This window comes from Leuciscus leuciscus (genome assembly GCF_965113295.1).
Source record: "Leuciscus leuciscus genome assembly, chromosome: 19".
In the NCBI taxonomy this organism is placed as follows: domain Eukaryota; kingdom Metazoa; phylum Chordata; class Actinopteri; order Cypriniformes; family Leuciscidae; genus Leuciscus; species Leuciscus leuciscus.
Window position 1 is genome coordinate 26340384 of NC_138743.1, and position 59762 is coordinate 26400145.

The 59762-nt window shown below is 37.4% G+C and overlaps 3 protein-coding genes across 6 annotated transcripts in view; 1 reads left to right on the plus strand and 2 right to left on the minus strand.

Moving 5' to 3' along the window:
- LOC309481745 (vascular endothelial growth factor receptor 2-like) overlaps nucleotides 1–5321 on the minus strand; it is a 22685-nt gene extending 17364 nt beyond the window's left edge. The window contains exons 1-6 of one of the 2 annotated variants that reach the window (XM_082146791.1): nucleotides 5072–5321; nucleotides 3262–3358; nucleotides 2876–3090; nucleotides 2202–2323; nucleotides 1128–1296; nucleotides 501–637 (exon numbers count right to left, since the gene is read on the minus strand). In XM_082146791.1, the coding sequence (XP_082002917.1) occupies nucleotides 501–637; nucleotides 1128–1296; nucleotides 2202–2323; nucleotides 2876–3090; nucleotides 3262–3358; nucleotides 5072–5135 (804 nt within the window). In that variant the 5' untranslated portion in view covers nucleotides 5136–5321. Of the gene's footprint in view, nucleotides 1–500; nucleotides 638–1127; nucleotides 1297–2201; nucleotides 2324–2875; nucleotides 3091–3261; nucleotides 4562–5071 lie in introns of those variants that run through there. The other variant, XM_082146790.1, reaches the window with a different exon arrangement.
- Nucleotides 5322–6611: 1290 nt separating this feature from the next.
- Nucleotides 6612–13010, minus strand: LOC309482363 (uncharacterized protein; the record flags this gene model as incomplete). The annotated part of the gene is made up of 3 exons (XM_082147712.1): nucleotides 6612–7433; nucleotides 8050–8308; nucleotides 12969–13010. 3 exons carry the CDS (start codon nucleotides 13008–13010, stop codon nucleotides 6634–6636), a joined length of 1101 nt encoding a protein of 366 aa, XP_082003838.1. The 3' UTR covers nucleotides 6612–6633.
- A 1103-nt stretch (nucleotides 13011–14113) lies between these two features.
- Nucleotides 14114–50456, plus strand: rtn1b (reticulon 1b). 3 transcript variants are annotated; one of them, XM_082147034.1, is made up of 9 exons: nucleotides 14116–14763; nucleotides 27375–28106; nucleotides 28583–29383; nucleotides 44624–44831; nucleotides 45826–45964; nucleotides 46986–47055; nucleotides 48766–48812; nucleotides 48911–48969; nucleotides 49428–50456. In XM_082147034.1, the coding sequence occupies exons 1-9, from the start codon at nucleotides 14541–14543 to the stop codon at nucleotides 49468–49470; spliced, it is 2322 nt and encodes a 773-aa protein (XP_082003160.1). In that variant the 5' UTR covers nucleotides 14116–14540; the 3' UTR covers nucleotides 49471–50456. The 3 variants fall into 3 exon arrangements, with proteins under 3 accessions (XP_082003161.1, XP_082003160.1, XP_082003162.1); XM_082147035.1 differs by lacking the exons at nucleotides 48766–48812; nucleotides 48911–48969; nucleotides 49428–50456 and adding an exon at nucleotides 48153–48721 and having other exon boundaries at nucleotides 14114–14763; nucleotides 46986–47086; XM_082147036.1 differs by lacking the exons at nucleotides 14116–14763; nucleotides 27375–28106; nucleotides 28583–29383 and adding an exon at nucleotides 37254–37470.
- Nucleotides 50457–59762: the final 9306 nt, after the last annotated feature.

The following is a 59762-nucleotide window of genomic DNA, read 5'->3' on the forward strand; positions in this document are numbered from 1 at the left end:
CTCGTATTCTGTCCAAACACACCACGTCATCTACGTCAGGTGACCTGCAAATGTGCAAAAACTGTTTCTATTGCAGTTTTGCGAAATATTTCTTTTTCGAAATGCCTGAAAAACCACCTCATGCGAGCGTAAAAACTTGTTTGCGATAAATGGGAGTTTTTGCGAAATTGAAGTGTTTCCATTGGGCGTATTTTCAATTCGCAATTTCAATTTGCGCAATTTGAAGGGTAATGCGGCTATTGACATTCACACAAAAGATTGGCTGATGATACATTTTAAAGGATGTTTTGGGTCAATACAGGTCAATAAAGACATAGCAGACATTTTTGTTTAGACTGTTTCTGGCTGTTTATCCACCGCCGGACATTGCGAAACTTATGTAGAGAACAGGAAGGAGACAAGTAAAAAAGTTCTAGTTCTTTTCTTTGGTAATCAAGATTATGCCACAAATGGTGCCGACTGAGGTTAACTTGTATTGAACATTTCTCTAAGTCACTGACCTTCTCATGTGGGAAGGTCCACTGAAAGTCGATTCCCACATTGAGCTCGATGTTAGCAGTGCAGTTCAACATTAGCCTCTCCCCTACCGTCAGCCTCTCATGAGCTGGACTCAGGGTGAGGTCATGGATCTTGTATCCTGCGAAAGAGGGAAGGGGTGTAAGGGACGTGCCGGGTGGAGCATTATTCTCTTGAGACCAGGGCAGCTGATCTCACACCAGACTGTTCAACAGTCTCAACAAATGATTCTGAAACATGCAATCGCGCCTCCACAAAAACAAAAGTTTGATCAATTTCTGACATGCTTGCAAAACTGAAAAAACTGATAGGTTAGATGTACAACACTGTAAAAAAAAATTACATCCCCAAGTGAAAAATTTCAAGTGACCGATAACATCTACATTTTTCAATTAGTCTGACGTATTATTTCTCATTGAGCCAATGTTAACAGACTATTGCAACAAGAATTTCACTTGGGCCAATAGAAAAATGTAGATGTTATCGGTCACTTGAAATTTTTGATTTGGGAGGGTTAGAAATTTTTTACAGTGAAGCCTCCTACTGTACTTCAAGCAACATTCACCTGCACCTGCCCAAATGAACTTTTCTTCTTTTTTTTTTTTGCTTACCTACAACAGCCACAATGTAAGGTGAGGACTGATAGGTCTCGTTTCGAATAATGGTTTGGCAGTAGACCACGCCAGCATAGCTGACCACATGACTAGGCAGGATAAAACCCTTCTTGCTATCCCAGATGACCTCTATCCCATCAGTGGTCAGTTCTTTTACTGGATACTTCTGTTGGCCAGACACCACAAGCATTCTTCACATCACATCACCGGCAGCGAATCACACAACACAGGGATCTTGATAAGTAAGCACTAAATATTTTATAGTCATACATTTCATATATATATGGATCTGAAGTCAAAAGGAAAAGACCTATACATATAGCTACATTTAAATCATTTTGAAAAAGAAAACAAAAAACTTCCCATAAAAAGCTATTTTCACAATGTTCACTACTGTTCAAAAGTTTGGGGTCAGTTAGATTCTTTTTCAAGGAAAAAAGTACTTTTATTCAGTAAGGACGCAAAACCTTGGCACCGTCACAAACAAAATTATATTCATCAAAGAATTAAAAAATGCATCATGGTTTCCACAAACATATTAAGCAGCACAACAGTTTTCAACATTGATTATAATTGAGTTTCTTGAGCAGAAAATCAGCATATTAGAATGATTTCTGAAGGATCATGTGACACTGAAGACTGGAGTAATGATGCTAAAAATTCAGCTTTGCCATCACAGGAATAAATTACATTTGAAAATATATTAAAATAGAAAACAGTTATTTTAAATTGTATTATTATTTCACAATATTACTGCTTTATTGTATCAAATAAATGCAGCCTTGCCGCATAAGAGACTTCTTTAAAAAAATTAAAACATCTTACAGAACCCAAACTTGTGAACAATAATGTAGTTTGTATGATATGGATGATATTTGCTGAACTCACTCAAAGTTATGTATACAACATAACAACATCTAAATGGTTTTTAAGTCACAAATATTATTTAACATTACTGAATCATCCTAAATACATTAAATTACACCGACAAAACTAAATCTAGGGTTAGATCAAATGGAAATAGCTCCCCACTTTTTACAGTGTAGGGTATGTGTGTGTAGAAATACTTACTGTATACAGTGTGACATTTAGGTTCTCCACAGATACCAAACAGGGAATGACCACCTGTTCTCCCTTCCGAATGAACACCACATCATAATCTTGAGCCATTCGGACAAATGGCGTCCGATAATCTAAAAACATAGGCATGTCTGGTATTTATACTTAACCAACAACCAGATATTAACAAACCACACGCAGAAAAGATGAAGTTGCCATAATCTAGCATAATTTGACATATCACTAATACATTCTTTTGATAGTATAAGAAATATGACACTACTAACAAACAGTTATGAAACCTGATTATCAAATGTGAATAGGTATGAAATGCAGTGCAAGTTTGCACACAACCACAGGTACACTTACCAACACTTAAAAACAAGCAACTTAAAACAAAACAATTCCTATACATTTTGTCTGTATGGACAAACAGTTTACAGGTCAAAAGGGGAAGTAAAATGTGGTGGTGCCACTAGAGTGAAGAGGTTATGAAGAATGAGGAGGTCAGAAGGTTATCCTGAAAACAACAAAGGAAGTATGCGATGGACACATTTTTGTAACATTCCCACTTTCTCTCCCATTCTCTCTGGAAGACAGTGAGAGAGAGAGTGGGAACACTATGAAAAATGTGCTCATCTTTTTGTTGAAAATTTGTCCAACGAGATTACACATGAAAATCATACCTTGTATGAAGACATATACAGCTACAGAAGTCTTCCCATCTTCTATAGGCAGGCTTTTATAGAAGCAGCGGTACTCTCCCGTCTCATTGGCTACTGCTTTGGAGAGCGTTAAAGTGCTACAGAATAGTCCATCACCACTACAGTCTGATGTGGTGAGCCGGGTCTCAGAACGGGATTGGCTGTGAGGTGTAGACCACTCCAGGATCTGCCGCCCCCTGTGTAACAGGTAGAAAAGACTAGTGTCAGAAATGTATTCTAACAAAAATGACATTCTTTACTTTTTGTTTTTACCATCAAATCAAATAGTTAACAAAAGCAGCACCCTTTACCCAGCTTATGAGAAAAAAGTACAGACAGACCTGCTCTTCTCCAGAAGCAACACTTACCTGCACGTGAGCTCCAGTGTATTTGAAGCATTGATTTTGAGAGTTTTCTCAGTGATGTTTAAGGTTGGAGGATCCGGCACAAACCTGAGCTCTATCGCTACAAGAAAAATAAAAAATACATCCAGAATGCTTAGTTTAAGAATAAGCTGCTGATAATCACATGGATATACTCGCATACAATTAAAATCACTGAGTGATTTAAATCATGACTTTAGTGGATAAGATATTCATATACTCTTACACTGACTGGTCTAATTTATTACTAATGCAAATAACTTATTTAGTTTGGATGAAATGTTTTTTTATTAATGAAAAATATACGAATATAATGCTATAAAGTGCAATAAAGAAACAAATTTTACCAGATTTCTGCTGTTTATCTTATTTTATTAAACCAACTTAAACCAAGAAAGACACAAAACATCCAGTGTAAATTTTAATCTAGACAACATATAACAATATTTCACATTAAAACTAAACACTGGACACTAGGACCGCCATCCTCAGAGCAATAAACCACTGAGAATATGGCTGTAATATATCACATTAACATCAAGACTAAATAAACTTTAAGAGGAGTACAACATGCGCCTTTCCTAGGATCTCCCTAGTGCTTTTAACATGGTTAATATTAATCCCAGAACAATTTAGTTTATTAACAAACTTAATCTCCATCTTCATCTAAAAGCGACTCCCTTTTATCTTTTTATCTTTATGCTTGTAACACACATAAAGTGACCATTTTGACAGCTTTAGCTCGACCATCAGGCTAAATATGCAGCTTCATTATCAACAAACCACAAAAAATATATGTCTGAAAAAAGTGCAGTCAAAAAATGTATTGTGCTGGTCAGCCACTCAAACTAACAGTCAAACCACTGCTTGTCTCTGTGCATAATTCAAATAGTCAATCAGGAGAGCACAAGAGCGGTGAGGACCATGAATGCCTGTCCGTTGCTTGGCCTGGTTTTACATTAGATATACAGTAAGGGATATAGACGTGTAGAACAGCACAGAATGGCATAGAGCAGTGTGATGTGGGACCCTGGGATATTTTTCCACTGGAGCTGCAAGTGCAGCACAGAGGCCTGGATGTGTCAAAACAGGAAGCCTGGGCAAATGGGCCGGGGCCAGGCTAAATGGCCCCACGCACCAAAACCTGAGGTGGGATTCCTGCTCCAGAGGAACTAGAACTGGGAACACACACTCTTATGGACACACACAATCATGCTAAAATACATGCACTCCATGGAGACTTACTTATTCAACTGTTTGTTTTAACATCAAATGGCCAGACACTGAAAACATTTGAAACAACAATAGCGGCAAAGGCTTAATTGTATCTGATGAATAAGAGTGAATTGAAGGATTTACAAGATAAGGGCAAGAAAGCATTCTAAAATCTTAAATTTTCTAAAAGCAAAAATCTCTCACTAGATCTCATGTAAAAAATTTAAATAAATATAAAAAACATATTATAATGGCTACTGAAACAACTCTGTTACTACTTTACAATTTTTTTTAATATATTTTTTTACTCTAAAAATATCTACTATTTACTACAGATACAATTACGGGAGAAAGTGATAAAAAATCATTGCTACAGTTGTTTAAAATCAACAACAGGTGTAGGCCTACACTTAACATTTTAATACGAGATTTTATAATGCATAATTATGCCTATTGAGCTGAAACTCAGCAACTGCAAACAGTGTGTTCAATAGCCAATTAACAATGAGTTGAATGTAATGGTGAGAAAGGTAATGATGACGTGAGCATGTGTGTATTTAATTAGATGTTTATGTCATACCTATAACCAAGTTGATGGTTAAGAGGATGTCGACGAGAGAAACCACATATGATGTCTTTGCCATCGCCCGACAGTAACGTTGGACCGTCCCGGCATGAAACCAAAATTCTGACTCCTTAACTCCTCATCACGATTATACGACACAGTTGAGCACTTTAAGATAGGTTTTTAAAATCCTTAAAGGAAAAGAAATCCTTGTGCTGTTCTGAGTTTTCCCCTGATTGGGACCTGTTGCGCGCTCACTGATGGATTCGTGCGCTAGATGTGCGCGTGACTAAAGTGCGCTGATTCAATTGGGAGGAAGACGAGGGAGGAGCGCGCGCAACATGTGCTTCTCAAATACAGTATATGACCGTTCTAGACTCCAGAGGCCGAAGGTCCCAAGAACATAGAGATTCAGAACAGTCTAAATCACTTTATCAGAGATCAATTACGATAGGGGACCTTCAATAAAGAAGTGAAGATATGGAAAATGCACAATTTCCACTAAACAAATGCCTTTCATGCCGGGGTGAGAATTACGGTGGGTTGGGGGTTCTAACCTGGTTCTAACCCTTCAATTAAGGTTTAATCATCATGGTCCAAAGAAATTTGGATGATTTTTTTTTTTTTAAATGGAGAATTAAGTGTTTTCTTTAAAAGTGCGGGTATTCAAAAGTGTTTAAGGAATATGGAAATAATTTTTAATTAATTTGATCAATTTCTATTTTAATCTTGAAAGTTACATACTTCTTTTGCAGTCCAATTTTTTTAAAACTGTGCATATCTTATGTGCATCTTAGGACACAAAAAAATCTGAAGGTGTACTAAATAAGAGATTTTTACTTGTGGGTCCATGGGTTCCATTTTAAGTTAAGCTGAGTTGAGCATTAACATGACATGACTGTCATGAGGAACTTCCTTTGTTTAGCAGAACCTTCCAATAAATTGTCTAACCTTGTGTTTAGTCAGTTGAGCAAATTTAATAGATTGTAGGCATTACTCTAGCAAAAGATATAGCCTATCTAAATTGATATAATCACTCTAACGGTGACTTGAAACGTAACACAAATAAATATAATCAAAAACACACAGAGCTAAAACATCTATTAATTCTGGATGACAAGTATTTATGTCATTCTAAGTTCACATTCTTTACCCAAAAACACAAATTATTCAAGTGCAAGGGATTTTGAGTGATGCTCAGAAGTCACCACCAAACTTGGTGGACGGGATGCTGTCCCAGGTTTGGGTAAGGCCAATCTGGGGGTAACGGGAGATCACCCTAGCAAATTTCTATGACAGTTTGTATTTCATGCGTAAAGAAGCACGAAAATAAATAAATAGATACAAAAAAGTTTTTTGAGTGCGCTAAATACATTTACATTTAGTCATTTAGCAGACGCCTTTGTCCAAAGCGACTTACAAATTGGGACTAAATTAAGCAAGTCATCGTGAAGAGGCAAAAAACGCAAGAGGTGCTCAAAATACGAAGTTCAGGCATTATTCAGAGTAGCATAAGCCCGATAAGCGAGAATTTACAAAAAAATAAATATATATATATATATATTTTTTTTTTTTTTTTATGAGGTTAAGTGCTCACGGAAGAGAAGAGTTTTCAGCTCTTTTTTGAATGTTGTCATGGATTCTGCATTCCGGATGCCGGTGGGGAGATCATTCCACCAGCATGGAACTGTGAATGAGAATGTTCTGGAAAGTGATTTTTTGGCTCTCTGTGATGGGACCACGAGACGTCGCTCGTTGACCGATCGAAGGCTTCTGGTAGGGATGTAGACTTGTAGGAGTGAGTGAAAGTAGGAGGGAGCTGAGCCTGTGACAGATCTGTAAGCAAGCGTCAGTGCCTTGAACTTGATGCGAGCAGAGAGAGGTAGCCAGTGCAGTGAGATGAACAAAGGAGTGACGTGGGCCCTCTTGGGCTCGTTGAAGACAAGACGAGCTGCAGCGTTCTGAATCATTTGTAGAGGTTTAGTTGCACATGATGGAAGTCCAGCCAGAAGAGCATTGCAGTAGTCAAGCCTAGTAATGACCAGGGCCTGGACGAAAAGTTGTGTTGCATGCTTAGTTAGGAAAGGCCTGATCTTCCTGATGTTGTGCAGTGCAAACCTGCATGATCGAGCTGTCTTTGAAATGTGATCTGTGAAGGTCAGCTGGTCATCAACTGTTACTCCAAGATTTCTGACCGACCTTGATGGGGTGATTGATGATGAGTCTAGCTGGATAGTGAAGTCGTGTTGCAGAGACGGAGTGGCAGGGAGGACGAGAAGCTCAGTCTTTGCCAGGTTGAGCTGCAGGTGATGTTCCTTCATCCATGTCGAGATGTCCGCCAGACAGCTTGAGATCCGTGCAGCTACTGTGGGATCATCTGGTTGAAATGAGAGGAAGAGCTGTGTGTCATCAGCATAGCAGTGGTAGGAGAAACCATGTGCCTGTATATGATGTGTCCCAGTGATGTGGTGTAGATGGAGAAGAGGAGGGGACCAAGAACTGAACCCTGAGGAACCCCTGTGGTCAGATGATGTCAAGTCAAGTCAAGTCAAGTTTATTTGTATAGCGCTTTTCACAATACAGATTGTATCAAAGCAGCTTCACAGTATTAAATTAAAATAATACAACAAAGTTTGTTTCAAGAGGAATTTATTGATTGATAAAATTAAATTAAATATCCCCAAAATATCCCCAACTGAGCAAGCCAAAGGCGACAGTGGCAAGGAACCGAAAAACTCCATCAAGTGACCTAATGGTGTCCTAAATCTCCATCAGGTGACCTAATGGAGAAAAAAAAAAAAAAACCTTGGGAGAACCCAGGCTCAGTCGGGGGCCAGTTCTCCTCTGGCATTTATGAGCTAGAGGCCGGATTGTAGTTTGAACTGTAGGATTATATGAATGCCTGGCTGAAGAGATGCGACTTTAATCTAGTTTTAAACTTGGATGATGTGCTCTGGATGCCTCGCCTCTCCATGCGACCCTGAAGGACCTACCTGTGAGATAGGACTCAAACCAGTGGAGGGAGGTTCCTGTGATGCCCAGTGCTGAGAGGCTGGACATAAGGATCTGATGATTCACAGTGTCGAAGGCAGCAGACAGATCCAGAAGAATGAGAACTGAGGATTTGGAAGCAGCTTTTGCGATCCGTAGGGCTTCTGTGACCGACAGTAATGCAGTCTCAGTTGAGTGTCCTTTCTTGAAGCCGGATTGGTTGGCGTCCAGCTGGTTGTTCAGAGACAAGAATGGCAAGGTCTAAATAAACATGAATGACAAGAATGGCAAGGTCTAAATAAACATGCAATCCCAATCTCATGATCAAATGTACCTATTTTCTTAGTTTTTGATTTTGTATGAAATCAAGTGTTTGATTTTTAGTTTAAAAAAGTAAGCATTCTTAAGTAAAAAACTTTTTTTTATTAAAAGACGTTAAAAAGATGCATTTTAAAAGTAGAGGGGCCAAAGACAATTTTGGTTTCTGACAGAAATTCCTTTTTTATTGACATTTTCACTGATCTCAGTCAAACAGAAATAATAGGAACTGATTCATGTTTCCTTTACTGTAAAGTGTTACAGGACAATCATTAACAGTATTTCTGTTCCCCCGTCTCTAAGGAGGCTGGCAGAATACTGGTAACCTCCCTTGTTTTTCTAGCAAGCTGAGACAGAATGTCCCAGAGAATCTGCCTGTGGGATATGGGTGGATCCAAAGGATAAAACTGGAAAGGGAGGGGGGTTACCTTTTGTTGTGTAACAGTAAGCCGTATGACACATCTCCAGGCAAACAATGCACTAAGGCCATATGTTGCGTATGAGTGACGGACATTATCAAGTCTTGGGTCAAGTGTTGGTTGTTTACAGTGGTTACACAATTTATGGTGTGATAAGTTTGTGCATATGTAATGGGAGGCTTAATTATGAAGACACTCTTTAAAATAAAGGTTCCAAAAAGGGGTTTCACTGACTATAGGTATATGCATGAAATTATCTTGTCTGAAAAAAAAATTCTGATGTCTGGTTTGTCTGATACTTTAGAAGCAGCAACTTTACACTTTGGCATGCTCATTTAGCCTCTTTTTGGTTGTTGTTGCAGGGACTGTGAACTGATGCATTATGGGTCTTGGTTGTTCATTTGGGGGTTTGATCAAAAGGGTTAGAGTTTGAGTCTCCAACCACCACATGTTTCCTGTCCTGGTCATTTCTGCTGGGAGTCGAAGCACCTAAAACACTTCCCCCGCTGAGCAGGGGATCAAGAAAAAGAAAGCACTTCCTATCCTTTGGACTCGTGCTAACAGTAGGCATGGAAAAGCCCTCAAAGGGAACTCTTTGTGTTGCTTTGTGTTGGTTTTCACAAAGGCAGCTCAGTCAGTCAGTCAGTCAGATAGATAGATAGATAGATAGATAGATAGATAGATAGATAGAAGTTCACATGTGTTAGGCCTATATAAATTTAGGAACATAACAAGCATTACAAACTACAATAGCCTAAACAGAACTGGAACCTTTGTAAGATATGCGCTCATCTTCACAAAAACTGCATGCAGGGTTTTTAAACATCTCGTGTGGAGAAAATATTGTTTAGGCAGTATGGCAAGCCATGGCAAAAAGCAGGATAACTTGTAGGCTATAGTCTACTTGAAAGGAAAACAAATTTGCAGAGTAAAAACAGAGTTTGTGTTGAATCATATTTTTTTTTTTTCTAGTAGGCTACATCTTAAAATATAGAGCTCATGACAAATAAAAGTTCCAGATGGAGAAACCTTAAATGCAAAAAACAGTGTGAATAACAATATCTTAAAATAAACTATAGAGTGGATACACAGATATGGCCTATTTATGAATGAAATTCATGCATTTATTTGTCATTTAAACTGATTCAATCCGTGTATCATTCGTTCAGTCGTTTTTTGAATTAATATTGAATATAGAAAAATGAGAAAACGGTCCCTTTTTCGTTTTTTCATTTTTTACAAAAAAAACGAAAAACAAGAATTCAGCTGGATTTCTCGTTTTTCGTTCTCAGTTAGAAAAATGAATAAACAGCTTGAATATTCGATTTCTACACGTGGGCGGGAATTAAACGCCCCTTTCCTCTGATTTGTCAGCCGAAGATCAAACTGTTCCGTCATCAGTTCTGCACAGCAGAATAAGAGTCCTCCGTTGTGCGGATTCTTAACGTATTTATTGCAACTACATTTAATCTTTTTCTCATCAAACCACCAGACTAACGAATGTCTTGACACAACCCGTACCGGGGAATAGACTAGATAGGGCTTTCTTCTGTGTATATATAAATTCACCTACGATTTGCATCAGCCGGCTGTTAGCCTATATTGTCGCACTCGCCCAGTAATTAATATATATATATATATATATATATATATATTATATATATATATATATATATATATATATATATATAAATTAAGATATAAATCAATATAATTAGTTGTAAATTAAATATTTTTAACACTAATACAAAAAGAAAAGAATAATGCATTGACTATATAATTGGCCTATATTAACGTTAACGTATAAACTGTCATTCAGACTGACTAGCCTATCTAACAACTGGAGAAGTTTTATGATGTAGGCCTTGTGTTTCATTAAAATGTATTATAATTTATATCTCTAGGATGCGCGCTTGTGCGTGGCGCGCCGGGTCATGTTGAGAGGGAAACGCGCGCGTCACATCGTTGTAAAAAAAGCATATTCATAAATAGTGTAAAAGACCGGTAAATAAAATACAACATTAACATTATAAACACTATTAATAACATAATATGCGTATTTTAACGAGAAACTGAAACTGTACAGGAGCAGACGTTGGTTTCGGGCATCTCTCATTCGTCCAGTAGCCTATCCATATTTGCAATGTAACATTTGGATGCTAATTAATAATGTAAAGAAGGCTTCGTACTTCATTCGAGTCCCAATACTACACGTAAATCAGCATCTCCACAGCAAGGGAAATTAGTTTGGAATGTCAACAGACCAATTAAGCAGAATAACGTTTTATATGTTTGGTTGACTGTTTTATTTTAATAACGAACAGGCTGCGACACCCGACATCACTTGGATGTGTTGCTCAACAGGGGATTTAATAGCTACTGTCGTTTAATACTCTCATTCGAAACAGTAACATTATATGTCTATTTGTGTACTTTCAAAATGACTACAACATATCATATGCCTTTGAAATTATTATATAAGAATAATAATTATTATAAATGATTATTATATTCTTTCTGGCGCACACCAAAAATCAACCAAAATAGCCTACAGCCAATAGCCTTCTTGGCGCGCCTATATATTTTTGAAGGTCAACATTAAGATTAATCACAGCGTGCTTGTTAAAAAAAAAAACCCTGTGACTTGACTTTACAATCCGGAAAATAGCAAATTATTTCACGGACCCCCTGGCACTTGAGAACTCCTGGTCTACACAGAAGAAAGCCCCGTCTAGTCTATTCCCCGGTACGGGTTGTGTCGAGACATTCGTTAGTCTGGTTATTTGATGAGAAAAAGATTAAATGTAGTTGCAATAAATGCGTTAGGAATCCGCACAACGGAGGACTCTTATTCTGCTGTGCAGAACTGATGACGGAACAGTTTGATCTTCGGCTGACAAATCAGAGGAAATGGGCGTTTAATTCCCGCCCACGTGTAGAAATCGAATATTCAAGCTGTTTATTCATTTTTCTAACTGAGAACGAAAAACGAGAAATCCAGCTGAATTCTTGTTTTTCGTTTTTTTGTAAAAAATGAAAAAACGAAAAAGGAACCGTTTTCTTATTTTTCTATATTCAATATTAATTCAAAAAACGACTGAACGAATGATACACGGATTTGATGCAAACAGGGAAAGAGAGTAGAAAAGGCTTATTATCCTGTCGCCCCCTCTAGTGGACAGCATTAAGTATTACGGCCTTCATTGTTCAGATAACACAAGTCAATGGATTTTTTGGGAAAGTCAGACCAGTTAGAAAAGATATAAGCGAAAGCGAGTCAGACCAGTCTGAAGGTCTGAGCTGAGTTTGGTGAAGCATTAAAGTTCTAGGCGGAGTCAATTTCTCATAATAATAAATAATAATAATAATAATAATAATAATGTTTAAATATATGCTGGCTTTCTTAAGCCAACATAATAAAGAAAACTCAGAGAAACATCGACCAATTCAGTATGTAATAAAATTGTATTAGTTTTATAATAAAACTAATAACATTTTAAAGGTATGCCGTGCTCTTCAACCGACATGATTTTAATTAATCCCAAACCTGGTAATTTTGTCAGAATTATTGTACGTTCACTGATTCTAGCTTCTCTCTTTTCTGTCTCTTTCGTTTCATGTGAACTGAGTAGGCTACATATGCTTACATTCATAAATATAAACTTTATTTCTATTCAATTTTCTAAATAATGTATAGCCTACATGTCACACACGCCTACCTGCCTTTTGATGTAATTAAAAGACGAGAGTGTTAAATGTTACGGACATATTATCATGGTAGAGTTCAGCCTATTATTGATTTTTATTTCCACTTCCCTTTTATCCAAAGAGACGGAACTATTTGCATTGTATTTATCAATGGGAAATACATCATGCTAAAATAATCTGTCATATAGACTACTGTGGCTCACATTAATGGGGTTGCTTGCAAGTCGCAGCAGCACAAATTACGTGACCAGCAACATATTTCTGCTTCAAATATTGTGCGTAGTTAACAGTGAGTGGTGGTTTCAGACATTATTTTATTAAAGTACATTTGTAAGTGTCACAGTGTCTGGTTGGTGTTCCCTGGTTGTCCTCTAGAGGTCTCTCCCCCTACCGTCACCACATCTTCATGAACTGCAATTCCCACAATCCTTTGTCGGCACTTATCACTATCATTGCACTCAGCTGTTCTCACTTACCTTGTCAGTATTTGTGTATTTATACCCTGCCTGTTGTATCATTCGTTCTGGTATCCTTGTATTGTGTCACCCGCTTCTGTGTTTCATGCCTGTTTATTTTCTGTGTTTTTGGACTGCTATATGGATTTCGACCTTTGCTTGTTACTGGATTATGATACGGATTACCCCAATAAAACTGCACTTGGACTATTGCCGTTTCGTGTGCGTGTCGTGACAGTAAGTGCCTCACTCGTACTGACTCTTATTCTGCCTGACAGAAAGAAAAGCTCGTAGTTTACTGAAGGCGGAGCGTTTTGACCAATCAGATGAAAGGGGCGTTTCAGCGCCGCCCACGTGTGCAAATGAAATATCGAACCCTTAAACCACAAACGAAAAATGACAAATCGAGCCAAAATCTCATTTTTCGTTTTTTTAAATTGAACTAAAAAACGAATAAACGAGCTGGTTTTCATTTCTCGTTATTCCATTCCAAACAGGACATGAAATGATCAAAAAGTACACGGACCGGGTCGGCATATGAACTAACACATTTAAACATATAAACACATAATGGATTTCTTGGGTCTTCAACACAAGATCCACTGTGATTTACCGGCAATTATTGCTTGATCTCAAAGTAATTATTGTGACAAATACAATATTCATTTAATATCAGCCAAAGGCAGCTAAAGTTAAGACACTAAATTTCAGCTAAATGTTTAATTTTCCCTCCTACATTACAATGTGCTGCAAGCAGGGGTGTAGTTTGTGGGGGTTGGGGGGGAGATACCCCCCCCCCAATATTTAAATCTATGCATTACAACCCCCCCAATATTTATACCATGATCACAATATCAGGAGGCATACCCAAACTTCAACCCCCCCAATGATCAAACCAAATCTACGCCCTTGGCTGCAAGCATTCCAATCCTATTGCTAACATCAAAACAATGTAGGCTATGATATCATACAATATGCATTTTATTACAGGTCAGAATTAAAATGCATGTAGGTATGGTAGGGTGTTGTGTTATAACAGAATGTCTAGTTATACTGAACTACCAAAAAAGGTCTAATGCAGAATATCCCTGAAACCACTAGATGACACTATTTCCTTAAAATATGAACAAGAGACCTATGACTACGCAATAACAGTCTAATGTAACTTTTAGAACAACGGCAACGCTCAGATCCACTTTACAGTCGTTGTTGCGTTGTTCCCAATATTTTTAATGAAATTAATTTGAAATTTTACCTATAGAGCGAGTTTATTCGCGTAAACAATTCCTCATCTTAATGTATTACCAGTTGTCGAAAGCCTTATTTTATGACCATTTTCAGCTCTGTGTGTTTAATACTGCGCGTGCCACACTATGAGCTCGAGGCACGGTGACGTCAGCGCCGAAACACTGAACTAAACAAGCCATTTTCAGCAGCGTGAGCCCCTGTCGGAGTCCTCGGTCTGCGCAAACCACTTCTGATAGTTACCCAGCGTCTGATCCGAGGAGTTGAACATTGTTGTTTTGTTTTGCTTCTCCTTCGTCTGTGACCGCGTCTCTCTGAAAAGCATCGCACATAGACGAGCGCTTAAAAATGTCTGTGAAGCCGGAGGCAGGTTCGGAGGGAAGCTGGTACGGGGATGATTTTGAGGAGATTGATCGCTTTGGGAGTACCACTGCCGCCCGGCGTGATGACTTGGGAGAGGGGAGGCAAATGAGAGACTGGGAGGACGAGTCAAGTGAAGAGAAACAGTTTTCCAGCCATCCCGAAAGCGACCGGCAACCGCTCCCTGTTGTCATGGAGACTGCTTCCACAGGTAATGGGATTTTGAACTACACCGTCTTTTATGCAATGCTTTGAACAACCTTAGTGTTTAACTTCTCTGTCGACCGGGGCCTTGTTATCAGGTTGCAGATACCTTGGCTTATGGCTTGCTTTGTATGGGGTGGAAGTATGTTTTGCTAAAATGAGGTTGGACATTAAGGAATTTAAGTGTTCTCTATTGTTTTAGCACTTTTGAGGAAGACATATCTGAGAAAATGTTATTCCATTTACTTGGCATTTACAGTCTTGAACAGTAGAGATCATCATTTCAAATTTAAGCAGATCAGATACAACAAATAGGCTAAATAGTAGCTACATTTATTTGTTTTAAAAGGTGTTAGACACAGACAATCTAACAATTAGTTATTTTCTAACCATGTAGGCTATTATATAAAATACCTAATAAACGAAATATCACGGACTATAATAAAATAATGTGTAGGGTTAACCCCCAAAAAAATCGTTAGTTAACCCTAACCCATATCTTGTCCAATGAACAACCAGTCAGTAATTGATTTAAATCTCACAAGCTTTAAATCTCTTGTTTATTTCGAGTGGGACAAACATGACAAAAGTAATCATTTGCGGATTTTGTGTTGTTGTACTACATCTGACAGCTTATTTTGTGCCTCACAAAGCATACCACCCATGTTTTAACAAAAAAATAAAATAAAAATAAACGTTTTGCACAGGTGGCACTTACTGAGCAGCACATAGACATGATTTTATATTCTATCCCATAACCCTAATCTTACCCGTAATCCTAACCCTTGCAAAAAAACATTCTGCAAAATTATCATTTAGTATGACTTGTAAGCTGTTTTCCTCAAGGGGAATGACATTTTGTCCCCATGACATCAAACATTTATTCACAAGAACAAAATATACTAGGCCTATATTCATCCAATATCACAAAACCGAGGCCTTGATTGTCTCCATAAATCTATACCTATAATTGTTTTTAAAATTAAGTCATGAATGAGACCTCATCGTGTTTGTGAGGTGCTGTATAACTCACTCTTTTTCCCCTTCAACTATTTTTGTCTGTTGTTATTATTCCATTGTGTCCCAGCTGCTTTCCAGATCAGACACTTTACAGTAACCTTTACAGGTCCTTTACTGGTCCTTTACTGCATAGAGATCATAATTTGAACATCTCACTGGCTTGGATCTGTGAAACTCGAAACTCTGTGTTATATGACATTATGGTAGGTTGTAGAGAAATGAAGTGAAGACAGCAATTCAGATTGTTTTTATTTTACCAAGATAAAATAGATTGTAGCTCCATTTCAATAAAGCCACAGTCCAGAAATAGTCTTTACAACCAGATGTTGTTGTTATGAAACTAAAGATGTTTTCTTTTTCAATTTTAGCTTTCTTTCTCTGTTTGATCTTAATGCTGTAGACTGGTGAGTGAGAGTGAGATTATGTAATAGTCTTTCTTGTGGGTATCACAGATAGATGGAGAGGTTATCATGTAACACACAAATAACCTAATTATGAGCTATAATACTGTACAGTCAGCTAATGGGGAAATGGTATTAGGTGGAAAGGGAAAAAATAAATCAAATCGTCAAATAATGCAGGAACAATAAAAGTGCTTTAACTGCAGTGTAATAGATCCTAATTTGTTTAACCAAACAAAAGGACATTTTAAACATTTGTCACTTTGCAATGAATTCAGTGTTCAGTGAGGTTTCTTGTGGCCACCGTAGGAAATTCTCCCAACCTGTGCATGTAAACACTTATGGACTAAATCACTGATAAATTCACTTAAATTAGTATCTTAAACGTTGTGAGTCTATTTATAGATGCATCATGAGTGAGTCACACAACGTGTCTGAATCGCCAGATTGACATTGGCAAGTGGATGAAAATCAGAGTCCTGTGGTAAAATCCTTCTCATCAGACTGAATCTCTCATTAGCTGAATGACAGCCTAACCCAGTGCTTATTGAACCACAATACTGACTCTTAGAGGATGTGATACTTGCCCTTTTGATAACCATTTAGATCCCATTTTGAGCGCATTGTTAACCTGTTAAAATTTTGATTTGAACATGAAATGAACCTGATTGTTTGGGTGAGATCACTCCATTACACCTTTGACTTTTGATAAGACCATTTTAAGTTTAGTTTAGCCGTGCATTTTTTTTACATGAATAATTTAGTGGACAGACGTGAAACATAACCTTTGACAGAATGCATTTAATGTGAATATATCCTATTTTTGAGAACCGCTAGGTCAGAGGGTTTTTTATACTGTTAATATCTCAACTAAGACTAATTAAAATAAAAAAGACTTGGTTCATACCTAAAAACATCTAGCATTTGCCTGTTGAAACTTTGAAAGATTGAAACTAACTTGATAAAGTTTGCTTCCTTGCAATGTGATTATTCGTATGTCTTTCAAGAACATATAAAAACCTGATAGTTTGATTCTGTACTCAGTTTTCTCTACAAACAGTTCACCAGTACTGAACCATGGCTATAGTAAGAAGAGAGTGCCTTGCCATGGATGTTTCCTGGGATACTGGCAACACTGTTTGATTTAGGACATACAATTAGCAATTATATGTATAGCTTATGTACTGGAGAGACCCCACTGTGCTTTCAGTGTTACCGCAATTATTCTCACTTCAGTGAGTCGTGATTCATTAGGGAAACTTGAATGCAAGTTCACTTTCTACTTCACACTCATACTTCACACACATACAAAAAAGTGTTGTTGGTTGTGGTATATTGCATAAACATCAGAGAGTGCTAAGAACTATAACAAGATTAAAATAATCTAGGCTATTTTTCTTTTGTGGTAAGCTCTGCGACTTAACACTTGCTGTCATGATTTTAAAATGATTACATTCTATCATATGTTGATATTCTATCAACCCTCTACGCACACCTTGGCAATAGAATCGCCATTGGCTAGGACATTTTTTAGTTTACTCACCAGACTGATATATACATATATATATATATGATTCCACCAAATCAGCTTAAATTTGTAAAATGGCACATCTTTTTAAATATCTGAACATACACTCTTTAACATCAGTCAGTCAAGCATTATATTATGATATTATGATAATTAAGCACTACAGTGCTATGCATAAGTTTAGACACCCATGCTAAAGTTGACTAAAAAGAGGAATAAAAAATCATCTTTTGGAAATTGAACTTAATGCCTTAATTAAAAAAATTAGGAAAAATGCAACCTTTAAGGACACCAATTTTTTTTGTTAATGAATAATGTATCGTAAATAAATAAATGTTCTTCTTTAAAATACAGCGTGCATAAGTCTGGACACCCCTATGTTAAATTCCCATAGAGGCAGGGAGATTTTTATTTTTAAAGGCCAGTTACTTCATGGATCCAGGATACTATGCATCCTGATAAAGTTCCCTTGGCCTTTGGAATTAAAATAGCCCCACATCATCACATAGCCTTCACCATACCTAGAGATTGGCATGGTTTTATTTAAGTTAGCCTAATAGCTGGTTTGATTTGCATTGAGAGATGATCTTATGGAAAGTACTCCATGCCAATCTCTAGGTATGGTGAAGGCCATGTGATGATAGCCTTAAGACATTTATTTTCCTTTGGTGGTCCAGCCTGAGACATGCACAATAAAAATTTTTTTATTTTTAAGAGAACTTAGTTTAATACACACGGGACCCACCGTCTGACATCCAGCTTTCTGTGCACGTGCTTCGGATGAATGTGCTCAGAAAACCATATATCAAAAACAAAACAAAAACGATTCATCACAAATTTTTTTTTAGCCCAGCCATATTGGTGACCACAGTGATGCATAGAAAAGTAATTGTTAGGCAATGCTTACAATTCTGTCAGAAAATTGTTTAGCCTACTTCTCAGTAGACTTGAGAAGCTGCTGATGTTTCAAACCACTGTTGATGGTCTGGATTACTTTATTTTGCATTACATGTTATGTAATTTACTACATTGTTCCTTAAATATTAAGATAGTCCACAAACATTACAATGCTTTGTCCTACAAAATGTAGGACATGTACATGTACAAAACTTGTACATGAGAGGTACCTCCAACACCTGCCATCATCACAACTATCCTCATCTGTATCTGTTCTGATGTAGAAGTAAATCCAGTCTATTGATAAACTTACACGTAGAGTAATTATGTGAAAGTGCCCCTGGAGTGACTTGAAGTTGGCTCCAAATCCTTATCACGTGTCACAAACCTGTCAGTGGCATAGTGATGTAGCCTAATTGTGGGGCATAATAATTATGTTGCTTTGAAACATAACCCCTATCACACTTTACCTCCCAGTCCCTTTTTGTCACTCTTGTTTATAAACAAAATATTTTGGTGTCGCTTCATCAGTGTCTTCCTGTGAAGATAGACCTGGCACTAAACAGAATTAACTCAGGCTGCAGGAAGGAAGTCCTCACAATGTACTGAGCTTACTTTCTAAGCTCAGTTAAAACTGTCTGAGCTGCACAGCTCAGGGAAAGAGAAATGCACTTCTTGCCAAATGCCAATAGTTCCTCCCACCACAAAATAGTTATGTTTAACCTGGTATTTAATATTATATATAATTGTAATATTATATAGTCAAAAACTGCTAACGGGTAATTAAATGTAACACATCATGTAAAAATGTATCATCTTTTATTGGAAAATTGAACAACATTTAATTATTGTCTTAAAGGTGCTCTAAGCGATGTCAAGCGTTTTTTAGGCCAACATTTTTTGTCACATCCAGCAAACATCTCCTCACTATCCGCTAGCTGCCTGTCCCCTAAACACTCTGTAAAAAAACGCAGTCTCTGTAGACAGCCCAGGCTCCACAAACGGCAAGAAAAACAAACTGGCCCAACCTTGGCCAAGAAACATAACAAACAGTGTTCCAGCCAATAACCCACAATAATGATTTGGGGGTGGGGGTTGGGGGGTTAGTGTGCGTGCTCATGAAGGGGGGTGTGGCGAGTGGAGGAGAGGGAAGTTAGCTAGAGGAGAGATGTCCTGACAACGACTAACGTTAAAATTGTATATTCTTGAGAATCTTTAAATGGCCGACACACGACCAGAGAGACAACGTTCCGATGAACAAATAACAAAGAATAGGGAAAAGGAGAAGGAACGCGAAGTCCCGAATTTTGAAAGCGTTCAAAAGGTGGCGAGAACTCCGCCGGCAGAAGGGCTTCCAATCCGACATTCAGGTGGCTCTGTTTTTGCTGGACAGGTGGGTAAATCCAGTTTGTTTTTTCTAAATGGTTCATGACTGTTTCAGGAAGCACGGAAGGGAGGGGGAGGGGACAGGATGAGGAGGAGGCAGGGTCGAGCTAGCCTCCGTTTTGTTTGACAATACTTTGAACATCAACAAGAAGTGACGTCACCCAACATCGCTTAGAGCACCTTTAATCTTTTAAACAACTGAGATAGTGACCAAGCTATACATTTTATAAAAATCACCTGTCAAGTTTATAATAAATATTACATCAGCATATGAGAGCCAAATTAGATGACTACATTGACTCATCTCAAGATCACTCATTTAACAGTTCAAGAGTTGTGAAAAAATGAGACGCAGCAGCAGGTCTTAAAGTGACGGCAGCCACTAATGCTGTCTGTCATTAAAGTTCATCAAAGAATAAAGGTAACAGAGAAAACTGCTCTTGCTAAAGAACTTTTGTAGCTTTAATAAGAATTAATCTACATTTAATTTACAATTTATGCAGTGCAGACTGTTTGATAACTTTATTCAATTTCTGTATATGTCCTAACTGTTAGAGAGGTAGGAATGGCACAGGTAAATAATATGACATTTATTATGGGTTTATGTGAGGATTGTTTTAAGTTCACTATTGTTTTGAAGCCTAATAAATGTTTTTTTTTATTATTATTTTTATTTAATTTTTATAGCTTTCAATACACTGTAATGTTAAATGGCTATAATTAATGTTTAAAATGGGGGGTATTTTCATCGAGGCATCAGTAGCTGTCTTAGTATCAGTGATACTGGCCTTAGTGAAAGATATGCCATTAAACAAGTATTTAAAATATACTGTCTTAATGTTTGAGATCAACTGGGAAATGATTACATTATAAAATATATTAAACCCATGAAAATGCAGATCCTGTCGTAAATAGTAGTGAAAAATAACTTTTTTGTTGTTTCATTATTACCCCTTAACAGATTTTGACTGTGCAGTCTTTTAGCCGCTAGGAGGAAAAATAAGTACACTTTAGCATAGTTTTTAAAAGAGTTATTACTTAACTTATTACTGAAATAATAATCTTCATAATAAGAATATACTTTAGTGCGAACTGAATGTAATGTTTAAATGTATATTAAATGCAATTAGCTGAACTTTAAATATAGTCAATAGGACTACAAGTGTATTTACAAAAGTACTGACAAGAATTAATGGTAAACTATAATATATAATGTCATTTCTTTTGAAACTTGTATGTATTTAAATATATTTATAGACTATATTTCTATATCTATTTCTATATTTCTGTTTTGTTTTTCAGTAGTATATTATCTGCAAGTATAGTTTTATAAAAAATAATATACTTTTAAGATTTGAAAAAACACATTCAGTACAATTAAGTGCAAAGGGGCATGAAGTAGTTAAGTAAATTAGCATTAGCTATTTTAAGCAACTTGATACATGCCCATATGATTTTTCCCTAGAGTCCTTTACTACAACAAGGTTATGTTGTGATCTTAGATATACATATGCCACCATATGTCAGTAGCCCTGCTCTTAGCATTTATTGACCTGTCTAGCCTACTTTTTCCTTTAAGTATCCATATATGCAACACTAGGCAGTGAAATGTTATTTGAGCAATGGTGGCTGTTAAGTCCAAATTTGTATAGTGTTGTATGTCCTAGATCTATTCATTAACTTAGGCTGTGGATCCTGCTAATTCCCCAATAAGTTATTTAGGTTTAAACCGAGGACAGGAGTGATTAGCTTTCGTGCATTATTGTTAGCGTCATGGCTAATGCTTGACTCTTACCTAACACCTCGTCATAACATGAGCTTTACTCCGAGCTCCAGCACCTGTTCCAACAATACCACAATGGTCCTAATAAACACACACACGCACACACTCATTCACTCACACTTCTTTGAGCCAGGATGCGACCATTTAGGAATTGTGTAATGACCAAGAGAGAAACATATTGTCACATGCTGTGTAGATGATCGACACTAACAAGATGATGAAAAGGAAAGTGTCTTTAATTAATCCACCGTCATAAATCCAAACCAGAGCGAGAGAGCTACTCGCACACACGTAACGTAGACAATACCCGACAATGAACACAAACAGAACTGAACTTAAGTAGGCCTACACGTGATAACAAGGTAGATAGTGAGTGCACAGCTTAACGTAACGAGTGAGCAAGACAACAAACGACTAACTCAGGCTAAAGGTGGTGAAACACAAAAAGTCCAAACTAACAGAACCGTGACATATTTTTATCAAAATTAATGTCTTGTTCTCTTGGCTTAGTAAAGACCCAATTAAAATGGCTTAAATGTGGCTTTCTTTTCTAGGTTGACGTATTTCCTTCATTAAAGTCATTTATAATGTTCAAAATGTTCTTTTGAACTTTCTATTCATCAAAGAATCCTGAATTATATTACCATGGTTTCCACACAAATATTAATCAGCACAGCTGTTTTCAACACTGATAATTATAAAAAATAATTATCTTGAGCAGCAGATCAGCATATTAGAATGATTTCTGAAGGATCATGTGACACTGAAGATTGGAGTAATGATGCTGAAAATTCAGCTTTGACATCACAGGAATAAATTACATTTGAATATATTTTAAGAATAGAAAACAGTTAAATTTTAATATCACTTCTCTATATTACTGTTTTTACTGTATCTTTGATCAAATAAATGCAGCTTTTGCAAGCCGTAGACATGAAAAAAACAAAACATGAAAAATATGTTACTGTCCTACACTTTTGAGTGGTAGTGTATCATATAGATGGAGTTCAAGCTAACAGACATGGACAAATGCCACAAAAATCCAATTTTGATTTCATAGAGTGTTTAAAAGAATAATATCCTCTCTCGTCAGAAGACCACACTAGTAAATGACTAGTTTAGAACAGAGAAACATCTGAATACTTGAGTTTCAGTATATATACAGGAGAGAACTACCAGTGTAATGGGGTTTGTTAGGAGAAACTAATTTGATATGCTGTTTTTCAAAATCCAAGCATTGTCTTTGTGCAGGTGAAACACATTTTAGTAACAGAGACTCTAAATGAAAGACCAGCACTTAAGGCCACTGTGTGTTCTCGCTATCGGCGTGTTTTTGAGAGGATGAGTCATGGCTTGCACACTGTTAAATGTTGGAGGTGAGAGGTGTGGTGTGAACAACGATCAGCCCTCACATACAGAAACATTTCTGTGACATTCCTGTGCCAGTTGCTGAGATGATCCAATTGTTATACAGTTGTTGTCAGAATTAATGGCACCCCTGGTAAATATGATCAAAAATGGCTGTAAAAAATAAATCTGCATTGTTTATCCTTTTGATATTTCATTAAAACATTTTTGCAAAACTCTTACCTTTCATTGAAGTAAAAGAATTGAAAGTGGAGGGGAAATCACATTATGAAATAAATGCTTTTCTCCAAAACACGCTGGCCATAATTATTGGCTCCCTGTTATTAAATACTTTTTGCAACCTCCTTTTGCCAAGATAACAGCTCTGAGTTTTCTTCTATAATGCCTGATGAGTTTGGAGAACAGCTGACAAGAGATCAGAGACCATTCCTCCATACAGAATCTCTTCAGATCCTTCAGATTCACAAGTTCATGTTGGTGGCGCTTCTCTTCAGTTCACCCCACTCATTTTCTATAGGGTTCAGTTTAGTGGACTGGGACGGTCATGGCAGAAGCTTCATTCTGTGCTCAGTTACCCATTTTTGTGTTGATTTTGATGTTTGTTTTGGACCGTTGTCCTGATGGATGATCCAACCATGGGCCTTTATAAGATTTCTAGCAGAGGCTGTCAGGTTTTGATTTTTTATCTGTTGGTATTTGCTAGAATTCATAATACCATGTATCTGAACAAGATGTCCAGGACCTCCAGCAAAAAAATAGGCCCACAACATATAAGATCCAGCAGTATATTGAACCGTAGGCAATAGGCATGGGGTACTCTTCATCCCTGTTTGCACCAAACTCATCTAGTGGGTTTGCTGCCAAAAAGCCCTTTTTTGTTTCATCTGACCGTCTTTGGCCACTCAAACTCTCCTCCTCACCGTGCATTAAGACAATATAGACACACGTCCTGGCAGATTCGTCACATCTTTAGTTGATTGGTACTTCGTAATTATTGCCCTGATGGTCAAAATGGGGAAAAACATTTATTTCATAATGTGAGTTTTGCAAAATTTTTTATGAAAGATCAAAAGGATAAACAATGCAGATTAATTTTTTACAGCCATTTTTGATCATACTTACCAGGGGTTCCATTAATTCTGACCACAACTGTATAGTTTGCTTTGCAGGTTTTAAGGTTACACTGTCAGTTCAGTTGGTGTGTTGCTTAGCAATGTGACACAGAAGGGTGTACGTTGATGTGGTTTTTGTTTTTGAAGAATCAGTGGCTCTCTTCTCTCTCTGCACTTTTTTTTTATAGATCTTCACACTTCTTAGCTACTGATGGTTAAAAATAGAGTCCCAATGGAGTCATTTTGCCCAGTGAATGTAGGGCAGTACAGAGACAGAGGCACAGGATCTTTGATGGAGTGGGGTCACGTTAGCATGGGGATTTACACAAGTCAGTGAATTATCCTCAGTTACACATCTGTAGTGGGGAGGGAAACACACCTGATCCTGAAATATTTGATCTAAAATAAAAATGAACAAAAAACAGAACTAAAACTAAATTTCAAAGGTAATTTAGTTATTGTTATTTAGGTATGATGCTGTTATAATGTGTATTTTCATCACAAGCAGATGGTTCAATTGTGGTTCTGTTATAAGGGAAATTAAAATTACCGTAGTGAAATTTTCAAAACGTCATTTTCAAAACTAACACCTGAACTGATCTGAAATATAAAAAAAAAACAATTGAAATGTTCAAAAATCAAGCGTAGCGTCAGTTCTGGCAGGTCACGTTAGTCAAGCTCGCATCAGCTGACTCTCAGCTGATCCATGTCTACCTATAGGAATATGACGCCTATCACTGTATTCATAAGCTCCTTCAGTATTATCAACAGCTATCGTGTTTCTCAGGAGCCAATTCCCTCCTCCATCCCCAGCTCCTCCTCTCATCAGTCAGGATTTGGCATTCTGATTACCCCTGAATCAGACAAAAATGATCTAATTATGTTGTACATTAAAATGAATTAATGAAATCTGCAATACATTTATGTTGGTTCTGTTCTGTTTATCCCAAAGGGGGGTTATTGCTGCTCTCCCTGCTCTTATCCATGCTAGGATGCATGAATGCGCAGGGAGTTCTTGCCCAGAACAGAACCACACCGCCAATCCGAATGCTAATTGTCAATCGTATTTGATGATAGTGGTCCAGACAGATTTGTAATATTACTGACACATACGTACTCATCTATCCATCTTCTCAACTCTCTCCTCCGCTCCATCTGTTCATTCATCCATTCACTTATAGCATGATCAGATTCAGGGATAGTGCTGCTAATGCACATACTTTGAAAGACAGTAAGATAACTGAACAATATTTTTCACCCAAAGATGAAAGTTCTGTCATCGTTTACTCACCCTCAAGTTGAACTATAGGTGAACTATCCCTTAAAGTTAACCTTCATCAAGTTAACCTTCAAAGTTATATCTATAGTATTTTGAATAAACTGTAAATATTAGTGTGTTTTAAATGTGTATTTATTTGTCACCACACCACATGGAATTGAAAAAATAATTGTTTTGAGGGATGATTTTATAATTTTTTTTCAACAAAAGACACTTCTTATTATCTCAACATTCAACAACAATCGTTGTGATATCTGATGAGCCACTAAACCCATAGGCAGCTACAACGGCTAAATATACACTGTGAATGATAATATTATACATAAGATATAAATTTTATATAACAGATAAAACATTACAGAGACATATCTGCTCACACATCTTAAATATCTGGAACATGTTCATCACTTTCAGTAGCAAAAGTTTTAGTTTTTGCCTCAAGCTTGGATCATTTTTGACCCTTGTCTCTGCACATTAAGCTGTGACAGGAAGGGTAATGCTCTATTTTAACAATGAAAAAACAACACTCATCACCTTTAAAGGGAAGTAACTTATTGGAGATCCTCTTTTTTAATCACTGTATATTCCTTCTTGTTTTAGAAGGATCCCTAGTTGAAATCTTGCCATCTTTGTGTCCCCACAAAGATGGCAATATCTGAAATTCTTGTCCTTGTGGGACATTTTTGTTCCTCATGAGGAAAACAGCTTAAAAATCATATTAAGTGATGAAAATGTAAAAATGCAGAAAGTTTATTGTGATGGGTAGGATTAGGGTTAGGGGACAGATTCAGAATATACAATAAAGTTTGCAGTATAAAAATCATTATGACTATAGAATGTACCCATAAAACCTGAAAACCCAACGTGTGTGTGTGTGTGTGTGTGTGTGTGTGTGTGTGTGTGTGTGTGTGTGTGTGTGTGTGTGTGTGTGTGTGTGTGTGTGTGTGTGTGTGTGTGTGTGTGTGTGTGTGTGTGTGTGTGTGTGTGTGTGTGTGTGTGTGTGTGTGTGTGTGTGTGCTTCTTCTGCCCTTATGTGATGGCACTGCAGTCGACCTTCAGATAAACATTGAACTGGAAAACTGTCATCTGCCACAAATAGTCACAATAATAGAGAGAAGGACAGAAAGACAGGGAATGTGATGAGAAGGACTTAGAGACAAGGACAATTGGTGTGGAGGGGGGTGTGATGGTGCCATCACGGACTGCTGATGAGACCTGTCACTGCTACACCCCACTAAAGCCTTCTGGAGGACAACAAAATGACTACCTGAAACAGACACACATCCTCTTTCTAACATCTGAATTTCACAAACAACACATGCACACAGTCTAATTCACCCCGAGGTCACTTGATGTAAGAGCTTTGTGAGGCACAATATGCAATAGAGGTCAAACCGCCACTCTGTTGTGCAGTTCTCATCTAGGATTCTGCATTTATTTAACTATATAATAATCAAATTATTTAAACAACAGTACAATAAATTATAAATAAATGAATAATTTTGATAATTAAAAAAAAAAAAATTCATAAAAATAATGTGAAAATAATCTATTGTTTTTGAGATAATTAATATGCAATACATATAAGGAAATAAATAAAAAACAAAAATTAGATAAAGTAGGCTAGATAACAAAAATATGAGATGGGAGTAAAAAAATACGAAAATACGTTGTAATGCTTTTGCATTCTTTCGCAAACTTTGACGTTCCCCAGAATATGTTTTTCTAGTTTTGACTGAATAATGACACTAATTTTATAGAATGATCATTGTTTAAACGTGGTTTACTCTATGTTAAAATTCGTTATTTAAAAGTCTTGCTCATGCTCCTCTTTTCTCTTTCAGATAAATCAGATTCAAACTTCCAGAAGAAATCCACTGATGACGGGGATGACCTGTACACCTTCCTCTTGTCCAATCAAAGCTATGGCTCACATGACGACACCTCCTACCTTTCTGGTAGCATGGGCAGATCTGGTGACAAACATACATCCCGCACTGATGACTTCATTTCTGGATCCCATTCCCTCACGTTGACCTCGGACTCCGGCATCGAGATAAAATCCAGTGCAGACCCGACTGACAGCTCTCACAAGATACATGACTCTGAGAAAGCTTTTGACTCTTCTTACAACTACATGGACATCAGCCGTAAAGAGGACTCCTGTAGCTCACAGCGCCCCCTGGAGGACTGGAGGATGAGCGGCCTCTCAGAGCCCACCCAGTACACTAAACTGGAGAAGAGCCCATCACCGGTAGAAGTGGATGTGGAGGACATTGGCTCTGCAGAAGTTCTGGACTCTCAGACCTTCCCATATGTGGAGGAACCATCTGATGAAGAACTGTCTGATTATCAGCCCTATAGGTCTCCAGGTACCGGCAGCAGTGCCAGTCCAGTAAAGATCACTCTGACAGAAATGCCACCTACATCTGTATCGCCCACCACAGTCCAGCACAGCCCCACATTTACAGTGTCAGAGAAGGAGAGTATCCTGAGTCTTGGGCTGGAGGGAGTGCCCACCGTCACCCTCTCAGAGCCAGAGGATGAAAGCCCTGAGTCATCTACACCCCCTACAGGTAAGCATCATCATCCCACACAAGCACTTCACTGCAATGTATCCACCACACCATCGTTAATTCCCTCTGCTAGCTGACCTTATGGTCCTGTGTAGGTGTACTTGTCAATCTGGGAACTTTCATACATTTTATTCAGTTTATTAATTTAGCTTCGCTTTTATCTAAAGTGATTGACAAATGAGCATCTTTACAACATTAAATCCAAAGGAAACTGTGGTGAGACCCATTGATAATGTTTTCAGAGTACACTACTGTTCAAAAGATTGGAGATTTTTTTATGTTTTTGAAAATGTCTTATGCTCACAAAGGCTTCAGTTATACTATCCAAGTATAGTACATGTACATTACACATTTTTAACAATATATCACACATTTGCTAACACTGTTGGGTGCCTTGGCAGAGCAGATAGCCACAAGACACCTTACCTTTTTAAAAACACTCCCTCTCCTTTGTCTCTCCCTCTCTTTTTTTATAGAAGACTCTGACTCTCCATCAGAACCAAATATCCTGGCTGGTGAAACTAAAATAATGAGCTCCTTCCAAGACAAGACTCAAACGTCACCCACCTCACCCTCTCAACCTGCTTCCAAGCAAGACAGTTCCCCAATGGAAATGAAGACTTCTCCTCCAAAACCCACCTTGCCTCTTTCCTCCCAGGATGTCGAGGGTAGCAGCGCAGAATCTGGCGACTCTGAGATTGAGATGGTGTCCGAAGAGCCTAGTCCACAAGCTCCCAGCTCTGGCTACATGAGCTTCAGTAAGAGTCCCAGCACCTCTCCATCGACCACAGCTACAGCGCCTGTCCCGTCTTCTACTCCTGCGTTTGCCCCAAACCCTACTATGCAGTACAGCATCTTGAGGGAAGAGCGTGAAGCAGAGCTGGACAGTGAACTGGCTCTGGAGTCCTGCGGAGAGGAAAGTCCCAAAAGATTGACCCACAACTCAACAAAGGGCTTCAAGGAGAGCCCACAGCTGGTCAAAAAACCCACAACCCTGACTTCTGCAACTAAAGAACCCATTATGACTCCCACTACACCTCCTCCGACCGTTCCAGCCCCAACCAGCGGTCCTAAAGAGAAAACATCCACCATGGAAGAGAAGCCTAAACCCAGCAGCACAACCCCCAGTCCCAGTCCCAGCCTGCCAGAGCTGAAGGTGGAGCATCCTGCTGGGGAGGTACACCAGAAAGAAAGAAGGCGCTCCAGTCAAGGCCGCAGGGGCTCTGCAAGAATGACTGTACCTCCTGTCATCTTTCAGGGTCTATCCAGGGAGAAAGGTAAATACGTTCCCCAATCACTAATGGTCACACAACACACAAGTTCTGACAGTCACTATATTGCATTTAAGTGCATAGTCACTATTGAGCTACAGAGGGTTTTTGCGTAGTTGAACTTCTATCTTCTTCCATCTATCTGAGTATGCATGACACAATGCGTAATCGAATATTTAAAGGATTAAATGCACATCATTACCTCTGTCTTTCGGAGCAAGTGCACAATGTGAAGCCAATTGTAGTCGGATTAATGTGTAAACTTACTGGACGATGCCAACCTACAATTGCAATGTCTAGGTCTGTTAGTTCAACTTTGCAAAAACAGACTTGAACAATTTCAGTCAGACTAAATGTATGGTCACATTTATTGTTGTTGTTGCTATTGTTGTTGCTTCGTACATCACTACACTTTTGAAAATAGATCATGTAAACCTTTTTGTCCGCAAAATTTTGCTAATGTGATCACCTTATTAGCGCTTATATTGTAAAAAGACTACAGTAAAAACAACTGAAATCTTTTAAAAATGCATGTAGACAAGAATTTGAGTGTTTTCATGGCCTCTTTTAATTTAAAACTGCACAAATTACTCTTTAAATTCAAATCATTTTCAAATTAAAGAAAATGCTGTCATGTATGACTTCTTCTCTTCTGTGGAGCTCAAAAAAAGATATTTTGAAGAATTTTGGTAATCATAGTTGAATTCGTAACCACCTTTCACCCTACTAGCGACAGCCCTGTTTGTACCAAAAAATACTATTTCTCAAAATAGTATTCCACTGAAGAAAGAAAATCATACAGGTTTGGAATGACATGAGGGTGAGTAAATGATGGCTGAATTTTATTTTTTTGGGTGAACTGTCACTTTAAGGCCAGAAGTCTGTGATACACTGAAATTAAAATAAAAAACTGACTCACACTTATTGGCCTCACCCTGCTAGGAGGAAACTCCCATTGGCTTTAGAAGCAGGAAAAAACTAATTTCAATGCCTCAATCCTGGGCATGCACAGGCCAGCTGACAGTTTACAGCTAATATTTTCCTTACATTAAATTAATTGTAGTATTTAACATGCAGGTTCATCAGTTCATTCACATGCACTTTAAAAGTTTAATTTCAATCAGACTAAAACAATAGTTTGTGTATTTAAAATGTCATATAAATGCTTTAGTCCAGCAAAAGTCTAACGGACTAACAGATATAGATAATGTGATTGTAGTAGCTCAGCGTCACTCAGTATCTGAAGAAGGGAGAGATGTTATTACTAAATTTAGGATAATGACGGTTTTTGTGTGACCCAATAGTTCTGATGTGTGAGAACACTCAAAAAATACACTGGACTCAGGTTTCATAGAGGCATTTCCTGCTCAACTGTTTACTTCACGTGTCAATTCTGCTTTTTCACCAAGATCCCTCGTCGTCCGACAGCATCGGTCCAGAGAAATACAACACAGTGTGATATAACATTTCTAATCATCGCCAAACCTCCAGAAGGTCATGCACATGAATATCAATTTTACAACACACATTTCTCACACAGTCACCTGTGTCTTTAGTTAGGCGACTAATGTTTTAGATTTTATTTCACACCTGACTGCTCCCTGCATCTGCTGTTGTGTCTTCAGGGTTCGGCAGAACTCAGTGGAAATATCTTGTGTGAAACTGAAAAATTATTATAGAAGATCTGGCTGACCTACAACAGTCTGTGGATTGTAAAACCCACACATTTATTGAAAACATTTTCATTCTTTTAGTGATTGGATCACATCCCAGTAGTGAGGGATATAAGTAACCGCATATAGACTTAATCACTATTTGTTGTATTTTCACAAAAAACATGTAAAAATATTGCTTTAAAAATGTATTATTGTTTAAATAATTATTTTTATTTTATATATAAAATAAATTAAGTATATATATATATATATATATATATATATATATATATATATATATATATATATATATTATTTTTTGTATTTTTTTTATTAATGTTAAATTATTCATGTTAGTTTTGTCTTAAAATAAATAATTATTGACTTCAGTTTATTAGTGAATGAGTACGTCATTTGTTTTTATCTGTTGAAGTCATTACGTCATCAATGCTTTGAGCTGGACTGTTGTTTGAAGAGTTCAGAACAAAGCCTCCCCATGTGGTTCAGGTCAGTTTCTGTCTGCTACGTCTGTGACCAATGAGTGCTGCCGTCTTGTGATTACATAGCCACACTGCAGTGGGATGAGAAGGCATTGCACAGATCCTACAGTGAGATAAAAAGACCTTGATATGCGTCTCATTTGAGTATCACATGTATCACGGTGGATGACGGTCATCTCTAAATCCTTCTGCCATGCAGTACTAATGTAATTGGAAATTCAGCATAAAGTGAATTTTATGTTTGTCTTATAATCGATTCTTATCAATGTTTCATATGATGCTTTTCAGTCTATATTCCTCTTTACAACACCCTTAATCAAGGAGAACTGTTTTTAAAAGCAGACTGACTTCACTGTTGTTGCCTGCAGACCATTGTGTGTGTGTGTGTGTGTGTGTGTGTGTGTGTGTGTGTGTGTGTGTGTGTGTGTGTGTGTGTGTGTGTGTGTGTGTGTGTGTGTGTGTGTGTGTGTGTGTGTGTGTTTGTGTGTGTGTGTGTGTGTGTCTATGGCAGTCTGCAAATTAGGTATGGTGCCACAGTCTGTGTCTGACCGCACCTCCTTTCCCCCCTCCTCTCTTGAGCTCAGTGTCTCACAGAAGCCTCTAGAAATGAGATGGCTCTTGTAACCGCATGTACACAAACTGAGGATGGGTTTCACTGCTAATTTCTTCCAGCAGAGGGCTCAGTTTACCATGTGCAGTCATTGTCTCGCTGTCAGCCCATAGACTGGAGAGGGGTTGTGCATTTAATAATGCATGTGCTTGTATAAAATATAGATTTTGATCTCTATAACACATCAGAAACCGATGTGTTTTCTGGCCTGTATGTGTTCCTGTGTGCTAGTTCACTGTGCGTACATTAAGGTTCAAAAGTTTGGGGTCGGTAAGATACTTCTTTATGCTGTTGAAAGAAGTGTTCACCAAGACTGCATTTATTTGATCAAAGTACAGTGAAATAGTTATATTGTGAAAGATGATTACAATTTAAAATGGCTGTTTTATATTTAATATATTTAAAAATATAATTTATTCCTGTGATGGCAAAGCTTAATTTTTAGCAGCCATTACTTAAGTCTTCAGTGTCACATGATCCTTTTGAAATCATTCTGTCCATTTGAAAACAGTACATCTTTCTTTAAGGTTTTTTTTTATGTGTTGCATTCCCTGTTTTCATCTACTGATGCAGTCTTTTTTAACCAGGTTTTGCATTCATCACATTTTCCTCATGAGGTTATCATTAACAGCAGCTTTTCCCATTAAATTCTTTAAAAATAAAAATAAATAAAGAGGTTTTTCAGAGGTTCTGTACCCACTCTAAACTGATCATTAATCATTTAGAATGGCAAAAATAAGCAGTTATTTATATGTGTCTTTCTAGTTTATCTTATGCTTGATTCTGTCTCTATCAATTATTTAACTTTTAAAGGCCCCTGGCATTTCATGTGTGATGTGTTTACTGGAAGCTGAGGCGCAGACATTATACATAGCCTATGCCAATTTCCTTTGTTTGGTCTTGCATTAAATGCTAAACCTTTTGAGTTAAAGATGTCAAAGATAATGCATAATTAACAATGATGTGCTGTTCTTTTGTATGATAAATGAATTAGGTGCAGTTGCTGTTATCTCTTACTATGCATGACATATGGGATCATGGTGGATGTTCTCTGTGCATTGAAGTGTCTCATTACAGTCTGCCACTATGACTAGAATCAGAGACCATGATTAAGTGATTTATGGCTAAGACTTTATAGTCTGAGATTTAAAAAAAACATGACTCATGGCTAATATTAAAAGGTTTATTCAATTCATAATGTGAAAAATAAGGAGAGGTTTTTGTTATTTATGACTTTGCCAGCCATTTGTCACAATGGTTGTTGCAGCAATAGAGTAGTTTAGGCAGGATCTAACTGAATGAATATATAGAACAAATATTGTACAACCATTTTCAGGATCATGTGACACTGAGGACTGGCGTAATGATGCGGAAAATTCTGCTTTGCCACCACGGGAATACATTATATTCAAATAGAAAACAGTTATTTTAAATTGTAATATTTCACAATATTACTGTTTTTACTGTATTTAGCGGTGATGCAAAAGAGACTTCTTTCAAAAACGAACACAAAAAAACGCCAATAAGTCAGTCTTGCCCATCTGAGAATGTCATATGGCAAGTCCATCTCTGACCACTGGACAGGAGCTTGCCTGTGAGCTCATCCTGTTTCCTTTAACCGAGAGTGCTGAGTCATTCTCCATATCTCATGAGGCTCCTTCCTCACACACACAAATACACACACACACACACTCACTGTTATAGCAGTCTAGAGTGAAATTCATCAAATATGATGCGATGAGTACGGAATGAGCCTTTGCTCTGAACGAGAAAAATAGTTGTGCAGCAATGTTTACCACCAGATTTCAATCTTTTCAAGAGGATTAGTTGGGATTAGTCTCCCATCTAAAAGACTGAAGATGAGAAAGAGAGAGGAAAACAAATATTTCATCCATCCACTTTAGTGTCTGTCTGCAGTCTTAAATAGACAGTGACCCCAAAAAAAATGTGTCATTTATTTACCCTCATATCATTCCAAACCAGTATGATTTTCTTTCTTACGTAAAGCACAAAAAAAGATATTTAGCAATATGTTTTTTTACATACAATGAAAGCGAATGGTGGCCAGGGACTGTCGAGCTCCATAAAAAAACTTTACATTTTTATACTGATTTTTCTTGATTTCCTTTAAAGGCACTATGAAATCAAAATGTAGGGGAGACCGGGGACAGTTGCAACACTTTTTGCATTTCTCTCAATTACTCAGAGACTATTTGGACTAGACCAACCAAATTTGTATATTAAACTTGCATCTGTCTGCTAATTACCCATACCATTTAAAGATGATTATATATGACATATCGTTCACAGTATTTATTTGAATGGAAGAAGTCAGATGTTGCAACTGACCCCGACCCAGGGGACGGTTGCAACACAACCCAGGGACGGTTGCAACACGTTAAAAATACCTTAAATTTCATTAATTAACTTAAGCTTTTTGTCTCATTGAGCAAAGAATTCTGAAAATATTAACTGTTTTAGGCCTACTATAATATTATAGTATTATTTATTTCAATAATATTATTGTAGCCTATAATTTATTTATTTAGTCATATTTATCAAATAACAGTTATTGAGTTTTGTTTGTTCATGTGTAGAACATAGGCCAACATAGATTCAGTGTGCAGGTGTTACAGATGCTATTCAATCTCTCCATATTTCAGTGTCAGACAGGAATAATTTTTTTTTTATTCTTAATTTTTATTTTATTTTATTTGTTTATGTTGTTGTTATATCCCTATGAGGGTGGTGGGGGGAAAATGTTTAAAAGAAAGTTGTATACAGAAAATGTGTTAACCTTAAAATCAGGGATTTTTACCTCGGTATGTTATATAAATGATTTTCTTTTGAAAAAAAAAATAAAAAATTTAAAAAAAAAAAAGACAGGAAGAATTTAACAATTTGCAATGCAACAAACTTTTATTAAACATGCAATTTATAACATGTTGCAACCGTCCCCGACCCTATCAACCATGACAGGACATCATATACTGTACCTGCTAGACACACTGACTTTGACACATGCTAACCATGTCACTTAGAAGTCAACAAAACAATAATTCAAACGAAGTAAGTTTTGATTAATTCATACAAAATTTCAGGACAGTATGACAAAAAAATATCTCATGAAAAAATTTACTTTCATACCTCCAAAACAAGTTTTGTTCAATAAATGCAGCAGCAGACGTTGAATAAGTCTACTGTCTTCTTGGTGGGTGGAGGGTCTAACTGTGCATGTGCAGTATGAATGTCATCACTCTAGCTTGTTTCTGATTGGAGAAAAATGACATGTTGCAACCAGAGCCATAGAGAGAGAGAGTTGCGACACTCCCATAGACCTCCGTTGTAAATAATGGCGGCGCTTTTAACCGCCTACTTCCGGGATATGAAGATCGGAATAGTTCCAAACACTGTCATTTGGGCGTTGGACACCATTCACTTACATTGCTGCGCGTCGAGTTGTTCCAGAGTTAAGTTGCTGAAATATCGACCTCTTTTGAATTGTCAACTGTCTATATTGTATCAGAGGCCCTTTGCGATGCTTATACTGGTCTTCATTTGTACATGCACAGCGTAATTATTTATATTTTATGTTGGTTGTTTCAACCAATTTTCAAGCACTGCCTGCTAGCTAACGTTAGTTAGCTAGCGCGACTTCGTCAGCTAAGAGTTCGGTAATGAATCGCTACCACCTTTATAGCAACTTTTATTTAATTTAATTTTTTGGGGATATAGCTGCTACTAACTTTTCATTATGTTATTATTGTCTTGAGTGAAGCGGCTTGTGAGAACAATGCTGGACCTTTAGGATTGTTATGGCCATCACCAGTCCTGTCTGTTTCATGGATCACCTGCCCCTGGTTTTTGTTTTTCTTGTTCACACACACAAGCACACATTTTTGTTGTCTCTCATTGTTTAATAAAAAATATTTTATTTGAAAACCTTCATTTGTATCAGCCATGCTTAAATTCGTTTTTAATCTGTTATAGTTTTGATAATGTGTATGGCCTTAATCTTAAAATAATCTTAGTCTTAACATGATCATGTTTCACGTTGTGGTCCTGGGGGTGGCCACTTTCATCAGAAGAAGTGAGCTAGCTTCTAAGCGAATTCTGAACGGACCGCCACGGCAGAACTCTTTGCGTGATCATGAAGGTAGGCTAATGGCTGAATCAAAATTTATAAGCAAAATCACGGGAATCAATAGCCTAATACAGCCCAGTTGTGCTAAAATAAATATCATGAGACGTCCATCATCAGATGAATGATATGGAAAAGTTAAGTTAGAGCCGCTAAAGCCAGTGCTACTACCCATGCGAACATGAACACTAAGCTTTTCCCTCCAAAAATATAGCCTAAAACTTATCTCCAAATGCAAAACGGACATTAACATAATGCAATAACAGCTGAAAAAGTACTTGGGTGTGTGTTTTATTTTATATTTACCGTTCAATAATGCAATCGCTGCTGTCTGTCCCATAGAAGAACATGACAGCCAGCGTACGTTTTGGAACTATTGGGGCTTACATGAACCACGTGACAGCCATAGCGGCGACATCAAAGAGTGTCGCAACTCTCTCTCTCTATGGCTCTGGTTGCAACCATCCCCTGTTGCAACTGTCCCCGGTCTCCCCTACTACATTATTTTACATGTACAATGTACATTCTTTTTTATGGATCATAGATTTTTTTTTTTTTTTTTGCCATATGCACTCATAAACTTAAATCAAAGTAACTTTTCCTCCCTTTTGTTACAAAATCTGTTCTCTTCTCTGATGATGCGTTTACTGGCATGAGGGAGGGAGAACCTGTCACTCACATGAGATCACAACAGTAGCAAACCACAATGATCCAGTCAATTTCTGATGGACAAATCAAGTCCCGTCCTACATTTTTTTTTTGTGAAGCCGTTTCACTCGGATATACGTCAAAATAAGGAAGAAAAGATTGTCAGTAATGATTGTCAATCATTACGCTTTGCCCCTTCCTGAAATGTCTGCCTTCAACTAAATCAGTTCCTCCACCAGTGGGCAGCACTATCACCATAAACTCCTATTCCTCCCCTCCTCCATCCCTGCATCCCCTCCCCTCTCGGTCCCCTCCTCCTATGGGTCATTCATGCACTGATGTGAACCGCTGAGCGAGAGAGAAGCACAGAGAGAGATAACGACAGATACGGAGCGAGGAGCGGAGAGGCTGTAGCAGTAGCGTTAGCAGAAAGCGATTCGCAGTCCTTCCCCTCACCCAGCCTAGCATGCAGGCCAGCACCATGGCAGCCGCAGACTCGACCAAGACTGAAGGTTTCTGGAGCAACTGGAAGAGCAAGGGTACTGTGAGTGCGTGTGGAGGAAAGGGGGTCCGGGGTGAAGAAGATGCATGCGCATGTCTGGACAGAAAGGGGTTGATTTATTAGGGCTGCTGGATTTTCTTGGGGGCAGGTGCATGTGGGATTCTGGAAGATGCTCATGCACACTTTCGCATTTTTTCCGCATCGAGGCTACCATGGGCATACGAGCGGCAGACTGGGGGGGGGGTGGGGGCTTGAGACAGCTGGGCACACCCTTCTTCTACCCCCTTCTTATTGTACTTAGTGGATCCTTACTGAATGCTGGGTGTGTTTGATTAGAATTAATTGCCAATGATGTGCATGACTGCCTCATTTTCAGGTCAGATGGGCATTTAGATGCGGATAGTTCCACAAAGAGCTGTATTTTTATACATTTGTCTGATTGTTCCTGTGTTGATCATAAAGGCCTTCAGGCTGCATAGGGAGCAGAAAGCGAAATAAAGAAAAGAAGAAAGAGAGAGGTATAGGGTGTGGCTACCTGGATATAGCTCGTGGTGTTTGCCTAAATGTAAACCCCTCTTTTTGCTTGCTCTGTGAAAGAATGGATAGTAGATACATATGCATGTGTTTTATGTGTATAATAAAAGTGCGTTATTGCTGTCATTTATTTACTATCCACTTGAAGACAACTATGCATCCATCACTTTAATCAATCCAATGCCTAGACTATCACGTTAGAGAGACTCTATCGTCAGGAAGAAAACTAGAACAATTTAAGAGGGAGGGTTTCTGGTTGTGGCTATTTATATATTGAGCATTTCGCATTGCTGGCAGTTCAAGGGCTTATAAACAAATAGGTCTATTTTTATGAATATTTGACTTTTAAATGAGAGTCTTTGTTCCTTTTATATTTCAGATTTTTGGAAACACTTTAACATAAGAATAAATTATTTAATGTATTAGGTATCATGAACAGCATTTTTACAGCATTTATTAATGTAGCTTAATTTTAATTTATAAATGTATTTTATAAGTATTAACCTGGATTAATATACTATACCTATCTATATCTATCTATCTATATATCTATCTATCTATCTATCTATCTGTCTGTCTGTCTGTTTGTCTCTCTGTCCTATATGTTATTTCCATTGTTCTACAATTTCTATCTTATCTATCTGTCCTATCTAATTTATCATTATTGCCTGAATTAAGATAATTTGAGCTTTAGTGGGATTTAGTGCCTCTTTAGAGTTGAGAAAACACTGCTCTGTTGGCACTGCAACACGAAACCATTACCTAAATTAAAACAGATATGAAGATGTTAAAAACAAACATTTCTCACTTTTTTTAATGGTTTAAGTTGTACTGTTTAATGAAGATGTGCCTGTGTCAGCACAGGGACTTGTGTTCTTTTGCCATCTCCTTCTATAGTCGTGCCTGTTGGCTCAGGATTGTCTGTGTCCTATAGGTATTGATTCAGTGCTATAAAGTCAAACCGCAGCAAAGGTGCTGGCTTCTCTTTAGTCAGCAGTTTCTGTTTCTTCTCACAGTCTTCTCTCAAGTATGCAGTTTAGTCAAATCTGTGGCTTGAGGGGCCACATTGGCTGTTACTGTCCTGATGGTCATTTGGTACTAGTCCAAAATAATATCTTCCAGTTCTTCCATTAACTGCAAATCATAAAACAGATTTGATTACTTCACACTGGCAAATGTGTTAGTTCTAGCACTATTCTAATTGAGAAAAACTTGGAACCAAAGATTGGACCAGATAAGACTGGATTGATCCAACATACATTCCCAAACGCAAACCCTCTAGTTTTTTCAGTTCAGATTCTCCCAATAATTGATTTCTGGTTAAGACTGTATAGTCCTACTCCGGAAATATCGAATGTAGAATTCAAGGTGTGGTAAACACTAGTGGTTATTCAATGGAGAATATAAGAGGCATTTGTCAGCCAGGCTTAAAACAGTGTCATATGCTCTCACTGATCTTGGATCCATATCAACTTTAATATTGTGATCAGAACATGATGTTGGAGGACATAGCAGCCATTTGTGTTAGTGTTATGTTGGTCAAAGGTCTATTTTTCCATATTCATCCCCCACAGTTTTTCTTGGTAAAATGACAAGACGAATCAATGTGTGGTACTTACGTTTGTGAAAGATGGTTATTGTTGACTCTTCAGATGTTTGTAGTAGTCATGGCTGTGGGTCAGAATATCCCATAATAATATAGAAGCTCATTGTTCAAGATACATGTGTGGTGCTTTGTCTCTCAGCAACACTGCTTAAAGTGATCACTCAAAAATGAAAATTATGTCATCATTTACTCACCCTCATGCCATTTCTAAACCCCTGTATGACTTTATTCGTATATATAGGACATTTTCAAAATATCTTCTTTTATGTTCTGCAGAAGAAAGAAAATCCTGGTTTGGAAATGACATAAGGGTGTGTAAATGATGACATCATTTAAATTTTTATTCCTTTGAATTAAAAAATTTGCTGAGAGAGGGAGGGAAAGTTATTTTGATTAAAGATTATGAGGGTACATGAATAAAAAATAAAAAAATTATGATGTGCATGGATAAATCATTTATAATAAATATTCAGTTCAATTCACATTTATTTGTATAGTGCTTTTCACAGTACATATCATTTCAAAGCAACTTTGACATTTTAGGTTTCAGAAGGAGCTCAAGAGCCTCAAATGTGCACTTTCTGAGGCAGGCTCTGCAACCAAATAACCTATACAGCATTAAATCAGTAAAGTGGATTTGGAGGAGGACCGCATGAACTTAGAGCTCAATTTGGGACAGGATCGTATACAGCAGTGTTTCATCAGGCTAGCCAGCAGATGCTTAATCAAGAATATATATTACATCTCTAAGTTTGCCTAATATCTCAAGTCTAACCTGTATTACAATTGTAAGAGTATACATGTATGCCCTATAGACTTATGCTGTCCCATATAGGGCAGTAAGATGAACCAGTCTAGAGGAGTGATTAAACAGAGCCATTAATTACTGCTGACTTTTGAGTTTCTTTCTGTCTCATAGTGGCATCGGTGATGTTTTCTTCACTGTATTACCAGGCCGAGTCGTTTTTATGTTTATCTGGAGGCTGTTTGGGATCACACCCAAAGAGTTTTCATTATTGATAGCAGAGAAATGTTGTTTGCCTGGTGCCTTGCTGCATCTCTCTGTCCCATGCCAAGATTGTTGTCATCCAGATTAGTGTCTAGTGTGTAATAATGTTAGTCATGGGCTGTCTGAAGTGATCTCTTTGTTGTAAGAGTATGATCCACTGATGTCAGAAGCAGGCTATGTGTCTACAATGGAGCATGACCCTAAAATAACTATCCAATCTGCATTTAGGCTTGCAGTATATAACCACAGAAGCCTAAAGCAACCACATAAATTTTTTGTGTTAAACAGCATTCTCTTTTGTAGTCCTATTTGTGACAAGCTATACGAGGATGGGTTGTTAGACCATGTGTTTGTATGTGGATCTCACCTTGGTTGGATTTAGATCACTGTTCTGCTGCATCTCAAACTTAACACACATTTTTCTTAAAAAGTTCCTGTAAGTGTTTTTTCAACCATATCCACACTGCAAAAAATTAAATATCTCTGTCAATATCCTGTATTTAATATCTAAACATCCTTAAAACAAGATTAATGTACTAAACCCTCTGGTACTGTTCCGCGTGTCGGTCAAAAATGTCAGATTTTTTTATTATTATTTCAATTAAATTATTGAACTATATTTTAGTTCGATTTTTTTTTTTATATATATTTTTTTAGGGGATTTTATGGTACTAAATTATATTTATGCAGTAGTTATAATCCATTTATTCACTTTTTGACCTGAAAATTAAAATTTCAAATTAAACTGTCATAAATGTCGAATAGTTTGGAGCACAGACTTAAGTTTGTTTGGTCTCTTTTTAAAAACAACTCTTGGCAGATTATTGCTGAAGTGAATTCTTTTTTTTTTTAAAGTGAACAAAAGTGAAAAATGCACAAAAATAATTTTTTTAGATGACATATATTTTCCATAAAACGTTTTACTCTAAAACTGTGAGAAAATAAAATCCATAAATCTAAGCAAGCTGTGTTCCAAATTTTAAGTTGATATCTCCAAAAATGTGCTTTCAGTAAGAATTTGTTTGTACGCAGTAAAAAAGTTTCCAATAGATGAAATTCCTCTCCCATTAATTTCCAATGCGGCCATTTTTGACCCCGAACAATATAAGTGTGACTATTTTTTCCAGGACCATTTAACCTTTTCGAATCATGTCTATTATTGTGTGTGTGTGTGTGTGTGTGTGTGTGTGTGTGTGTGTGTGTGTGTGTGTGTGTGTGTGTGTGTGTGTGTGTGTGTGTGTGTGTGTGTGTGTGTGTGTGTGTGTGTGTGTTCACACAGAAAGTGCTAAAACCAGGTTAAGAAGCAAAATATAATATACTCAAAACATTTAATAGATTTCTTCTAATGTTTTTTATATATTTATTTTGATTTTATTTGTCTTTTCTCAGTAAAATACCAAAACATCATAAGACTTGAGAACTCTTGACTTGAGACTTGAGAACACTTGAGAAGCAAAATCGTGTAAGATATTAACTTAATGTAATTTAATTTATTTACCACATTGTAAATTAAAACAAGATAAATTTACTCGAAAAGCAAAACTGAGTAAGATATTAAGATTTAAGCACAAACATGCTTAAAACAACAACAAAAAAGCCAATTTGCCTATACTGTATAGGCCTATTCTCTGAAAACAAGTCTTAGTACACACTTTTAGCTACTTCTCAAGTATGGACAGCAAGAATGAAAAAATGAAAATCATAAAAAAATAAAAGATTTTCAGTGCAGTCACACAGCAATAGCTATATTTAGCAATTATTGCCCTCAAGGAGCGGACTGTTGTTTGCTGTTGTCCTTTAGCTTGATATAAAGCAAAGGTCTTTCATGAACGAGGGCATGTTGTTGTCAGCAATAGGCTGTTTTTTAGCAAGAGGGTCTTTGCTTGTGTGTCTGTCATACCAGTGTTACCTCCTGTTCCCCTCCCCCATCATTTCATCAGTACCTTATTACTCTGTCTGGCAGGCAGCGCTCTGTGAGGGGAGGGGGGGGGCAGCTCCATCGCTATGGCAACTGCATCCCTGCTCACTCCACTGCACCCATCTCTCTAGTTTCCGTGGCGACCGCGCTCCCTTCATCTCAGAGCTCAACTGCCAACTTCACGGCCCACACATTTTATAAGAAGCTCACCGTAATGACCCCTTAAACAAGCATGTGTCGGTGCATGATGGGAAAGAGTGGGCATAAATTAGCAAGTGTCCTATTGTTTGTTGATTTCTACCTGAAAATAAATAGAGGAAGTACACTGCCTTGGTTTAATGAAGACCTATGTTTCTTATTCACTTCTGAAAAATAGAATAGGACTGAATATTGATCATTGACTATAATGAGCTGTACAATTATATGCTTATGAATTATACATGATGCAGGAATCTTTGTATTTTCAAAAAGGGGTGTCCACCACACCTTCATAACACAAACAAAGAATCCCACTGAGCATGATGCTGTTGTGGAGATCCGTAGCGCTAGTTTAGGAGAAGCTCTAACTTAGCACAGCCCAAAATAATGCTCTTAATGTCACCGAGTATGACAGGCACACATCCAAGGAAATGATCGCAGGACTCTGTCTAGACCATGAAGCTCCATTTAGCTCAGACACATACCTGTGATTAGAGCGAACTTCTGCTACTAGGTTGTAATTTTAATCTAGATAAACTGCCTAATTTTTAATCTCTTGAGTTCAGTCTCGCATCATCTTAAATTGGGTGTAAAACAAAGGCCAGTGAGAAGAGCTTTGGAATGGGTGTGGTAAACCAGTGGATTGATGCTATGTGACTATGTAGACAATGGGTTAATTACAGAATCCTTTGCCGCACTTGTTTATTGGAATGACAATTACATATTGCAAATCAATGAAACCACATTTTTTAAATCAATGTATAAATACCAGTGTATATGTTCCAAACTATATATATATATATATATAGTTTTCTGTGATGGGTAAGTTTAGGTGTAGAGTAAGGGGATAGAATATACAGTTTTTACAGTATAAAAACCATTACACCTATGGAGCATTCCCGTAAACAGCATATGCCGTATGTGTGTGTTTAATGTATTTGTAAACTATTTAAGGAACACTGAATATGAATGCAATTAAGGTCCAATAAAGTTTGGTTTAAAGCACTTAATTAATGACATTATCCTTCATTCTTTAACTTAATCTAAAGTGAGAACTATTTACTCCTAATAACCCATCAACAATTCCTTTACTACAAGCTAATTAAACAATAATAGTTGTGTTCATTACAGTGACAATTAATGAAGAACTCACTATTTGTATATGGCCTAGTATTAATATATTTACAATGTAGAGATGACAATGAATTAACTGAAAACTAATAGTTTGTTAAGGATTTGTAAGAACTTTATTATTGCATACTTATTATAAAGTGTTACCCAAAAGACTGATTATGCTCGTTTAAAAAATGACAATGCAAGAAAGTTTTTTGTTTGAGGTCTCAAGTCTTCAAAAACTGAAGAAGTTGATAGAATGCAGGTAAATGTGTTTTACATGTAGAGCGAAATTCAAATCTAGCCTATTAGGTTTCAGAAATGTCATTTTTGGGCGAACTTTAATCTCCTCAGCTCCCGTGGCCTTATGGCATAGTGAATTGTTCACTTGTTTCACACTTAAGAATCTGAAGCAGATGCAGTATTGTTTGCCAATTAATGGCTATTTGGACATCCTTCTCATTTGACATGCATCTTTTGGCACATTGTAAAGCAGGGACATACACGTATTCTGTCTCATTCTGCGGACTGAATCCAGGCTTTTTTTTTTGTATGTACTCCTCTCTGTTTGTGTAATCGTTTCTAATGGTGTTATCACTGACTCAGCGCTGGTGCAGAGTGATTCAATAGTGGTTACATCACCATAGGTCTTAAAAGCTGAATTGAGGATCCTTAAACAATCAATGACTATTAGATTTGTGGCATACTGTAAACCACCACCACCAATCCCAAATGTGCATGACTTTGACCCTACCTGATCTTCTTTCTCTCTCTCTCTCTCTCTCTCTCTCTCTCTCTCTCTTCCTATCCAGCGATGGAGCTGCTGTACTGGAGAAACCTGAAGCAGAGTGGGCTGGTGTTTGGCAGTTTGCTGCTGCTGCTCTTCTCCCTGACTCAGTTCAGCGTGGTCAGCGTTGTGGCCTATCTGGCCCTGGCTGCCCTCTCCGCCACCATCAGCTTCAGAGTCTACAAGTCCGTGCTGCAGGCTGTGCAGAAAACAGACGAGGGACATCCCTTCAAGTAAGACGGCTGTGTGTGTGAGTGTGTGTGCGTGCATGCGCCACACATTGGGCCCTATCTTGCACCCAGCGCAATTGATTTTGTACACCGACGCATGTATCATTCCTATTTTGCACCCGCGCAAAGCGCGCTTTTTCCTCCACAGACGCACGTCGCTAAACTAGGGAATGAACTTGCGCTCCCTGGGCGGTTCAGCGCAAAAAAGGAGGCGTGTTCCGGCGCAAACAATCCCTTTTGCTATTTTGCTGTTCCATAAAACAATTGCACCACTGACCAGAAAAAACCTAGTCTAAAGTCAGTGGCGCGTTGCGTTGCGCGTTGTTCATTATGCTTTTTTAAGGGCGCATGCTTGGCCATAATCAATGTAGCGCGTGCACAACGCGCATACACTTTGATTCTCTCATCTAAGCAGCAGTTATCATTTTTGCAAATCATACATTATTACGATAGATAGATAGATAGATAGATAGATAGATAGATAGATAGATAGATAGATAGATAGATAGACAATTTATTATAAAAGCATACATCTAGCTTACACATTTACCCAAATTATCATACGCCTGTTTAACCGAAGTTAATTTGGGTGGGTTTCTCCATCCCCAATGTCACTTCTCTGTGTTTTACGGCCCTGACGAGAACGTTGCTCTCCTCGGCTGTGAACCGCTGCCGGCGCGCCTGGCAAATCCGCCGTTATAATAGGAATCCACTTTAGAACAAGCGCGCCTGCTCTTAAAGGGAATGTGAGATGACGCCCTGATTGGTTTATTTCACGTTACGCCCAAACCACACCTATGAATAATGAAGCTATTTCAGACCAACCCCTTTTAGATTTGCGCCGGGCGCAAGAGTCATTTATCCTGCCGGTATAATAGCAACAGCGCCCAAGATCCGCCCACAAAGTTACTTGCGCTTTGCGCTTGACACTTGCGTTTTAGATCGTTAAAATAGGGCCCATTGAGTTACTAACAATGTTTTTATCACCTGGATGCAGAGCTTATCTGGATGTGGAGATGTCACTGTCCCATGATCAGATGCAGAAGTATGCAGAAAACATCCAGTATTATATCAACAGCACACTGAAAGAACTGCGCAGACTGTTCCTGGTGCAGGATCTGGTGGACTCACTAAAGGTGAACATCCGATCAATTTAATTTACACCAGGATTGTAAAGTTATCTTTCAAATGACAGATTTATATTGACTTTTGACTTTCTTCTTAAATTGATACTTGATAGGAAAGCACAGAAATTATGGGAGGTGATCAGGAAATTACGTGAACTTTTTTTTTAGACAGGTTGCCCACACATAAGTGCCAGCATGCATGTCATAACATGTACTCCACTTGCCAGTCCGTATGCTAAGTCTCTTATGCTCACTGAGGCTGCATTTATTTCATAATAATAAATACAGTAAAAAAAGTAATATTGTGAAATATTTGTACAATTTAAAATGTAATTTATTCCTCTGGTGGCGAAGCTGAATTTTCAGCATCATTACTCCAGTCTTCAGTGTCACATGATCCTTCGGAAAACCTTCTAATATGCTGGTTTCTCGTGGGAATATAAAAGTTTTACGAGCTAACGCATAGTTTCTCAAGGAACGCAAACATGTTGTGAGCGAACGCAAAAACATTGACATATAATTTTTTTCATCACCATCTCCCTTTAGGGGCTCTGTAGAAAACAGTTCATATTTTTGTGGAAACCCTGGTGTTTTTTTAGGATTCTTTAATGAATATAAAGTTCAAAAGAACAGCTTTTTTTTTTTCTGTAACTGTATAAATAACTTTACTGTCACTTTTGAACAATTGAATACATCCTTGCTGGATTTTTTTTTACTTTCTTAAAAAAAAAGAAAAAAGAATCGTACTGACCCCAAACTTTAAAACGGTAGCGAATATGAAACCGAAATGTGCATTTCAGGAATATTAATTTTACAATTTAAAGTTAGCATCGATTTGTTAAAAGGACATCAAGAGTTAGTATACAGAAAATTAGAGCAGTTTATCACCTTATTGGTTTATTCTTGCTATATGAGTGTCAGTGCACTTCTATAATGGTTTAGCCGCAGAAATGCATCATAAACCATGTGATACCTGCATATATACAGTATGTGTGTGTGTTAACTGCTAGTTGTTTTTGTTTGCCTCAAGTTTGCAGTGCTGATGTGGTTGCTGACCTATGTGGGAGCCCTCTTCAATGGTCTTACTCTTCTTATTATGGGTGAGCAGTTTATTCAGTTCCATATGTATTTGTAATTTGTACAGTATTGTAACTTTGTTTTAAAGGGACAATGTGTAGCTTTTTAGGTATTTTATTATCTAAAATCTATATTTTTATTCATAAATATGCCCTCAATGGTGTACAAATACCTATGCCAATGTTCAGACTAATCCTCGTAAACAAAGAATTTATTATCTTTATATACATGGGACGGGTAAGTCCACGGAGGCTTCCATGTAGTTCCGCCATCTTGAAAAACTATAATAGCAGAGAGGGACAAAAAGTACTAGGCCAACGCGTTTCCACAACGCGTTTCGTTCAGAGCCAGCGTCACGTGACTGAAGCCAGCAGAAGCGGAGGAGCAGAGCAGTGAGAGGCGCTTGTCACTGCCGCGGCAAGTTTAAAAGGCTGCACTGCACGGTTATTTATACACCGTTCATTCATACATACATATGAGTCACAGGATAAGGAGTCCTCGTCGTCGAAAAAGTCCAAAATAGATCGTAAAAGGAAACGTGACCGGAGATTACAAAAACAAGGGTTACTGTCAGGATAGCTAATGCAGGAGAAAGCTTTCAAAAGAGACCCTGGCCTGAAGTTGCCTGCTTTCTTCTCGACAGGTAAGTCAATGTTACAGTCTTAATTACAAGCTTTTTTTTCATTGCTTGGTTGTGTACTTTATTATATAGACAGTCGAACATTTATAGTTAAAAGTTAAACAGGCTCTTTGATGAATAGCAGCTATTGAGTAAAGGAACGTTAGAGAAGGCTCTGATGATGATGATATCTAACAATGCACATACTTCAAAAAATATAACGAGTAAAGAAGGCATTACTACTAATTACCATAGTTAATGTTTTTGACAGTCAGTAGTTCATACTGTAACATTCTTTTTTTCGTTGTTTCAAGTTTCAGTTTGTTTTAAATAACAAACATGTTCACCCGAAGAAAAACTCGAAGTGCTATTATAAGACATCCTGTCATAGCTTTTAGGTACATAACGGCTACCGTAGATGCAACGCGCATTTGAAAAAGTGAGGCGCTGGAGAGCATTATTCGATTGAATGCAAAATACAATTTCACCACTAGATGGGAGAAATTCCTACACAATGTCCCTTTAAAAAGTGGGTGAAACAGGAGAGTGTGTGGGGGGAGTTGTTAATACAATGCTATATCAGATATGTAAAAATTGTAGGGGAAAAAAGAACATTACGATGTCTAAAAATTTAGTTTACTCTCTTATAGTTTTATTTTTCCTCATTAAAATCAAAGATGTTCATCAGGGATCGTATATCGCGAGCGTGGACACGTTTGTGTGCATTTTGTTTTGTGATTTCACCAGAAAGAACAGAGAGTCTCCGCAGTGGCATTAAGCGATAGATTAAAGCACTCGTCTGTGTGAAGACTGGACACGAGCCAAAAGAGAACGTTCCGCCACTGATAACAGTGGCAACAAACACTCAGCATGATTTCAAAAACACATTCCAGCACCAAATTGCCTCTTATTTAAGACAAATTATCCTCTACTTGACATGTTTAATTTGCATTAGGTATATCCGTGCAGTGAGATGTTTAAAAAAAGTCCCGTCCGCAAATGACACCTATGATTTAAAATATAGATAAATGGATGCTTTTTAAATGACAGACTACTGCGTTTACTCATCATGTACTCTTCTGTCTTTTAACATTTACCTTGCATCTTGCTTCAGTGGTGGTGTCCATGTTCTCAATGCCGGTGGTCTACGAGAAATACCAGGTCAGAGAGGCGCCTTTGTCACCATGACTACAGCATCATGAATAATTCATAAGCACCATGACTACAATGACTCACTTTTTTAATCTTTCTCTCTCTAGGCACAGATTGATCAGTACCTGGACCTAATAAGGACCCAAGTCAACTCTGTGGTAGGAAAGTAAGTACTCCCTTTAAGCATTATAAAATAATATAATAATTTAGTAAATAAATATAGTTTTTTTTTTTCTATTTAAATATATTTTTAAGTCATTTATTCCCGTGATGGCGAAGCTGAATTTTCAGCATCATTACGCCAGTCTTCAGTGTCACATGATCCTTCAGAAATCATTCCAATATGCTGATTTGGTGCTCAAGAAACATTTCTGCTTATTATTATTATAACAGTTGTGCGGCTTAATATTTTTGTGGAAACAGAGATACTTTTTTTTCAATATTCTTTGATGAATAGAAAGTTCAAAAGAACAGCATTTATTTGAAATAGAAATGTTTTTTAACATTATACATGTCTTTACTGTCACTTTTGATCAATTTAATGCATCATTTAAATGATAATTGTCTTTAAAGATCACACTGAATATAATATACAGTAATATAATTGTGTTTTTGTTTGTACAGGATCCAGGAGAAGATTCCAGGGGCCAAACGAAAGGCTGAATAGGCCCTTTTGGAGGAGGTTCTGAGCCCCAGACCGACCCATTGCAGGGAGAGCTGAATGATGATCAAGGGTTCCTCTTTGTACACACAGACACACACACACACAACAGACACAAATAAACATCACTGGAACATAGTTCTACTTTGTACACATTGTGAAGTCTAGAGCAATGGCAAAGCTGTGCAGGAGAAGTCCCATCCTCATCTTGTAACCATAGAAAAAAACGAAGAAAAAAAAAGTAAAGCGTGCCGTTTCTCAATTCAGGATCTAGTCAGAAGTACAACTACTTGATGAATTGTAGAAGTAACCATGAAACATATTATTCAAATCCGGTAAAAAGACTAGATGTGATTTTTTTATTTTATGTGTTGCTCATAAAGTGCATGAAGTCAAGAGTCTTAAGTGCTGATGAATTCTCTTTTTATCTTTGAAGTTTATGTGCTTTCTCAGCTGTGCTGAAAATCTCTGTAGTATGTGAAGGATCTCCAGCTTTATTGCTCTCCAGTGACACTCTCTTCTTGAAAAAACAAACAAAAAAACAAGCTTCTTTGTGTCTAGGGCGTTGGGTGGGGGCTTTTCCTCTTCCATCACTATATCTGTAAACATTATTAACATACAGTAATCGTCATTGTCAGCTAGACACATGGATCTGCTGAGGTTCATGATAACTGGGCACAAACGCAACTATTTAGCAATGTTCTGATTAGATATGGTCAGCTCACTATAGCATTACAGTATGTTTCTTTTTCGTAGGACTCCACTACAGAGATTCATGTTTTTTTGTGCAGTCATTTATCTTTTTTTTTCTTTTGAAAATGATACAAAACAAAAGAGAGGGAGGAGAAGGAAGCTTCTGTGAGTGATTGCCAGCTTGAATCTGTCAATCTTTGTACTGTTAAGTGTTGTTCATCTTTTAGCCATTGACTCTTAACTATTTGCACTTAAGCTGTACTCAATACTGAATGTGAAAATAAATGTTCTTAAATGTACTTTTCATGTTTCATGGAGCATCTTTCACCTTACAATATTGTCTTAACCAATGATGCCAATGACATTAAAAAGATTTTTTTCCATCCAATTTCTGAGAAAAAAAAGAGTGGTTATAGCCATTCAGTATATTTGAAAGCCAAAATGTAGTGCTAAACTGCAAATTATCAAGCCTAAATTGAATCATGTATTAACAACAATTAGCCTAGAGAACATTTAATAAACTTATTTTAACTAAAATTAAATAAACTTCGTCACATAAACCCATAAATGTCCCATTTAGCTTAGCTTTTATTTAGTCTAAAATAACTATTGATAATAACTCTTTTAAATTAAACTTTGTTGACTTGGTAAATAATAAGTTGATATTGAAGTACTAAAATGACTAAAACGAATGAAATAAGGGGGGGGGGGGGGGTTGTGCACTGAAATAACGAAAAAATAAAAGCAAATTCAAATGATTAAATATAAAAATAAAAGCTAATTTGAAATATGAATAAATACTATAATATTATGCCTATATAAATAATACTAAACTAAAACTGGTGAAAACTGTTTATTTTGTCTCTTTTCTATACTAGTAAAAATATGTATATACTATTTTTATAATAGGCTATTCATATATATTGTATGTAGGCCTATATGCATTCACTTATATATTGCTATACAGTTTAGCTGTATGGACGTCCTAATTCGGGTCAGCCCGGGTAAGGTGCAACATTTAAGCCATGGAGACCGGGGATGGTTGTAACATGGGGAAAGTTGTAACACCATCAAGTCCACCAATTAGGGATAACATATGAGTCTTGTGATCACTTCAGTATTTTCCTACTTCCTCCCCGATCCAACATGGTGATTGTCAAGGCTGGAAACAGCTGGAAAAAGTTACATTTTTTACTATTTTGTTTAGTATCTGGACTATTGTAGATACAATTGTTTGACTTATATTAGATTAAATAGTAGTTTCTTAGGCAATATGTGATGCATTTTCCCCCTGCTAATTTCAAACCACTATGCTAATACAGCTAGCTAAACATTGGCTGACAGGGGTGGGGTGGGTTGTAACACTTATTTAAAAAGTGTTACAACCATCCCCTTACTAAGAATATAACTAAGAATTTTCTTGATTTTAATGTTTTTAAAGAATAACCAGGACATGGAAAAGAAAGACTGACAGAGGTGTATCTGCCAGTGTTTTATATAAAGTGTTTTGCATGGAGCAATTGAACGCCCTATGCAGTTTCTGGGCCCATCAAGCCTGCACTTCAGAGTTACCAGCATCATTCATCTGTCAGAACTGTGACTCTGATTAAGAATATACACACATACACACACACACACACACACACACACACACACACACACACACACACACACACACATTGACATTTTTTGTTAAGACTTAAAGATGTACAAAGATGTTATTTAATTAGGTGCATTGTAGTAGCCAAGTGTTATTATTAAGTGTACTTTAAACACAAGTTTAAACACACACACACACACACAAGCCAAACAGACGTAGTCTAGACGTAGTAATCATATGGTATGGCATCCATTTTTACTGCTTTTGTCTATAGATACAACCTACCCCAGTAGTGGGATAGGTGGTTGTAACAAAGGAACACCATGTATTTGACATCAACTCACGAGGTCTGTGACATTCTTGTAGAGGGCTGAATTGGTTCCATTTGTAGTAAACAAATGTGGGTACTTTGTCAACGTTTGAGAACTCAAGCTAAAAAAATTAAGCGAGTTATAGGTGCTGAAGCAAAAAGTGTTACAACCATCCCCGGTCTCCCCTACATTTAGCCAACGCAAACAGGAAGTGGAGAGAACATTTGCGTAGCCTCAGGAAGTGAAAATATTTACCTGCCAGTGATGTTTGTTGTGTTACAGTACATATGAATAATGAATGCAGATTGGAGATGACTCACTTGAATTAGGACGCTGCCCATCTGTCAGCTGGCACTGCTAGGTGTGCCCAGTGTACCTGTCTATTGTCCAAATGCTACAATTTCGCTCCGGGAACAGGTGGGACGAACTTGGAAAACAGCGGGATCTGTATCCGCTCAAAATATGGAACACACACACACACACACACACACACACACACACACACACACACACACACACACACACACACACACACACACACACACACACACACACACACACACAGTCACTAATGTAATGGATTTTTTAGACAAGAGACTTTATCTTAAAATTGAAATTAAATCTTCAAATGTTTTCATTATGATGTTTATAATCATTTTTATCATCTGTCTTGAAAGGTTCATTCTGTGCAGACATGATCATACATCATCTATGCGCGAGCTCGCCTCGCCCTCTGCTGGTGACACAGAGAACTGCAGTGTCTGGAGGGACAGTAGGGAATTGGCTGACAGTGGGTGTGGTGGTGGTCAGCATTCCGAAGAGATGGAAATAACTAAGTGTGATAACAAAAACAGAATATTATTCCGTGCTCTGTCTGTAAATAGTGTCAAATCAAATTTGATAAAACCGCGAGATTCACAAATGAACCATCAGATAACGTTCTGTGATCAGTGATTGGCTACTTACGTTTTAATACTATAGCCTATTCAAAGTCAGACTGAAATTTAAGTTATTTACTGAAAATACTCCATGGTCATCATTCAGATTCATTGTAATAACTATATTATTGTTGTCTTGTTTTCCAGTACAAATATCTAAACATTCTTAAATCGAGACATTTGAGGAACAAGATAATATAAGATATAAAGTTTTGCAAAAAATTAAATGAGTCAATGCTTAAAGCAAGAAAGAAAATCTGGCAATGGAGTAAGAAAATAAAACTGTTTTCCTTTTGAAATAGCTGTCGTGTCCCACATTAATACAGCACTCTTTGATGTGGAAACATGGTCAGTACTAGTAGAAGCATGTCAGGAGCCATTTATAAACATGACCTCCAACTCAGTGCTGCTCCAAATGGACATATAGCTTCACTTTCAGAAGAAAATCTTCTTCATTAATCTGAGAAACGCTGAAGCAAAGAGATTAAAAAAGGTTTTATAGATGATTGAGAAGTGAAATGGCTAATAATGAGAAATCTAAATATAGTCTGGCCTTAATTTCTTAAGCCACATTACGTTCAACAGCATGCTTTCAGAGAATTTGCCAAATGTCAAGTTGGCAAATTAGAAATTCTGGAAATTCCATTTGGCCTTTGAAGCTAATAATAAGTAAATAAGTAAGTAAGTGTCAGGTCAGTAAACTACAATTCACAGCATGCACCTCAGCATTCAGATATGGCCGCCTCGGACTCTATATCCCAGAATACACACACACAGGCTGTGTTCAAAATCGCCCCCTATACCCTCATTCACTATTCCCTACATTACTCCACTAATATAGTTCACTTGAAGGAGTGAATGAAAACGAGTGAGTGAATACAGATTTTTGAGTGCACCATAAGGACTGATGCTTTTTCAGTTTGTACTTGGTTTAATCATTTGAAACTTAGTAAATTGGCAGCTAGCTAGTAGTAATGAAAAAAATGATCTAGAACTCTTCATGGAATCTAGCATGTATAAACCTTAATTAAACAATTTAATAATCAATTAAAACAGAAGTTATACCTGAATGATATTACGCTGTAGCCACATTGGGCCAGAGGTTTGGAAAATGAATGGGTGGATGATTCAGCTGCGGCGCCAACTTCTGGTCAGACGTGCGACTCTCACAGTGCATTATGGGTATTCTCCGTTGAGCGTACATCGGTTGTACACTCCTTATTGCAGTGCATTGTGGGATTGAATGAGTGTACTTGATAACGTCCACTATGGTTTCGGACACCACTACAAATGGCTGTCCCCTCAAATATTGCCCTATTTAAGGGTATAGGGGGCGATTTCGGACACAGCCGGTGTCTGGCTTCCGGTGTCATTTGCTTCCTGTTATTTTTAGCTGTACAAAACAACTCGTTATGCTGCTTGATATTGCAAACTGGTATTTCTTACCATATTATTTTAATGTAGTGTCTTAATTAAAAACACTGGTTTGTAACACAAACAGTTTTACAGTTTACTGCACTTTGATAAATACTTATTTTTATTTCTCTATAGCGGCGAATAAATCGGAAGTCTCACACATTCACATTCACAAACACCTTACTTCCGTGTTTAGAAATAAGGTGGATACAGCACTGTCTGTGTGTGTGTATTCTGGGATATGGAGTCTGAGGTGGCCATATTTGAATGCTGAGGTGCATGTTGTGAATTAGTTCACTGACCTGACAGTAAGTAAAGCATATTTATTTTGCTTTGGATGTTGTCTCTCTTCCAGCTCTAGCAGATATAGTCAAGCATATGAAACTCTCATCTACTCCTCTGGATCCTATTCCACCCCGGCTTTTTAAAGATGTGTTTGCAACCATAGGCCCTGGTATACTATCTATTGTGAATAGTTCATTATCAAATGGTGTTGTTCCACCCTGTCTCAAACAAGCAGTGGTTACTCCCCAAATCAAAAAGCCAGGCCTTGATTATACTGATCTGAATAACTTTCGCCCAATTTCAAAATGACCATTTATATAAAATATTAGAGAAGGTTGTTTTACTTCAAATTACTTCAGTTTTATTGAGAATGATATCCTAGATAATTTCCAATCTGGATTCAGAGCTGGGCACAGTACAGAGACTGCTCTGGTAAAATGCTGAATGACCTGCTAATAGCAACTGATTCTGGGCTGGCAGCTGTTTTAATTACATTGGATCTCAGTGCCGCATTTGACACTGTTGATCATTCGATTCTTTTAGACCGGTTGGAGTGTGAGGTTGGCATTCGTGGAAGAGCGTTAACATGGTTTCACTCATGAGGACAGAACATTCTCTGTTAATTTTGCAAATGCTTCATCCTCTGCGGCCACCATAAAATATGGCTTCCCTCAAGGCTCTATTTTAAGTCCTACATTGTTTTCTCTGCACATGTGTCCTTTGGGATCTATTTGACGTCGCTATGACATTTCTTATCATATGTATGCAGATGACACACAGATACCTCTCAAAGTCGAGAACGAACAGTCCCTCAAGTCCTTGTTGGACTGTTTGAATGAGCTTAAAGTTTGGCTGTCTAAAAACTTTCTCCAGCTTAATGAAAAAAAGTCTGAAATTACAATATTTGGTCCACCAAATTTCAAAGAGAAGATAGCCAGTACTCTTGCTCCATTAGAAATGACGGTGAAAGACAGTGTGAGATATCTTGGTGTAATAATCGACTCATCCCTAAGCTTTGATAAACAGATACATTCTGTTGTAAAGAATAGTTTTTATCAGCTTAGATTGATTTCTAAGATAAAACCCCTTCTCAGTTTGAAAGATCTGGAGGTCGTCGTCCATGCTTTTATTACGTCAAGACTGGACTACTGCATCTCTCTTTATGCAGGGATCTGCCAACGTCAACTACGTCGTCTGCAGCTGGTGCAGAATGCCGCAGCCAGGCTTCTGACTGGCACTAAAAAAAGGGATCTTCATTGGCTACCGGTTCATTACAGGATTGAGTATAAGATTTTATTAATGGTTTTTAAAGCATTGCATAACATGTCCCCAAACTACAATTTTGACATTAAGATCAACAAACCAATTTCAGCTAGCGGTCCCTTATTCTAAAAAGAAGTCAAAGGGTGACTGAGCTTTTTCAGTTGTGGCTCCCAAGTTGTGGAACAGTCTTCCCCCTCATATCCGGCTATCTCAAACAATAGAAATCTTTAAGTCTCAATTAAAAACTTAAAACTGTTTTCAACTTAGCTTTTAGTTAAGGGTATTGTACATTGTAGATATAACTTATTTTCATTTAGTTTTATTTCTCTCTTCACTGATCTCATTATACTGTTGTGTGAGGGGTATGTCTGAGAGTGTGTAGTCATGCCTTCATCTGCTAGGCTTGATAAATATTTTTTATACATGTATGTTTTACTGTTTTTATGCAACTGTGAAGCACTTTGGGCAACAACGTTGCTATTAAATGTGCTATATAAATAAATCAAAGTTGAAGTTATTTTATTTCCATGTCTCAACAATCTCTAGACCTTTCCTTCACCTTGCTCACACTCAGTGACAGTGGGATCGGATGGCCTTGAGGTGCCTGCCTGTATGTTGGGAACTCGCTGTACCTGAGCAGAGGTCAACTGCGCCCTCATAAACACAAACTGCTAAAGGCCAGACATGACTGACTAATGTCACTTTGTCAAATACACCTCATGTCAGGGTGAAAAAGCAAACAGTGCCCAAAACCATTTAAAAATCTAGCAAAGTCAGACAAATTCGTCTGTAAATGTCACACACCTCACAAATGACTGTGTACCACATGAGAGCAAACATTTCTGTTGGTTGATTAGTTTTGATTCAGAACTACTTTTGACCATGAAGAAGCAAGAGAAAGGTGCTTGAGGTGACATGGCAAATGCAGAGGCAGGTTTTTGAAGAATGTTGGGAATAATGGTTAGTAATCATAAAAGAGCCAGCGGAGGAGATGTCAGAGATAAAACTCTTAGTGCACACTCTTACCTCTCTGTTCACCTGAGGACATGCTGCTGTCAGTCAGTAAGACAGACAGGCCTAATGGATTCGCTCTGTCTCATTCATGCACACACACACTTCCCCTGGCTCTCTTTGTCTGAACAGACCATTGCCCATTCCAAATGCAATAAGAATAGATTTTATTTTTTGTGTGTGTCTTTCACAAGCCAAAATAACTCAAGGGGCATGCGAATAAAATAGAACTGAAGCACGTTAGAAGACCAGTAGAAATGAGTAGAGGTTATTAAGAATTAAGAAATTACAATTTACTATAAAATATACCTGGTGTTTCTTCATTGTTGTCCTTACTTTGATCCAAATGCTTCAAACAGACATGATTTCATGTGCTAATGCCCATCCAACTAATACCCCTTTAACTAACAAAAGCCAGGTCCTTCATGACATCATCCTCCTGGAAGTGACATCGTTTTGGCACAGCACAAACATCAGTAAGCAAGCAATGGATTTGATTAAGTCTGTGATGTTTTGTGGTATTAATTGGTTTGTCCAAATTGTCTCTGGTTTGTCTCACTCTAAGACATTCAATCTGATGCTATAGAGATGGAGGCAGGTTATAGAGGTGAAAAAAGGACGTTTTGATGATACAGTTATAATTATTCAATCATTCAAATACAGTGTCTTGACTCTTAGAGTGATGGACTTGTGAACAGTGGATGACAGTTTAAACAGATGTCAATCAATGTCTCAACACAGATTAGATTAAGATGAAAGAAGAGACTCAACCTTTTAGCAAGACGTTTTTTATTTTATTTATTTTTTGCCTATAAAAGAGCAAAGAGACCTCTTATGCTCACCAAGGCTGCATTTATTTGTTTAAATCAGTAAAATGAATAGTTATTCACATTTAAAATAGCTGTTTTCTATTTGAATATATTTTAAAATGTATCTTTGATGGCAAAGCTGAATTTTCAGCATCATTACTTCAGTGTCACATGATCCTTATGAAACGTGCTGATTTGCTGCTCAAGAAACATTTCTTATTATTATCAATGTTGAAAACAGTTGTGCCGCTTAATATTTTTGTGGAAGCCGTGATTTTTTTGTAACTATGTAAAAGTCTTTACAGTCACATTTATCAATTGAAATACATCATTACTGAATAAAAGTATTACTTTCAACAACAAAAGAAAGAAATTCTGAAGTACTTTTAAAGGTACATATATCAATCAATTATTATTCAGGTTAAAGAGAATGAATATTTTTAGATATAGTGTAAAATATAATGCAATAAAGCCCATATGTAAGCATGCACACTGCCCTCTGGTGTATGTATGTGTGCACACCAGCCATGTCCCAAATCATCACTATCACAGGCTCCCTGCCAGTGGCAATGACATCACCCACCTCAGAACACAGACTGACACTCACAATTAGCCTCTTTCTGTGTGGGTATGTGTGGCAGGACTGCTACATTCACCCCGTCTGACGACTTGAGAGTGACTGCAATGACGGCCTGGATCTCCTCTGGGTAGAGGGTTTTTAGTGAGGGCAGTGAGATGTCCTGTGCCATTTCCAGTGGATTTCTTTCTCCCTTCGTACAAAAGGTACACAGCTCACAATTAAAGATGGGAATTGATCAAACGGTGCTGAATAAATGTCTGGAATTATTATTGTGTTTTAAAGCTCATCTGCAGCATGTATCAAAAAGCTATTCCAAAACTTAAACAGCTGAAATATAGTCCCAATTGTTCAGTAGACAGATGAAAAAAGTGAACTATAGCAAGACTGTGAGTCCTTAAGCCCCCTGAAAATAATACAACATGACACGGTTGACAGAAATAATTGGACATCAGATGATGTCATGTCTCAAGGTCTGAGTCTGCAATACAGGAATAACTCGACAATGATCTGATATGAAGTGTTTTGCCGCCATGGTCTACCTTTTCATACTTAAGATGTGAGGGAGAGCTACAAATTGCACTGCAGCTCACACATGTACGCATCTTTTACATTTTGGGAGTGGGAATGGAACAATAACACTGACAACACAATATGCAGAGATGTAGGATGACCTCAAGAATCTGTTTTAGGGCCAGTTTTCTCTTCCATATTCCCATGCAAAATAAAATAAATAAATAATATATACATGGAATATAATATTTATTTATTTATAATTAAAGCCGACATACATACAGTGTTATTATTATTATTATTTATGATGATGATGATTATGATAATTTCTCTTCTATATTCCCCTGCAAAAAATTAAATAAATTTATTTATTTATTTTTAAATACATTTATTAAATTACTTCATTTTGGTGACCATATTTTATTATTATTATTATTATTATTTATGATAATGTTTAGTTATTTTGTACAAAACTGGGATTACTACTTATATTGATTTTCAAAGCACTTTTAATATCCCATTTATATATACAAAATGAATTCGAATGACTCTTGCTGCCACAGCAAGGTCACCGTGATTTTGCCAAGTATGTTCCTGGATCCTGGAACAACATTTTTGTCAGAAAATTTTGTCCAAATCCTACCCATAAATTATCCATAAAGAATGTTATCAGAGTAAAATGATAGGTGAATAAGCACCTTACCCTGTTTGGTTGCAAGCCTAAACTTCACATAAACTGTAAATTTGTCCCCTAAATCTAATTGGTTGATTGGAATGTTATTCCAGGTTCAACAAAGATGTTGATCCAGGAACATGTTGTACTTGGTGAAATCACGGTCACCGTCGGTCATGGTGCTTATGTTTCTGCAATTATAGTTGTCA

Bases quoted from the DNA above. Each gene is read 5' to 3' on its own strand.
- rtn1b (XM_082147034.1), top strand. From the start codon at position 14,541: ATGTCTGTGAAGCCGGAGGCAGGTTCGGAGGGAAGCTGGTACGGGGAT. The intron at 14,764-27,374 runs GTAATGGGATTT...TTTCTCTTTCAG, and splicing joins CATGGAGACTGCTTCCACAG to ATAAATCAGATTCAAACTTC. The intron at 47,056-48,765 runs GTGAGCAGTTTA...ATCTTGCTTCAG, and splicing joins TCTTACTCTTCTTATTATGG to TGGTGGTGTCCATGTTCTCA.